Source organism: Watersipora subatra, chromosome 4, assembly GCF_963576615.1.
Source record: "Watersipora subatra chromosome 4, tzWatSuba1.1, whole genome shotgun sequence".
In the NCBI taxonomy this organism is placed as follows: domain Eukaryota; kingdom Metazoa; phylum Bryozoa; class Gymnolaemata; order Cheilostomatida; family Watersiporidae; genus Watersipora; species Watersipora subatra.
Window position 1 is genome coordinate 167,550 of NC_088711.1, and position 72,089 is coordinate 239,638.

The 72,089-nt window shown below is 38.6% G+C and overlaps 2 protein-coding genes across 3 annotated transcripts; both read left to right on the forward strand.

Moving 5' to 3' along the window:
* Nucleotides 1-3,839: 3,839 nt before the first annotated feature.
* On the forward strand, nt 3,840-29,681 carry LOC137393820 (caspase-3-like). 2 transcript variants are annotated; one of them, XM_068080528.1, is made up of 9 exons: nt 3,840-3,900; nt 10,668-10,764; nt 18,585-18,766; nt 18,860-19,042; nt 22,283-22,505; nt 24,804-24,884; nt 25,024-25,092; nt 28,324-28,424; nt 28,842-29,681. In XM_068080528.1, the coding sequence occupies exons 2-9, from the start codon at nt 10,734-10,736 to the stop codon at nt 29,022-29,024; spliced, it is 1,053 nt and encodes a 350-aa protein (XP_067936629.1). In that variant the 5' UTR covers nt 3,840-3,900; nt 10,668-10,733; the 3' UTR covers nt 29,025-29,681. The 2 variants fall into 2 exon arrangements, with proteins under 2 accessions (XP_067936629.1, XP_067936630.1); XM_068080529.1 differs by lacking the exon at nt 3,840-3,900 and adding an exon at nt 4,507-4,529.
* Nucleotides 29,682-57,158: 27,477 nt separating this feature from the next.
* LOC137393073 (DNA-directed RNA polymerase subunit beta''-like) lies at nt 57,159-57,566 on the forward strand. The gene has a single exon (XM_068079472.1). The coding sequence runs from the start codon at nt 57,159-57,161 to the stop codon at nt 57,564-57,566; it is 408 nt and encodes a 135-aa protein (XP_067935573.1).
* Nucleotides 57,567-72,089: the final 14,523 nt, after the last annotated feature.

The following is a 72,089-nucleotide window of genomic DNA, read 5'->3' on the forward strand; positions in this document are numbered from 1 at the left end:
CTAAGTACAGGAAGGAGTAGAATAGATTAAATTGTATACACAGTTTCATGTAACTGTACATGTATATAACTGTATCTAATGCGTCCTAAAATACAACCTGCTGCAATTAATAGGAGTTGAGCTGAAACCAAAACAGAGTGAGCTGAACCTAACCCTTTCTAAGATGCAACCAGCTGGACGCACCAGGAGGTGGCTAAATTCTTTGTAAAAATAATAACTCTTCAATTCTAATCATCACGACCGTCTTTGAGCTTGCTGACAGTCATTTAACTGATGATCGGAAAGTAATCACATTTCTGCTAGAGCTTAACGATTGTCGTGCAAACTGACCAATCATGTTATTTTGCTGTCTGCTAACTTTGCAAATTTCTAAAATGCCGTATGGTATTACTTCAGCTCCCAAATAATTTTAGCATGTTGTAAAATATATGGAAAGGTTTAAAAGCAGTTATTTGTTTAATGGATTGGATGGCATCTTAGTGTATTGGTAAAATCCTCAAGAACACTGGGAGAGGCTCAGTAGATTGCTGAAAATAATTGAGAAGTCAAGCATGGCACTCCGCAGGGAAAAATGTGAATTTGGAGGTTCAGAGGTCAAGTTTTCAGGTCATATTGTTGGTGGTAAGGGTGTAAAACTGGACACCAGTAAAGTAGAAGCTATTGTTAATGTCACCTCCTACCAATAAGATAGAGGCTAAAAGGTTCCTTGGTATGATCAACTACTTAATAAAATTTAGTAGTAATCTTGCAGGTTTGTGCGCACTGATCCGTGAGGTTTCTGGTCAAAAATTTTGAATGGTTCTGGGACCAGACCAATAAAAGGCATTTTGCAAAGGAAAACAGGAAATGTCTAAACATCTTGTGCTATGTACATTTGACTTAAATGCTAAGCAGACAATTTCAACAGATGCAAGTAAAAATCTTCTTGGTGCAGTATTGCTACAGTTGACTAAAGAAGGCAAATGGCAGCCACTTAAATATGCTTCTAAAAGTGTCCGAAACAGAGACCAGATATGCTATAGTAGAAAAGGAATCATTTGCTGTTACATTGGCTTGCAAGAAAGTTGATTACTACCTCGTAGGTCGCCAGTTTGAAATTGATGGTGACCATAAGCCTTTGATAACAATTTTAAGTTAAAAAATATTTCTCAATTGCTATACAACATTTTAAGTTACGTTGATGAGGTATGATTACACTATTTTTTATGCTCCAGGCAAAAATATGTTTTTGGCAAACTCCTTGAGTCGACCTAATGGATATGCTTGCGATGGAATAGCTAGAATGATATAACATATGCGATGAAATAGCTAGAATGATATAACACATGCGATGAAATAGGTAGCAATAAATGCCACGCAGTACAAAGTCATGTCCATGATGTAGTTTCTTTTTGTTCATATTCAGACGTTAAGGAGGAAGTAACTCTTAAAGCTATGCAGGAAAACAGTTGTGCTAGAAAATGCTTCACGTATATGCATAAGGGAAGGCCAGATAACGTAGATGCATTCATTAAGAAATTGCGTCGGCTATATGCTGCTAGGGACAAGCTCCGTGTCTTTAATATATTTTTATTACACAATTCTAGTATTTATATACATAAGCTCATGCAAGATGAGTATCTAAAAAGTGTCATAAGGGTCATCAAGGTATTAAAAGATGTCAAAGACGCGCAATATTTCAGGTGGCCAGGTGTCAGCGCTGAGATTGCAGATATGGTAGGCAGATGCAATGTTTGCATTATGCATTCCCAAGTTAAGCATCAACCGATGCGGGAGCATGAGTTACCCACACAACCACGAGAAGTTAAGCCACAGACGTATTCACCTTCAAAGGTGACTTGTATTTACTTATTATTGACTACTTTTATAAATGGATTGAGGCTTTGCCAAGAAGAAGTCAGACATCTAGAGAGATCACTGATGCCATCAAAGATGTGTTTCATAGGTTCAGAATCTGGAAGTGTGAAGGTCAGACAACGGCGCTTGTTATGACTGCCACGAGTTTAGAGATTTCGCGAGGAAATAGGGTTTCAGAATGGCTACTTGTAGCCCTAGGTGTGCATGTCCAAATGCCTTAGGGAAGTGTGCGGTCAAAACCGTAAAATATTTGTGGCACAAGACCCATGGTAAAGGTGTAGTTTTGTCAGCTTAAAAGACAACCTATTGTTGTGAGGATATTCACCTGGTGAATTCATGTTTGGCCGACTAATAAGGTCAACCCTAGGCATACCCTATAAAAGTGATGTAGACTATGGTAAGTTCAAGGACTACGAAACTTCTCATAAACGTAAATTAAGTCTAATTGAAGTATGAAATACAGGGCAAAACAACTCATCAAACTTTTCTCTGGGCAAACGGTGTATGTTAATGCTCCTACTGACATAGAAACTAAAAGTACTATATCAAGAGAGAATACCTCTCCTGATAGTTGCTGGGTTAGGGTGGAACAGAGTGAAATCTGGAGGAACAGAAAACACCTTTTTGTGTTATACCCTGATTCTTCTAGTGGCTGTGACATATCTGATAAAGGCGACGGTGGCAAAAGTCAGCTGTCAGGCACTTAGAGATGTCGGGTTCTAGAATTCCCCTTCCCAGACACAAGCAACAGGTTGAGGATGCAATGTCAACTAGGAATGTAGGGCCAGGAGATAGTGAACGCCCCAGGCATGAACAACAGGTTGATAATGTGATGTCAATAGGGAATGGCGTACCAGTAGATGACGAGCAACTGAGTGACCCATAAGCACTCAAGGTGCAAGCCATAGTATTGTTCGAGTGACAAAATATGGCAGAATTAGCAAACCACCTGATAGCCAGAAGGACTATGAGAGCTCTATTTATTGTTTCAGGTTCATAGCTGCTTTCAAACAACCAACTGTCTGTCAGTGGGAAAGCTCAGTTAGCATCCCGCACCTCAAAACGGGATGCAGAGATTGTTGCTGTTGCAGCAACTTGTACTAGCCGTGCAGCTAGCCATTCTTAGGTTCAGGCAAAATTACCTGCAGGCAACCAGCTATCTGTCGGTGGGGAAGCTCACTTAGCTCACAGCACCTCGAAGCAGAGAGGTGCAGAGGTTGCTGCTTTCGCAGCACCATGTACTAGCTGTGAGGTAAGCTTTGTTGAAGCAGGTAACATGGAGACCGAAAAACACATTTATGGGGCTGATTTACATTTTTGAACTGAAGACAGCAGGTTTCTAGGTTGGCGAGAGCTGCTACGACCCGAAGTGTAAGTATGGAAAAAAGATAACTCAACCCATACAGGTAAAATCGATTTCAATGTGGCGGGGCCGATGCTTGAACCTCAAAGGTCACAGGGCTAAAGAAAAGAAAGGGCATATTATACATGCGTCTATGCATACTATAGGCTCCAAAGCTACATGAGACTCACCAGACCTCGGATTAGGATGTCACACGTTGTAAAGACTATATATACACGGTGACCAAACCACAGCTTTTTTATTTGACATCTTCTCACTGGTAAGTGGCCAGTAGGAATCTAACACTGGGTGCTGAAAATGTGAATTATTATGATTACAAATACAGTATTTCAATAAATCTCATTTTATTTTAGGTTTGAGTAGTTTTGGGTTGTTGCAGCAGCTCTAGACTGCCCTGATTTTAAGCTTCAACAAAGGTCACGCCAATACATTTTTTATAAAGCGCCTTTATAATAAATGACAAAACTTTCTAGAATATGTCTTACATTTCGGACCAATAATGGAAGAAATAATATAGGAGTTGTCTTTTCGCTAGCTATTTTATGTTGTGATTGAAAACTAACCGCTACGCTCTCATTCGCTGGCTGTAGCTAAAATATTCCGCTAGCGAGTGCAATAACTGAGAGAAACGAAACTACCGAGCTATGGAAATAGCTATTTGTGCCCATTCCAGATTTGTAGTAAGTGCTATACAGTATACGGTAGTTACAATGAGACTTGTTGGGTTTCTCTTAACATCTACGAGATTTATGAAAGAGTGTGTGTCATTTTTCGCTGCAACCATTAAAAGCATTTTGGGTGTTTGCCATATATTGTTTGTATATATGTGTATTAATTTCACTCGTATACTATTTTGAGCTTAATAAAAAGTCACCCGTAGAGGTTATCTTGAATGCAAAATGTGTTACCTTTTACCATGTTCAGTAATTGGTTATTATCACTCACTGGTTGTGCAGTCTTAGCAATATTTATTCAAATATTCACAGGTTGCGTTCGTCCACAGTCTGCATAATTAATCTTTATCACAATGTATGCATAAACCTTTTTTACCAAGTGTTTTTTTGGTAAATGTTATATTTTAGATTTTTTAGTTTAAAAGGTGCTTCATTTTTCGTAGTGGGTGTATAAATGAATGTGCTCACATGAAGTTGTTGCAAAGAAGGGGAGAAGAATCCATCTTTTGTTCCACTTCCCGATATAATAGGCCTACCCAATACTGCCTGATACTGTAGTGAATCTCTGCGTTTGCCTCTCGCTAGTATAGCGACTGACGGCACTTGCAAACACTACTATGTGGGATCTATTACAAGTTGGTTGACCTTACCAAGTTTGATTATATACATATGGCTGTCATAGGACCTACTGTACTACATGCAGGGTTGGAAAAAACACAGTTTTTATGAAAAAACCAGGTTTTTTTGGTTTAAACCGGTTTTTATGGTTTAAACCGGTTTTTTGGTTTAAACCAGTTTTTATGGTTTTTATAATTTTACCAAGGTTTTTGCAGTTTTAAGTCTAACTAACATCACATACTATAGCTGCATGATTGAGTATTGAACATACATATGTGGAAAGATGTTTGTTACATACATTTGTTAAAGATGGTACTGTGGGAGTGGTTATCGGAAAAAGAGAGAAAACATGGAAATTTCAGAATGAGTCTTTAATTAAACATGATCGATGAAATGCAGAGCAAAAATCTTATCACATAAAGTGAATATTTTATATACAGCTCTATGTATAAGTAGGAATTTAAATCCAAGTCATTAGTTGTGTGGTAGTGTAGAGCAGAGCATAATGCAGATGCATTGCTAGTGTTAGGAGCAGTGACAGATGACTCAACTTCTATTACCTGAATACTAGCATCACTGTCTAAATTGGTGTTTTCAGCTTGACATTTTGCTATGTGAGCTGTATACCTATCTGCGTGACCTCGCGTTACGACAGCACTCCTATTGCATTTTGCCTTTTGCAGTTCGAGTGAAAAACTGCCAAACAGGATCCTGTTTGCGAGGCATGTTGGAAATTTGAGGCACAACTTCAACTTTTCAAAACACAAAAAACTTGATAAACTGAATTCTAACAATCCAGCTACTTTGGCTTGTGCCCAATAAATGAAATTTTAATTAGTGTGCAAACTTAAAGCTTTTGCCCAAAAGGATTTTATTGTTTTAATTTCTTATCATAAGTAATATTTTCTCACTAGCCAGACTTGAGAAAGTATTCATTTATTATTAGAGACAATGATTGGATTAATATGTTTCACATGGTTTTTATATTTCATCAGTAAAGAAATCATCATATTACTTGATAAAACCAATTGAAAAGGAAATTCACTAATTCATTGTTGTGCTAGGATTTCATGTAGTTTCAACTTGAGTTCTGCCATCAATTTACTACTGTGTTCTAAATAAACTCCCACAGCAGATAATTGCATATAGTTGCATTTCTACCACACATGAACCACTAGGAGCTCAAAATATTATGTTTTTCACAAAAAATAATGAAAAACCCATAAAAACTGGTTTTTTCGTCTTGTTTAAACCAAGCCAACCCTGACTACATGATTTAGTCAATGACTCAGTAACACCTGTGATTAGTTGCGAATGCAAGAGTAGACCGAGCTGTGCACAAATATAAGACCCTGTGCAGACCAATACAACAACAATGTATTAACTAGCAAATTAATCCTTGCAATAAATAAGAAAAGGTGAAAGGGGTTGGGGTAGAATCACAGGGCTGGGAGTTGTCATAGGCCTAGACCTATCAAACTTGGCCTGACCCTTGACTGGTGCAGGTCTACTATCGGCGGTTCTCTGGACCTCAGCCAATTGCTCAATTGTCACCCTGAACGCCTCAGCATTCTCCGACTCCTTGACTGCTGCCCTGTGCTTGGCTTTTAGCTTAGCCATTTTCTCCTTGGTCGTCCTCTGTACCTCCTCTTTCTCCCTCTCAATCTTTGCCACCTTTCTCTCATAACCATTTCTGTCCAACATTCCATTGCTGGACAGCCCAACTAGAAAGAGCATCTTTTCTAGCTGAGGTGAAAGGATTGAGAAAAGAGCATTTTCTCAATCCTTTCACCACATAAACTTCAGCATTCATAAGTAAAATTTACACTACCTACATCGAACCCTTCACCTTTCAACAGTTCTCTCTCACTGTGACCAATAGCTATTAATAGCCGCACCAACTTCGCTCTACCTCTCATAATAGGTTGCCTATCACCACCTTCACCGTCATAACCTCTCCTCTCAACCGCATTCTCAATACACAAATTTATCTCTTCTACAAATCCTTTCTACGAACCATCACCGTGCTCACCAAACCCCAGCTTTGGATAACGGAATTCCATCACGTCACAACACAATCTATTTTACACCACCAACCCACTCTACACCTCTCTTTTATTTTCAATTCACACTCTTTCCTTCACAAATAATAAATGTAAACGTCTCACCCTTAGATCTCCAAACACGACACTTCACAGCTTCGTTGCCTCACAGCTTCGTTGCCTCACAGCTTTGACAACTCATCTCTACAACACTCCACCACCACACGTCACCTCACCTGCATGCCCATGAAGTGTACCATCAGTCATTAAACTTACAACACAACTAGTACCTGCACTTGTTCTTTAATTGTCTCAAGGAAAAATCAAAGGTTTGTCAGCTGCGCAATGTTGTATAAATGTACTCACATGAAGTTGTTGCAAAGAATGAGAACAATTCGTCTTTCATTCCACCTCCTGGTATACTACCTAATACTGCCTAATACTACCTAAGCCACTAGTTTTATTCACCAGCTTTACCCACTCACTGTAATTGCCGCGACCACCTGCAACTGTGCTGAGCTCAGATGCCAATATAGCCTGAGCCCCACAAATCCCATAATACAATAGTAAGGATTTGATTTTATTGTCATCTATTGGTCTGTAGTGGAAGCTTCCTCTGCTCGCATTGTTATATGGTGATATTAGCAAAAGCATATATCAGGAGAGACTATGTTTGTTGCAGTATTGCATATATATTCTGCCTAAACTGCAGGAGATATATGCAATACTGCAACAAACAACACACCTGGGGCATTAAATGGCCTGCCTAAACTGCAGGAGATATATGCAATACTGCAACAAACAACACACCTGGGGCATCAAATGGCCATTGGGAGAAAGGAGATATATGCAATACTGCAACAAACAACACACCTTGGGCATTAAATGGCCTGCCCAAACTGCAGGAGATATATGCAATACTGCAACAAACAACACACCTGGGGCATCAAATGGCCATTGGGAGAAAGGAGATATATGCAATACTGCAACAAACAACACACCTGGAGCATCGAATGGCCTGCCTAAACTGCAGGAGATATATGCAATACTGCAACAAACAACACGCCTGGGGCATTAAATGGCCTGCCCAAACTGCAGGAGATATATGCAATACTGCAACAAACAACACACCTGGGGCATCAAATGGCCATTGGGAGAAAGGAGATATATGCAATACTGCAACAAACAACACACCTGGAGCATCGAATGGCCTGCCTAAACTGCAGGAGATATATGCAATACTGCAACAAACAACACACCTGGGGCATCGAATGGCCATTGGGAGAAACAATAATTAAAGAAGTATCACTAAACATTTCCAGTAGAAATGATCCATCAGAGAAAATGCATCAACCAGCCTGCCAGAAAAAGTGCTAAAGGAAATTAGAGGCGATGACACGTACATTTCTGCAAACTTTTACCAGACAAAACTAACATGAAATCACCATCTCTAATCAGTACATTCCCTTGACATACTCAAGACGGCTTACAACATAAAGAACAGAACCCGAACACCTAAAAATCTCACAGGCTGACAAAGGCATCTGTAAAAGAGAACAGTCCCAATGACACCGCCTCTTTCTCCTGTGTCTGCTGAGCCTTTTTCTCTTCCACCTGCTGAGGCCCTTTCAACTGCTGAGGCTCTTTTTATTTTACCTGTTGAGCCCCTCTTTCTATGGATGTCATTTTTCAAACTTTTGACTGTCGAGATCTGTAGGTATATGAAGCTGAACGTAAAAACATGAATGACCATTTGAGTAAGAGTGTAAGTTTTATTGACTACTTTTAACCTTTTTGTCATAACGTATTATTACTGCTTTAGAATTTCGTTAGTTGTGTATTTTAATTGTTAAAAATATACAGTTAAGAGGTCTTTTTTACTGGTAAATATTGGTATTTTACAATACCTTAACACCTTTACTAGTATCTGAACCAGTAATAATCAAATCAGGTCACACAACCTAAGCAAAAGCGCACAAACTAAACATAGTCAAAATAGAAAAAGATCTTAAAGCAAATTTAGCAACAATGTATGTGTGGATGCAGTTTGAACCACACAACAACATTAACAGGTTCTTTATTCATATTAACCAATCCAATAATTTGCAGTTTTCTATCTTCTTGTGAAACCTTAGCGAGTACTGGTTGATATTGCCCAGTTGGAATGTAATACCGCAGTGCGTGAATTATAGCCAGCACTGCCATAATAGCATCTATCGCATGTAGCGCTAGAGTTAGGGTTACAACGAAGACTATTTTAGACTATTTAGACTACTGATGAGAACAATGATATAGAACTATCACAATGAACTAATAATTTTTAAAATGTTTTAAAATAAATATAAACACTACTACTAAGAGATGTCACTTAATATCTTTTAGGCAACGCACTCGTTGTAGCACAGCTTTCCTACATAAGGTTTTTGTCTAAAATGACTGAAGCTTCAATTATTGAACCCAAAATTACATGTAATTATGTAGGAGTAGCCATCCACGTTGTCTTCAGATGTGTCACATAATCATCCAGATATCAGTTAACAATTTAGATATGCATAGTTGGTATATTTCTGAAACCAATAACAAACTGTAAAAAATATACTACTGTTTTGTATAGAGCACTCCTTGTGACTATGGCTGCTTATTACTCAGTTTGTATAGAGCACTCTTTGTGACTATGGTTACTTATTACTCAGTTTGTATACAGCACTCTTTGTGACTATGGTTACTTATTACTCAGTTTGTATAGAGCACTCTTTGTGACTATGGTTACTTATTACTCAGTTTGTATACAGCATTCTTTGTGACTATGGTTACTTATTACTCAGTTTGTATACAGCACTCTTTGTGACTATGGTTACTTATTACTCAGTTTGTATAGAGCACTCCTTGTGACTATGGTTACTTATTACTCAGTTTGTATACAGCACTCTTTGTGACTATGGTTACTTATTACTCAGTTTGTATAGAGCACTCTTTGTGACTATGGTTACTTATTACTCAGTTTGTATAGAGCACTCCTTGTGACTATGGCTGCTTATTACTCAGTTTGTATACAGCACTCCTTGTGACTATGGTTACTTATTACTGAGTACCGTTTTACATTGACAGTTGTTAGATGTCTATCAACAAGGTGGTTGTAGAAGTCCCTATTTGGTTAAAGTTTGTCATATATAATTATTACATAGGAGTAAATAAATAGTTCTTAAAGAAAGGCTATCCTCTCATGTTGTAGAAAAATCTTTTTCACTTTAAGTCTGCCAAATTAGAGATTGAAACTCCAAACTCGCTGATCATCAGAAGTTGTCAATACGACTGAAACACTTCATGCTTTAGATAAAAAGGTCTCCAGTATCTGCAAAACAGCAGAATAAGAGTAGGTCAAAAGTGCAAGGGTAGCATGGGACACGCGCTGACCTGCACATTGCCCTGTGCAAGTGGACGACATAAAATGGTGCTCTTTTATATGCCACCACCAGAGGTTTCTCACACTTAAGATTATAGCATACTATTAATTACTATTTAGCTTAACTTCCATGATGTGCAGTAATAAAAATAGTATTGGGGTTTGGGATATTTTTTTTGTTAGTCAAGAAGAGATGATTTGACATTAAATACAGGAGGTACTGCTTGTTTGGGCTTTTCAGTCTATGTTCCATGAAGAAGTTAGCGAGTGTGTGTTGTATGCAGAACTTTATTCTAGCAAAACTCAAAAGTGGTTGTTTATTTCATTAGAGCTAATGCTATAGGAATGCTGAGATAACTGCTGAAACGGAGTTCAACTGTTTAATTTTATTTCACAAGATATAACCGCATACATCCGACTTTTATTTATATACCATTTGTGGGATACTGCTGCTCTATAGTGCCTACATACATGATCAAATGAGGTTAGGAATGGAGAAATCGCATTCACAAGACACTAACTCTTACCAAAGCAACCAACAAGCTAGTTCTAGCAAATCTGGCACAGCACTATTCATCAGCCAGTTTATTTAAACTATCGAAGAGAAGCTTTAATACTCCATGCATGATGGCGGTCTTAATTGGGTCGCAAGGGCACGTAATGTTGGCTAGAAAGTGAAACCGCTATTTACATTCAGGTTTTTTTTGCAGAACCCATTGACTTAGGTAGCTGCAACTCCAAGATTCATAACAATTACTTTCCATCGATAAGTGAACATGGCATCTGCAGAGGAGATTGACGATGATGGTAAGCCTTGCTTTAAGCCTGTTAGATAAGTTTCTACTAATAGCGTTGCATCCTAAAAGTACTTGTTATATCTATGAGATTCAATTGCCCAATGAGGTATTATGAAGTATTTTCTCTACAGACTTTTATAACACATTGCATAAAGTAGAAATTAATGTTGAGAAGAGCTAATGGAACTTGAATGTTTTAGATTTATAGAATGTGACTTTGTTATATTCCTCTAACGCCTTGCAGTTGATTGGTCACCTTATTTTCTTCGGATTGGTCGAATAAGTTGTGTTACTACAACATAACCGGAGCTACCCATATGGCATCGATTTTCTGAGTTAAATTCCGGCTTGTGTGGTTACTTTTTCACAACTTCAGTTACTTCACTCAAAATACAGGTAGCCTATATGTACTTTCAAAGCCTTACTTGCGTTGCCATGAGACCACCCTCTAAGAATAGTGTCAGCAAATTTTTCTTAAACTTTTGAAAGTATTCAAGTTTTTGTTTGTTCCCGTGAAATCAACTACTGTATGAACTGCGCTGTTGTTTGCCATTCAGTCATTGGGAATTTATTCTTAAAATCTGGGAAAATCATTTAAAATTTAATCGCTATCATTATTAATCTATAGTAATAAATAATTGCATTGGTTATCTATCCCTATCTTCCTGTTGTTAGTTGCTTATCCCTACCCACCTGTCATCAGCTGCCTATCCCTATCCACCTGTTGTTAGCTGCCTATCCCTATCCATCTGTCATTAGCTGCCTATCCCTATCCACCTGTCATTAGCTGCCTATCCCTCTCCGCCTGTCATTACCTGCCTATCTCTATCCACCTGTCACTACCTGTCTATCCCTATCCACCTGACATTACCTGCCCATCCCTATCCACCTGTCATTAGCTGTCTGTCCCTATCTACCTGTCATTAGCTGCTTTTCCCTATCCACCTGTCATTAGCTGCCTATCCCTATCCACCTGTCATTAGCTGCCTATCCCTATCCACCTGTCATTATCTGCCTATCTCTAGCCACTTGTCATCAGCTATTTATTTTTAGCCACTTGTCATTAGCTGTCCATCTCTAATTGTCTGTCATTAGCTATTTATCTCTAGCCACTTGCCATTAGTTGCCGATCCCTAGCCACCTGTCATTAGCTGCCGGTCCCTAGCTGCTTTTTATCACCTAGCTATTTTTGGCCACCTTTTCATTAGCTGTCTGTCATTAGCTACCTATTTATCTTTAGTCACCTGTCATTAGCAGTCCATGTCTAGCCATTTGTCATTACTCATCTATATCTAGCCACCTGTCATTACTTGTCTATCTCTAGCCATATGTCATTACTTGTCTATCTCTAGCCATCTGTCATTAATTGTGTATCACTAGCCACCTGTCATTATTTGTCTATCTCTAGCCACCTGTCATTACTTGTCTATCTCTAGTCACCTGTAATTAGCTATTTATTATTTATCCCTAATCGATCCGCATTTGCTCTCCTTCATCAGTAATCAGCCATTTGCTGTTGTTACAATATGGTCTCAGCCACCTACTGTTAACACGGAGGCACGCTGGAATGCCCTTCAAGTGACCTTGCTCACCATTTCCATGGGCATTAATGCTGTTGCTGGTGACAGCTGGTTATTTCCACCTGCCACTGTGGCACGATTGCTAGCGGGTGTGTTTTATAATCAATCCTGAAGCGTACCGAAAAATGTAATTTTAATTTATCATAACAACTTAGTCACTCTGAAATAAGACATGATATAACATAAATTAAAAAAAATGTAAACATATTTTAGCAAAAATATTAAAACATTTTTGCTAAACAACCTACAATGTACAAGCATGAATAATTGTAGTTGGTACATGTATAAGTTATATACAGAAGACTTTGATTGGATTTGTCATCACTTGTATGTTGCAAAGCTAACGCTAGCATTAGCTTTCTAAATACCTTCCATTTCACATTCAGTGCACTCCAGCCTTGCTTCTACAACTGTATAGCTCAGTATTACAGATGTTGTACATGTAAGGCAGTATTACAGATGTTGTACATGTAAGGTAGTATTACAGATGTTGTACATGTAAGGCAGTATTGCAGATGTTGTACATGTAAGGTAGTATTACAGATGTTGTACATGTAAGGTATTATTACAGATGTTGTACATATAAGGTAGTATTACAGATGTTGTACATGTAAGGTAGTATTACAGATGTTGTACATGTAAGGTAGTATTACAGATGTTGTACATGTAAGGTAGTATTACTGATGTTGTACATGTAAGGTAGTATTACTGATGTTGTACATGTAAGGTAGTATTACTGATGTTGTACATGTAAGGTAGTATTACTGATGTTGTACATATAAGGTGGTATTACAGATGTTGTACATATAAGGTAGTATTACAGATGTTGTACATGTAAGGTAGTATTACTGATGTTGTACATATAAGGTAGTATTACAGATGTTGTACATGTAAGGTAGTATTACAGATGTTGTACATGTAAGGTAGTATTACAGATGTTGTACATGTAAGGTAGTATTACAGATGTTGTACATGTAAGGTAGTATTGCAGATGTTGTACATGTAAGGTAGTATTACAGATGTTGTACATGTAAGGTAGTATTACAGATGTTGTACATGTAAGGTAGTATTACAGATGTTGTACATGTAAGGTAGTATTACTGATGTTGTACATGTAAGGTAGTATTACTGATGTTGTACATATAAGGTGGTATTACAGATGTTGTACATATAAGGTAGTATTACAGATGTTGTACATGTAAGGTAGTATTACTGATGTTGTACATATAAGGTAGTATTACAGATGTTGTACATGTAAGGTAGTATTACAGATGTTGTACATGTAAGGTAGTATTACAGATGTTGTACATGTAAGGTAGTATTACAGATGTTGTACATGTAAGGTAGTATTACAGATGTTGTACATGTAAGGTATTATTACAGATGTTGTACATATAAGGTAGTATTACAGATGTTGTACATGTAAGGTAGTATTACAGATGTTGTACATGTAAGGTAGTATTACAGATGTTGTACATGTAAGGTAGTATTACAGATGTTGTACATGTAAGGTATTATTACAGATGTTGTACATATAAGGTAGTATTACTGATGTTGTACATGTAAGGTAGTATTACAGATGTTGTACATGTAAGGTAGTATTACAGATGTTGTACATGTAAGGTATTATTACAGATGTTGTACATATAAGGTAGTATTACAGATGTTGTACATGTAAGGTAGTATTACAGATGTTGTACATGTAAGGTAGTATTACAGATGTTGTACATGTAAGGTATTATTACAGATGTTGTACATGTAAGGTAGTATTACAGATGTTGTACATGTAAGGTAGTATTACAGATGTTGTACATGTAAGGTAGTATTACAGATGTTGTACATGTAAGGTAGTATTACAGATGTTGTACATGTAAGGTAGTATTACTGATGTTGTACATGTAAGGTAGTATTACTGATGTTGTACATGTAAGGTAGTATTACTGATGTTGTACATGTAAGGTAGTATTACAGATGTTGTACATGTAAGGTAGTATTACAGATGTTGTACATGTAAGGTAGTATTACAGATGTTGTACATGTAAGGTAGTATTACAGATGTTGTACATATAAGGTAGTATTACAGATGTTGTACATATACGGTAGTATTACAGATGTTGTACATGTAAGGTAGTATTACAGATGTTGTACATGTAAGGTAGTATTACTGATGTTGTACATGTAAGGTAGTATTACTGATGTTGTACATATAAGGTAGTATTACAGATGTTGTACATGTAAGGTAGTATTACTGATGTTGTACATATAAGGCAGTATTACAGTTGTTGTACATGTAAGGTAGTATTACAGATGTTGTACATGTAAGGTAGTATTACAGATGTTGTACATGTAAGGTATTATTACAGATGTTGTGCATATAAGGTAGTATTACAGATGTTGTACATGTAAGGTAGTATTACAGATGTTGTACATGTAAGGTAGTATTACAGATGTTGTACATGTAAGGTATTATTACAGATGTTGTACATATAAGGTAGTATTACAGATGTTGTACATGTAAGGTAGTATTACAGATGTTGTACATGTAAGGTAGTATTACAGATGTTGTACATGTAAGGTAGTATTACTGATGTTGTACATGTAAGGTAGTATTACTGATGTTGTACATGTAAGGTAGTATTACTGATTTTGTACATATAAGGTAGTATTACAGATGTTGTACATGTAAGGTAGTATTACTGATGTTGTACATATAAGGCAGTATTACAGTTGTTGTACATGTAAGGTAGTATTACAGATGTTGTACATGTAAGGTAGTATTACAGATGTTGTACATGTAAGGTATTATTACAGATGTTGTACATATAAGGTAGTATTACAGATGTTGTACATGTAAGGTAGTATTACAGATGTTGTACATGTAAGGTAGTATTACAGATGTTGTACATGTAAGGTAGTATTACAGATGTTGTACATGTAAGGTATTATTACAGATGTTGTACATATAAGGTAGTATTACAGATGTTGTACATGTAAGGTAGTATTACAGATGTTGTACATGTAAGGTAGTATTACAGATGTTGTACATATAAGGCAGTATTACAGTTGTTGTACATGTAAGGTAGTATTACAGATGTTGTACATGTAAGGTAGTATTACAGATGTTGTACATGTAAGGTAGTATTACAGATGTTGTACATGTAAGGTAGTATTACAGATGTTGTACATGTAAGGTAGTATTACAGATGTTGTACATGTAAGGTAGTATTACAGATGTTGTACATGTAAGGTAGTATTACTGATGTTGTACATATAAGGTAGTATTACTGATGTTGTACATATAAGGTGGTATTACAGATGTTGTACATGTAAGGTAGTATTACTGATGTTGTACATGTAAGGCAGTATTACTGATGTTGTACATATAAGGTAGTATTACAGATGTTGTACATGTAAGGTAGTATTACAGATGTTGTACATGTAAGGTAGTATTACAGATGTTGTACATATAAGGTAGTATTACAGATGTTGTACATGTAAGGTAGTATTACAGATGTTGTACATGTAAGGTAGTATTACTGATGTTGTACATGTAAGGTAGTATTACTGATGTTGTACATATAAGGTAGTATTACAGATGTTGTACATGTAAGGTAGTATTACTGATGTTGTACATGTAAGGTAGTATTACAGATGTTGTACATGTAAGGTAGTATTACAGATGTTGTACATGTAAGGTAGTATTACTGATGTTGTACATATAAGGTAGTATTACTGATGTTGTACATATAAGGTGGTATTACAGATGTTGTACATGTAAGGTAGTATTACTGATGTTGTACATGTAAGGTAGTATTACTGATGTTGTACATATAAGGTAGTATTACAGATGTTGTACATGTAAGGTAGTATTACAGATGTTGTACATGTAAGGTAGTATTACAGATGTTGTACATGTAAGGTAGTATTACTGATGTTGTACATATAAGGTAGTATTACAGATGTTGTACATATAAGGTAGTATTACAGATGTTGTACATATAAGGCAGTATTACTGATGTTGTACATGTAAGGTAGTATTACTGATGTTGTACATATAAGGTAGTATTACAGATGTTGTACATGTAAGGTAGTATTACAGATGTTGTACATGTAAGGTAGTATTACAGATGTTGTACATGTAAGGTAGTATTACAGATGTTGTACATGTAAGGCAGTATTACAGATGTTGTACATATAAGGTAGTATTACAGATGTTGTACATGTAAGGTAGTATTACAGATGTTGTACATGTAAGGTAGTATTACAGATGTTGTACATATAAGGCAGTATTACAGATGTTGTACATATAAGGTAGTATTACTGATGTTGTACATATAAGGTAGTATTACAGATGTTGTACATGTAAGGTAGTATTACAGATGTTGTACATGTAAGGTAGTATTACAGATGTTGTACATATAAGGTAGTATTACAGATGTTGTACACATAAGGTAGTATTACAGATGTTGTACATGTAAGGTAGTATTACAGATGTTGTACATATAAAGTAGTATTACAGATGTTGTACATGTAAGGTATTATTACAGATGTTGTACATATAAGGTAGTATTACAGATGTTGTACATGTAAGGCAGTATTACAGATGTTGTACATATAAGGTAGTATTACAGATGTTGTACACATAAGGTAGTATTACAGATGTTGTACATATAAGGTAGTATTACAGATGTTGTACATGTAAGGCAGTATTACAGATGTTGTACATGTAAGGTAGTATTACAGATGTTGTACATATAAGGTAGTATTACAGATGTTGTACATATAAGGTAGTATTACAGATGTTGTACATGTAAGGTAGTATTACAGATGTTGTACGTGTAAGGTAGTATTACAGATGTTGTACATGTAAGGTAGTATTACAGAAGTTGTACATGTAAGGTAGTATTACAGATGTTGTACATGTAAGGTAGTATTACAGATGTTGTACATGTAAGGTAGTATTACAGATGTTGTACATGTAAGGTAGTATTACAGATGTTGTACATATAAGGTAGTATTACAGATGTTGTACATGTAAGGTAGTATTACTGATGTTGTACATGTAAGGTAGTATTACAGATGTTGTACATATAAGGTAGTATTACAGTTGTTGTACATGTAAGGTAGTATTACAGATGTTGTACATGTAAGGCAGTATTACAGATGTTGTACAGGTAAGGTAGTATTACAGATGTTGTACATATAAGGTAGTATTACAGATGTTGTACATATAAGGTAGTATTACAGATGTTGTACATATAAGGTAGTATTACAGATGTTGTACATGTAAGGCAGTATTACAGATGTTGTACATGTAAGGCAGTATTACAGTTGTTGTACAGGTAAGGTAGTATTACAGATGTTGTACATATAAGGTAGTATTACAGATGTTGTACATATAAGGTAGTATTACAGATGTTGTACATGTAAGGTAGTATTACAGATGTTGTACATATAAGGTAGTATTACAGATGTTGTACATATAAGGTAGTATTACAGATGTTGTACATGTAAGGCAGTATTACAGATGTTGTACATGTAAGGCAGTATTACAGTTGTTGTACAGGTAAGGTAGTATTACAGATGTTGTACATATAAGGTAGTATTACAGATGTTGTACATATAAGGTAGTATTACAGATGTTGTACATATAAGGTAGTATTACAGATGTACATGTAAGGCAGTATTACAGATGTTGTACATGTAAGGTAGTATTACAGGTGTTGTACATGTAAGGTAGTATTACAGATGTTGTACATACAAGGTAGTATTACAGATGTTGTACATGTAAGGTAGTATTACAGATGTTGTACATGTAAGGTAGTATTACTGATGTTGTACATGTAAGGTAGTATTACTGATGTTGTACATATAAGGTAGTATTACAGATGTTGTACATGTAAGGTAGTATTACTGATGTTGTACATGTAAGGTAGTATTACTGATGTTGTACATATAAGGTAGTATTACAGATGTTGTACATGTAAGGTAGTATTACAGATGTTGTACATGTAAGGTAGTATTACTGATGTTGTACATATAAGGCAGTATTACAGTTGTTGTACATGTAAGGTAGTATTACAGATGTTGTACATGTAAGGTATTATTACAGATGTTGTACATGTAAGGTAGTGATACAAATGTTGTACATGTAAGGTAGTATTACAGATGTTGTACATGTAAGGTAATACACAAAGAAACCTACAGAAGATAAATCAAAATTATGACCACATTTTTCTTATCTCTCTAGACGGACCCATTGAGCTGAACATTTTCCGTCGACCTCCGAAAGAGTCAGACAGTGATATCTCTGATATTGAAGATCGTAACTACATCGATGATTCCGATCCTTCTACGAGTTATTTCCACAGAATGAAACTCAACCCTGTCAAGCGCAATGACATCAAGGATCTATTCCTGCACAGAGACGAGGCAAGAGTCATCAACATATTGCATTGTAAAGACTCATCACATATCTTCGCACTATATGCATCAGTGCCGTTGACGTTAATGTTGTTTTCACAGGTGTACAGAATGAGTGATTACTGCCGAGGCAGAATGATTATCATAAACAATCGCAACTTCACTAACTCTAATCATGTCCGAGTTGGCTCAGAGGTCGACTACAGCAACATTCGATACCTTTTTGAGCGACTGCGCTTCGAGATAGTTCAGGAAGACAAGGAGATGTTTAACCTGACAGAAGAGGTATTATGGAAGTGCCAAAGCTGCATGCTACCAGTATTATTCCATTAGGTTATGACTTACAGATGACCTTGCACAAAGTTTCAGTAGATTTTATCAAAAGTTATCGCTATTTTCTATCATTTGCGATTGTTTTCGTTGTTTGAGGTTATCTGACTATCAGAATGTTTTGAGATTAAAATTGTCAAATCTTGATCGATGTTAAAATGACGTCGCGAGCTGTGTAGTTGCCTGTCATTATTGATATCGGCTATTGTGTTCAAGTTGCAAGGTTACGCATCTCTATTCTGTCGGTCTCTTTGTTGAAGCGCAATTATAGACGTTGTAGTTGCGTCTTTTCCTTCAATCTGAGTATCCAAGCAACTATTTCATCGAAACTATTTTATCTCTGAACTGGGTAGATATACAAAGACAAAAATTACATCAAATTGAAGCTTGATGTCTCCGTTTTATATTGACATTGCTTTCATTTGACATCAATGGTGTAAGTTCATCTCTAAGGGCAGATTTGATTATACTTTGTCGAGGTAGTTGACTACAGTCAGAAAGAATTTACAGTCCAATCTCTGCTAACCATCACCTCTATCTACAAGACTTGACATTCGCTTTTACGTTTGAGCAAATCTTTGTTTCGCCGTACAAAGTAATGTCCAGCATCCGACATCATTTTTTAAAACATTACAGTTTTATAAAAGAGTTATTATGATGTTAAAATAAAATTGAGTAAAGATTTGATAAATTGAGTTTACTTCAACTATATTTAGTGTGAGTTATTGTTAATTACACTGCGTATTTTAATCACTAACGTTGCTGCTGAACTTGTCTATAGCCTAGTTTATATTTCTAGTTCACTTATAGGTAAAGTAACAACAAAAATTGTTTTATTGGTTTTGAGTTCATTAATTTAGTTTTTTAGGTGTTTTATCTATGTATATGTTTATTGTAAGCTGATATATCTATGTATACGTTTATTATAAACTGATATATCAGTGTATATGTCTATTGTAAGCTGATATATCAGTGTATATGTCTATTGTAAGCTGATATATCAGTGTATATGTTTATTGTAAGCTGATATATCTATGTATACGTTTATTGTAAGCTGATATATCAGTGTATATGTTTATTGTAAGCTGATATATCTATGTATATGTTTATTGTAAGCTGATATATCAGTGTATATGTTTATTGTAAGCTGATATATCTATGTATATGTTTATTGTAAGCTGATATATCAGTATATATGTCTATTGTAAGCTGATATATCAGTATATATGTTTATTGTAAGCTGATATATCTATGTATACGTTTATTGTAAGCTGATATATCAGTGTATATGTTTATTGTAAGCTGATATATCGATGTATATGTTTATTGTAAGCTGATATATCTATGTATACGTTTATTGTAAGCTGATATATCAGTGTATATGTTTATTGTAAGCTGATATATCGATGTATATGTTTATTGTAAGCTGATATATCTATGTATATGTTTATTGTAAGCTGATATATCAGTGTATATGTTTATTGTAAGCTGATATATCAGTATATATGTTTATTGTAAGCTGATATATCTATGTATACGTTTATTGTAAGCTGATATATATGTGTATATGTTTATTGTAAGCTGATATATCGATGTATATGTTTATTGTAAGCTGATATATCAGTGTATATGTTTATTGTAAGCTGATATATCTATGTATATGTTTATTGTAAGCTGATATATCAGTATATATATCTATTGTAAGCTGATATATCAGTATATATGTTTATTGTAAGCTGATATGTCCGTGTATATGTTTATTGTAAGCTGATATATCGATGTATATGTTTATTGTAAGCTGATATATCAGTGTATATGTTTATTTTAAGCCGATATATCTATGTATATGTTTATTGTAAGCTGATATATCAGTGTATATGTTTATTTTAAGCTGATATATCAGTGTATATGTTTATTGTAAGCTGATATATCAGTGTATATGTTTATTGTAAGCTGCTGTATCTATTTATATGTTTATTGTAAGCTGATATATTAGTGTATATGTTTATTGTAAGCTGATATATCAGTGTATATGTTTATTGTAAGCTGCTATATCTATTTATATGTTTATTGTAAGCTGATATATCAGTGTATATGTTTATTGTAAGCTGATGTATCTATGGATATACGGTATGTTTATTGTTAGCTTATATGTCACCATTCAGTAGACGCTCTTATAACGTAAATTCCACATAACGTAAAACATTCCAAATAATGTAAAGGGTCGAGTCGGTGCAAGTTCTGAAATTCAATTTGAATGACAAGAATCCCGTCGTTAGTCTAAAAATATCGCTTTTTTCTTGTCGCAGTGGCATAGAAAATGACCTATAGTGGTATCTTTATTATATATACTGGTACCCTGACAGTTTATTTTGCCGTAAGAAGATCGTCAAGTGTGTCGATAAAGTGCCGAGAAAACGTAGCTGTGTAATTATTCAGAAATACTCGGAGGTGATCAATCGGTGCAGGTGTTATAGTCGGTCTACCCGCTGAATGCCACAAATTGTAGTCCTGTCTAAAACTATCATTTATCGTAATAACTAATTTAGTCGACAGATAGGCGGGCTGAGACCGATATCGCACTTATTATAGTAAATATATAATTATTTTTGTTTTACTTTATTTTAGTCATATCAAATGATTTTTAGTTTTTTCTGCCAAGTATACCTCGCGGTCTAGAAAAAAGTAATAATAAATTGGTGTAAATGGACATTAAAAGTGTGCGTTTCCCTTAACTTGTAACAAAATTATCATTATCGTGGACCATATACCGAGTAGAAGCACTAAGAAAAAGAAGAAAAGTTGTTGATACAAACCAATGGTACTACATTAACTGTATAGTCATGAAATTAAAGAGCTAAGGCTATCTTTTCTAAGGTCCAAAGGAGTGAGTTTGGGAAGATCATGTAACAGACTAGGCAATTACATGTATTTTACGTTTCATATAATGTAAAAACTCTATAATGTAAATGTTCTCGGAATGGATTATTTACATTGTTGGAGTGTCTACTGTATACATGTATATACTTGTTGTAAGGTTATATATTTTTGTATATATGTTTACTATAAACTGATATATCTGAATGCATAACTTCAAATTATGTATATATATTTTTTCTTGAAGTATTGCATTCACATGACTATACCTAGCTTCAGTTATCTCCCCACTTTGTATAGTTTTTGTATGTCCACCAGGAAATTATAGCTCTAGTTCAGGCTGAAGTTGATAACCCTTACAATAACATCTATGGCATATTTGGCCTGGTGATTATGAGCTATGGAGGAAAGGGTGGACAGGTCTATGATCGCGACGGAAAAATCATTGACATGATGAAGATCCTTCATATGCTGTCTCCGAGATCCTGCAGGATGCTGAAAAATAAGCCTAAACTGGTGATAGTGGTGACAAGCCCAGCAGGTACCCTTTGTTTTTACCATGTGAAATATTCATAATATTGTTGACAGCGTAACCCAAACCCTAATCCTTGAAGAAGTGACACCGAATTGTACTAACTTATCATATGTTGACCTACATGTACATGAAACAAATTATAGTTGTCTTTCTCAATTTGCCTTTTGTGCAGTCATTTGTTCAAAAGCTGTCTACGACAGGGGTCGGCAACCTTTTCCACTCAAAGGGCCATTTGGACCCATTTTTCATAAGAAAGAACGCAGTGGGAGCCACAAACCCCCTTTAGTATTTTAAATTAAAAAATAAATAAATACCACATGTAACTTTTTGTTTAGCTTTTAATGTTTTTATACGATGTTTACATAAAACATAAAGTTGTGGCATGTATAATGATTTAACTGCTGAGAAAACAAAATTACACTTTTGCAAAGCACAATAAAATAATTTCAGTGGTTTTATTGGCGCATAAATTGTTATAAAGTGTACTACCTGTATTAGTGTTGTTGTTTGTCAGTAATGTTGTTGACAATATTGCAGACCTAAGTGGCTGGCCAGCCTTACTAGATTTCTAATTGTTATATTAACCCAGTTCGTTGACATAATATCAGAAGGTATTTCGTAGCGGTCTGGCCTTCCGCGCGAATCCGTTAGCACGTTTTTTGGTACTTTTATGTTGCAGTCATGTGACGATCATGTGATAAGGTACTAATAATACAACATAATGTAAATAATGATGCATAGCAAGTGACAATGTTTGATCTATCACCATACTTACAATTTTTAAAATTATATTACAAAATCTAGGGATAAAATTTCTATATTTTTATGAATTACTTGGCATATGGTAATAAAAGGAGAAAATTCCAAAGTCAGAGGGAGCCGCAGCAAGGGAATGAAAAAGCCGCATGCGGCTCCGGAGCCACAGGTTGCCAACCTCTGGTCTATGCAGTGTTTTAGCTAAAATGGGAAATTCTCTTTGTATTGTTCTTGTAGGCTACTATTTATTCTCTTTGTATTGTTCTTGTAGGCTACTATTGAAAATTTTTGATAAAAAAATAAAAGATCTAGTAGTAGGTTTTAATTATTCTACAGCGTGTATCGGAGTGTATCGGAGTGTATCGGAGTGTATCGGAGAATTGGGATCAATAACAGCACTCATCATTATAATGGTAGTGGGATTGTCTTTGTCACGACCTTTGAGCTTAAAATAAGGTTTTTCAAGGCTTGTAAAAAAGGAGTTGGTGCTGTAATGTTGGTTTCAATTAAGATTTTTATTTATACAGGTTAGTAGGTTGTTATATGGATATAATACAAGTTAGTAGACTGTTATATGGATATAATACAAGTTAGTAGACTGTTATATAGATATAATAAAAGTTAGTAGACTGTTATATGGATATAATACAAGTTAGTAGACTGTTATATGGATAAAATACAAGTTAGTAGATGGTTATATGGATATAATGCCAGTATTTCATGGTTACCATTATCCTTCTGTAGTCACTTGTGACTAAACCTAATGACTAAAATGTGTTATAGTTATCACAAGGCATTTATGAAATCCATAAAAATGTCCGCTTTTTTCTTCTGTGACAAAGTTAATGATTTCTATGTCCATCTGTTGCCAGTTAATCTTTTGTTGTATTCTTAACTCTTTAGGAATCTTGAATTGCTTCGACCAATGACTCTCATGTCTGCGACTGTCATGACCAGCTGCTTTGACTTTTCTGAACTTATTATAGTGTTAAAGTAAGACCTGCTGTATTGCACGCCCACCATATTCTCTTGTGGTAGATCATTAGTTTTATATACTTGTAAGTTTCTGAGTACTCGCTCATGCATTGCATAACTCCTAAATACTTCCACAGTTAGGTGTATCTAAACTTGTGTTAACAAATGTCTGCTTTTCTGTCTCATATTCATGTTTGTAGTTGTCTTACACTGTATATTAGCACGAGGGCTTCTACTTGTCTTCCATCCAATGTACTGGGCAAATATACTAGTTCTACATATATTAAGTACACCAGCAGAATTTATTAATTCTTGTATATTGCATTCTGATATTAGGTATATCTATGCATTTCACTAATGCAGTGCATCGTTATGTGGAGGATGTATGTCAGAAATTGATCTATTTGTGGGTAGACAACTCTCAAGTATAAATAAACTGTCAGTCTACATCCAGAAAATAAAATTTTTCCATTCTTTCTGGATCTGCTTAGTTTACAGGCTCATGATAACTCCGGTTTGCATCTATTCTACACTTTATATCTTTTGTGTCGATAAGGATTATTGGCATTGCAGATGAGGCTGATTTTGGAGTGCGGGAGGAGGCCGTGTACGTTCCTCCAGTGGCAATACCAACTGAGCTCGACTGGCTAGTGGGTACGCCCATTTACTTACTATAGTATTTACTTACTATAGTATTTACTTACTATAGCATTTACTTACGTATAGCTCACCATATAAACAGATTGAGGGTTTTGTTTGACGGTTTTTCATCCAATTGTATCATTTATTCTAGATGATTCCATGCACCTCCTTTTCAACAATGATGACTACGTAATTGTCCGAGCCCTCAACAACTTACCATGTGAGTTTCTTGGATCATGTTATTACTCATGCACTTTCGTGTGGCTATTAGCTTTCAGAGTGTCTACCCATTTAGAAACACTTGACAAGGGAACACTAAAGGGATGACAACATAAAATCTTCAGCAAGGTTTTCAACTGTCATTCCTTCAAGGTTGATTTGCAACAAAATTCACCTTAAACTTATTTGGTATCAAAAGGTTCACCATGTCTTACTCTGATGAGTTGTAGGTGCAAAATATTTGGAAATGCGATTACATGCTCTTGAAAGCTCAAAAATGAACCACTAATCGCGGCCATCATGAAAATGCTGTAGGTTGGAATCCCTTCATTTCGATGACGTACTCAACTTGATGTGGTTATTGCTTTGTCACGTGATGTTATCACGTGAATTGAAAGGCCAATAAAAGGCTCAATATAAAACGGCTCGTAGCACTAGTTTATGACAAACACTTTGGGTTCTTCTACCAGAAAGCCCTTTTCAAATATAGAAGCTCGCTACTTTACAGTTTCGTTTTAGCATGGTCTAATTTTCTAGTTGTAATCTAATCATGTGACCCATATTTCCTGCCGAATGGCGCGAACAATTTCTGCAGCATTTTTTAACTATCACAGGTGACCAACAGGCTCGTCATGTTTATCGGAGGATGATATGCACTCCTTTGAGCTAAGGTTAAAAAATTGAACTAATTTTTTGACTAGGTTTTGAGATATCAGTGCTCAAAGTGACACCATTAAAATGATGAAAAGGACGCGTAAGCACCATAGACATGGTTTTATTAAATGCGAGAAGTATATTTGTAAATATATTTCGACGAGTGAAGTTGCATGAAAGTGTAAACAGAAGCACATCGTGTTCAACTACATCCCATTTGAGCTGTTTCGGGGAGGGATTCCAACCTACGGCGTTTTTGTGATGGCTGCGATTAACTGTTCGTTTTTGAGCTTTTAAAAGCTTGTAATCACATTTCCACATATTTGGCACCTACAACACAACAGACTAAGACATGGTGAACCTTTTGATAGCAAATAACTGTAATGTGAATTTTGTTGCAAGTCAACCTTTCAGAGAAAAGTCAACACAACTACAAATAGATAACTTGAAACTCAACAGTGTTGGTCTTGATCAGTTTGGTTGAATCTTACACAAGTGAACTTTGTCTAGTTGAATTGAGTACGATTAGTGAATGCTATTGTCGTTTTCCATTTTCGCTACCAGAGTTTATTGGCGTTGCTTGCTTAATGAAATTTCTTAAGGGACGGTAGTACCTTTTTTACAAGGCAGCATTTTTAATACTGAATGATATTTTATCAGCCGTGAAAGCAGTTTGTACCATATGTCTTTACTACTGCTGTCTATCCAGGGGAGAATTTTTTTTTGCTTAATTTCCGTAGAATAACTCGCAGTAAAATAGGGTCGGTTTGACTAAGATGCAAGTAAACACTGTATCTTCGTTAAAATAAGCACTGGTTATAATTAGCTGACGTCACATGACCTTGCCAATAACTGTCCTACATACTGACACCTGGTTTAACCAAACAAGCCTGCTCTAGTTCTATAAATACTTTCGTATTGCCGTTATGTCCTACTTTCTGTTTTCATTACCGTAACTTCCGGCATATAAATTGTAAATTTGGCACCAAATTTTCAATCATAGAAACCCATTCTCGACTTGTACGCCGGTTAAATTTTTTATGACACGAATTTTAGCAAAATTCAACGTGAAAAAATCGCTAATGAAAATTACAAGATGTCTGACAGTGCACCCCCAGTTCGTGGTGTTCCTGTTTACAAGATGACTGACAGTGCACCCCCAGTTTGTGGTGTCCCTGTTTACAAGATGTCTGACAGTGCACCCCCAGTTTGTGGTGTCCCTGTTTACAAGATGTCTGACAGTGCACCCCCAGTTTGTGGTGTCCCTGTTTACAAGATGACTGACAGTGCACCCCCAGTTTGTGGTGTCCCTGTTTACAAGATGACCGACAGTGCACCCCCAGTTCGTGGTGTCCCTGTTTACAAGATGACTGACAGTGCACCCCCAGTTTGTGGTGTCCCTGTTTACAAGATGACTGACAGTGCACCCCCAGTTCGTGCTGTCCCTGTTTACAAGATATGTCTGACAGTGCACCCCCAGTTCGTGGTGTCCCTGTTTTAAAACCTTTTTTTTCACTTTATGATGTGGAACACAATGTTTTTTCAACTCCTCCTTACAACATTTTTTTCGCCATACGACGTCAACAATAATGTCTATCGAAATTGAAATTTGGCTCTCAGTGTGCTGAATACATCGGAATAATGAAGATGCCGATGTGCTATTTGCTGAAATCCCTCCTACAACGCCCGAAAGAGATCCGATGCTCGCTCTCTTTCAGTTCAACATTATTCGTTATAAGCTATAGTGAAATCGTAACCGGAAACAGGTAATAAGGATTCAGATGATGACAAAATTGAAGTTTAGTAAAATACACACTAAAACTTAGCTGTAAGTGTCTGTTTAGTAAGATAAATTCATTAAAGTTAAATTCAAAGTTTATGTTATATGTTTGTCTCAAAGGTAAGAACTCCCTGCGGTACGTACTGCACAAAGTACATCGTAATGCTACATTTAATTGCGGATGATAACCAATAAATACACTAAAGTTACTGTAGGTAACTATACATGTAGTTACTAAGGTTAGCATACTATTTTGCTATTAATTTTTAATATGTACAGTACCTATATAAAATTTTGATGTTTTCTACTAGAGGGTGTTTGCCTTGGATAATTACTATTGAATGTTCAACGTTGCCCGATAATAAAAACGTCTTTGCACAAAAAATTTATTGTTATTCACCATATAACCACAGATACCATTTAGCTACGCATCACCCACCTCAGATACCATTCTAACTTTCAAACTTCATACGATGAGAAAAGTGGTGTAATAATACCAATACTACACCATCGTAAGTAAAACTTACAATGATGAAGTATTGTTTTTCATGCCTAATGGTCTTCACCAGAGCTGTTCTCTCATTTTTTGTCATTTGTTGTACATATTGCTGACAGCTAAAAAACAGGAGTTTTTTTGCTGATGGCATTTTTGGATGCCATTTCTTCAGCTACGCATCACCCACCTCTGATGCCGACCGAACTATAAGCGATCAAACGGTTTGATCGTTTTAATCATTATATTGATTGATTTAATCTTACCACTGGTAATGGATCAAGATGTGATCTTATTTTGTGTAGCGCCAGAATCTGCAACGCATGGTACCTGGTTTGTTCGAGTGATGGTGGCAACATTCTATATGCACTGTAATCACAGGGATCTAAAGACCTTGTTCAATATTGTAAGTTCTCACATAATACTATATTACATTCTCATCTCTATCCATAGATGCAGTAAATACATACATTCTCATCTCTATCCATAGATGCAGTAAATACATACATTCTCATCTCCGTCTGTAGATACAGTAAATACATACATTCTCATCTCCGTCTGTAGATACAGTAAATACATACATTCTCATCTCTGGTCATAGATACAATAAATACATACATTCTCATCTCTGTTCATAGATACAGTAAATACATACATTCTCATCTCTGGTCATAGATACAATAAATACATACATTCTCATCTCTGTTTGTAGATACGGTAGAGACATGCATTATTATCTCTGTCTGTAGATACGGTAGAGACATGCATTATTATCTCTGTTTGTAGATACGGTAGAGACATGCATTATTATCTCTGTTTGTAGGTAAAGCAAAGACTGCAACAACTTGATGAACGTCATAGGAAACCAGGTTGTCCTGCTATGAAACTACCAACGCTTATGGCCACTATGACCTACTGTAGGAAGGTTTATCTCTTTCCAGGATTTCCAGCATTCAACGTAGATCATGATCCACCCAAAGGGTTTTTGCCTGATAGGCTTGTGTAAAATTACAAAACTAAACCTATTCCTTCATCAGTAAATACACTCTTTGTTATATTATTATTATAGTTTTATTATGGATTTACTTTAGTTTATTCTGTTGGTACACACATATCGCTTGTTCAAGTGACCCGCACATCCTTACATTCTCCTACATAATAATAGTATCTCACTGGATGTCACTGTTTTACTAATTACATAGGTTAGCGCTATTGTTAGTTGAACAATGTCGCTATGAGTCTGTGATTAGACACTGCCATCTTCTTGATTTTATGATTGGATGCCATATTATCTCTTTATACTTATACTTTTATACATACATTTTTCTTAGCAAAGTGAGTGTGATTTTTTGCTAGGCATTAATTCAAGTCTAAATAAGATTTGGTCATTAAATTATATCTCGTCTATTTCTTGAAGTCTTTATTCCTAAACCAACTCTAGATTCTGTTTTCAAGAAAATTTTCAGAGTTAAAGCAACCTAAATAGTTTCTATGTTTTTGTATATTTTACTTGTTGTCATTCACGCATTTTCTTCATGTCGATTTGAGTTGTTCTCGTCTGTTGAACTGTCGAGTTAACAATCTTTAAATTTGATTCAAGTTAGGCTATATGATTGAGGATGATTTTTAGTTAAAAATACAAGCTCTATAGTCAATACCATGACACAGTTTAATTTTTGATATATTTTAAGAAGAAACAACAACTACTGATGCAGGAAACTTCCTACGGTCAACTAAAAGGCTTTGGAAAACATGTATAGTATCGTTCTGTATCATATAGTATCACTCTATGTATAGTATCACGCCATGTATAGTGTCACTCTATGTATATTATCACTCTATGTATATTATCACTCTGTGTATAGTATGACTCTATGTATAGTATCACTCTGTGTATAGTATGATTCTGTGTAATAATAGTATCACTCTGTGTATAGTATCACTCTATGTATATTATCACTCTATGTATATTATCACTCTGTGTATAGTATGAATCTGTGTATAGTATCACTCTGTGTATATTATCACTCTATGTATAGTATCACTCTATGTATAGTATCACTCTGTGCAGGCAAGGCGTGCGGATAAGGCGTGCAGGTATGGCGTACAGGCAAGGTGGGCGTGCAAGCAAGGCGTGAGGCTAAGGCGTTCGAGTAAGACGTGCCGGTAAGGCGTGCAAGCAAGGCATACAGGCAAGGCGTGCGGATAAGTCGTGCAGGCAAGGCGTCAAATGTTCTGGCTTGCCTGCCAAATCAACAGTAAAAGCTGATGAAGATATCCAAGTTGACATGCCCAGTTATAATATGCACTAGTATTAGAGCGAATGTTTGTTCTCATCTATTATGATCTGTTAAATCGTTTTTTATCATCATAATAGTGTTAGCAAACTGAATCCATGCGTACGTGAATGTCACAATAATACAAGAGAATATGTTCTAATCAAGCAGTGTTAACTATATACATGTAGCTGCAGCTCAGTTGAATCTCTACCTACCCAGAATGCACCAACCTAAACCACCTCGGTTGACCCTTTTCCCATCCAGAATGCACAAACACTCTGTCTTTCAGCTGAGCTGTCACCTCTATGATGTATTGCCATTAAATCTAACAAACTAACCAAGGTTAGCATGCGCTAAAAGTAAGAGGCACTCTGATCTCCCAAGATTTACGACAGTCCTCAGCTGTCATTTCAGTCTATATTAAGTTTGGCTATAGTCAGAACAATGGGCCCATCATCTGGCGCATCTAGTAGACATTTAAGTAACATTCTAAATATGTATCTACATGAGACTAGGCTATCATAGACATTGAATTTAGTAATGAAGGATTTTAGTTTGTTATTTTATGGCTTTATGTGAGAAGAGGCAGCCATAATAGTCAGTGAGATTTCATGCTGTGGGTGGCTTGTGGTGCTAGTGAGTGGCATGCAGTGCTAGTGATTGGCATGTGGTGCTAGTGAGTGGCATGCGGTGCTAGTGAGTTGCATGCGGTCCTAGTGAGTGGCATGTGGTGCTAGTGAGTGACATGCAGTCCTAGTGAGTGGCATGCGGTGCTAGTGAGTTGCATGCAGTCTTAGTGAGTGGCATGGGGTGCTAGTGAGTGGCATGCAGTGCTAGTGATTGGCATGTGGCGCTAGTGAGTGGCAAGCAGTCCTAGTGAGTGGCATGCGATCCTAGTGAGTGGCATGTGGTGCTAGTGAGTGGCATGCGGTCCTAGTGAGTGGCATGCGGTCCTAGTGAGTGGCATGTGGTGCTAGTGAGTGGCATGCGGTGCTAGTGAGTTGCATGCAGTCTTAGTGAGTGGCATGGGGTGCTAGTGAGTGGCATGCAGTGCTAGTGATTGGCATGTGGCGCTAGTGAGTGGCATGCAGTCCTAGTGAGTGGCATGCGGCCCTTGTGAGTGGCATGTGGTGCTAGTGAGTGGCATGCGGTGCTAGTGAGTTGCATGCAGTTTTAGTGAGTGGCATGTAGTGCTAGTGAGTGGCATGGCGGTGCTAGTGAGGGTCATGCAGTCCTAGTGAGTGGCATTGGGTGTTAGTGAGTGGCATTAGGTGCTAGTGAGTGGCCTGTGGTGCTAATGAATGCCAAGCATTAAAGTTAAGGGCATACAGTAATACCTCAACTTACGAGTGCTCCAACATACGAGAATCTTGAGATACGAGCAAGCTTTTAAGCAAGTTTTAGCACTAACATACGAGCCATGTTTAAGAAACGAGCACGTGAGTCAGCTGCCAAGTATGCCGGATGTGTTTTATGAGAACAGCGTCACTCTGTATATTTCAACTGCTCAGGTTATACTTTTGTACCGTGTTTTTGTGCGCGATTTTCAGCGCAGAATTATGTGAATTAAAAGTGCTGTGCGTAGACCGAAAGTTTGCCAGTAAAATGAAAGATAATGCAAAGAAAAAGCAAATGATAACAATTGATATTAAACGGAAAATTATTGAAAAATATGCGAAATGTGTATGCATGATTGAGCTAGCTCAACAATATGACAGAAATACATCCACAATTATCAAACAGAAGGATTATATTCAGGGCATTTAGTTCGCAACTAACCATAGTTTTTAAACGGCGTGGCGATCTTCATGACCGCTGATGGAGAGTATGGCGCCTTACAGTGCCTCGCGTTGCGTGTTCACAACTCGAGTTGTACAACTCGAGTTGCCGTGTTGTCAAACCCGAGTTGCCGAATTGTACAACTCGGCCTGGGTTTATGATTAACTTGAGTTGTGTTATATGCAAAACTAACACGGGTTTGTAAAAAAGCAAAGTGAGTAATTTGGGTATTTCATTTACAGAACATTTACAAAAATTTAATAATAATAATAGTTTAAATATATAGACACATTTAAGTTATATATATATTTGCGATATTTGCGCATATTTATTTCTATAAATATAACGAGACAAAACAATTGTAGAATGTAAAAAGCAAACTAAAAAAACAATCTATGTGGGAGGTAGGCCACTTCTTTTTCAAATAAAAAAAAGAGTTATCTCTCTAGAACCTGACAAAAAACTGATTGAACACCGAAAATGAACATAGAAATTATTTCAACGGTGTTTAATGATGCACCAAAATAAATTCCATATATAGAAAATATAGCTAGAGAAAATGAAATGATGAGATTATGGCGCCTTACAGTGCCTCGCGTTGCGCGTTCACAACTCGAGTTGTACAACTCGAGTTGCACAACTCGAGTTGTGAACACGCAACCCGACTTTTCAAAAGTAAGGTGCAATATATTGGTATTACGGTAGCATAACCGTAGATCTGGTTATATTAACAATGGTATATCAATAGGCACCCGTTAGCTAATAGAAATTATACTATGTATGTACTGTAAAACTAGAGCTAATAGCGAATTATTAGAATTATACTGTGCCGAGTTTGCAACTCGAGTTGTACAACTCGAGTTGTACAACTCGAGTTTGTAAATATAACTCGAGTTGTACAACTCGAGTTGCACAACTCGAGTTCATCAAAAGCCAAGCCGAGTTCTTTCAACAGCAACTCGAGTTCAACAACTCGGCTTGAGAACATCTCATCGTTTCATTTTCTCTAGCTACATGTATATGGAATTTTTTGTGTGCATCATTAAACGCCGTTGAAATAATTTCTATGTTCATTTTCGGTGTTCATTCAGTTTCTTGTCAGATTCTCGAGAGATGACTCTATTTTCATTTGAAAAAGAAGTTGCCCGGCTGGCTGCGAATTTCTTTTTCCCAAACAGGTTTAGATAGGGCAGTAAAATTTTGGCTCATGATTGGCTTTAGTAATTGAGTTTTAGTAACCAAAACTTACATCATTACATTAGAAATCAATAGTTATAATTAGAAAGGAACACAAAATTCTAAATAACGTAGCAAAACTGATGTTATCATTCAAAAAGTGCTGTTAAAACGTAAGAGGCGCTCACTTAAAACTCATTAATTTAAGCCATTTTGAATAAAATTTTGGAATTTTGTGTTCCTCTCTAATTATAACTATTGACTTTCAATGTAATGATGTAGGTTTTGATTACTAAAACTCAATTACTAAAGCCAATCATGAGCCAAAATTTTACTGCCGTATGTAAAGCTGTTTGGGAAAAAAATTTCGCTGCTCGGTTCTCATACAGATTGTTTTAAGTTTGCTTTTTACTTTCTACAATTGTTTTTGTCTCTTTATATTTATAGAAATGAATATGCGCAAATCTCGCCAATATACATAATTTAAATATGTATACATATTTAAATTATTATTATTAAATTTCTGTAAATGAGACACCCCAATTACTCACTTTGCTTTCTTTACGAACCCGTGTTAGTTTCACGTAACACAACTCGAGTTCATCAAAAACCCAGGCCGAGTTGTACAACACGGCAACTCGAGTTGTGAACACGCAACGCGAGACACTGTAAGGCGCCATAGGAGAGACTGCTCAGGCATGGGATAAAAGATAAACAATTGGCCGTTGACAGCGTAACTGAAACGATCCTACGTATGTGAAAAGGTCTATCAAAACTATAAAAATAGACATTCAGACAAGTTGGCTAGTGGTCGTGCATTAACCCTTTGTGACGACACCCGAGTTCGTCCTAATGGCAACATGTTGAAAGGGCGACAAAGGCAAACGTCCTTAGATAGGTTTATCTTAAAACGGCCGGCTAGTCGTGAGAGCGAAACAAAGGACAAATTAGCTAACTAGCGAGAAACTTTAAACTATGAACGCCGAAGAAATTTTAATTACGTTAAGTTAAAAATGAAAGTTTGCTTTTAGGTTTGTTTCTAAGTTTGTCTTTTAAGACTTTGATAAAATCTAAATTTATCAAAGTCAACTGTTGTAATGAAGGATAGCTTATATCTCCCTCTCTGGCAAATGCTAGCGTTAGCTGCTATTGTATGTACGTAGGCCTATTTAATTTTACATTTTAATTAATCACATTTCCTTGCATTATTTTTTATTTGTTGCTTTTGAAAGTATGTGGTAAATTAGGACAATTACCAACATGTTTTTTCTGTTACAATATCTTGTTTCTAGTGGTTTATTTGCATTTTTTAGAGTATGGAAACCAATCAATATATATTTAATTGTGCTATATATAAATAAATTGCACCAACATACGAGTAAATTGACATACGAGCTCAGTCTCGGAACGCATTAAGCTCGTAAGTCGAAGTATGACTGTATAGTACTGTTGAATCACTCGCATTACTAGTAAATGATTCATAGTACTTGTAAGTATCTTGCAGTATTAGTGAGTGACTTTGAGTGATAATAAGTGACTCACTAGTACTAATGAGTCACTTATTATCACTCACAGAACTAGTGAAATACTCATAATACTAGTGAGAAACTTACAATACTGATGAGTCCTTCACAGTGCTAGTAAGTCATTTTAATTCTAGGGAGTGGCAATCAGAGCTGGCAAATGGCTGTAGCAATTATTGCATTCAAAAGAGTTTTACCTTTCAAAATCAGTTACATAAATGTAATATTCATATTAGTAGCAGTAACATCTTTATGAGAAGCCACAAATACCAATACCCTGCCCTCAAGCGAGCCACATGACTAGATTACATATTATTAACTGCAGTTTAGCCGTGATGGGGAAAATGTTGGTAGCCATGAGTTATGATGATTGCAATGCTGTCAGTTATGGACTTTGCATTTGTTTTTTCACTGCTTAGCTGTCAGACTTGAAAAGTTGCCTAGTTGCTATCTATTCTATCTCTTTTAACTTAAATGTTAGTTTAGTAGCCATCTATCTGGCCACGTTTTAACCTTTACTCGTATCTTAGATTTTCAGTTTCTCCTTCATGCAAAACTGCAAAGAGCACCAACCCTTACCCACCATTCGCATATGCTCTTTTTTAAAGCTGGTTTCAATTGGCTCATCACCTTTTTCATTGGTGTAATTACATAATACAAAATCTCATTGGCTACTGCAATTATATGTACCCATCACCCCTTGACATGTTAATAAACTCATAAACATGTTCAAGTTGTTATTATAGACCTTTCACCGTTTTAATCTCAGGTGCTAATCACAGTTTTTACACAATACTTCACGTAATGTAGGTCAATGACCATAAATACTATCCATGTCTTCACTATATAAGCCCACTGTAAACATCTGAACAGGAATAGACCTTGTGTAAAAACATCCAGCTAGCTAGTTTCCTGCAGTCCTAATTTGAATTTTTCCGCATCAGACCATCTGCTATTATAAGTACGTAAGTCAATTGCTACTTGATTCTGTCTTTTCTACTCTGTACTCCTACACTACTGTACTGTCTCCTCCTACACTACTCTACTGTCTACTACTACACTACTCTAGTGTCTATTACTACACTACTCTACTGTCTACTACTACACTACCCTACTGTCTACTACACTACTCTACTGTCTACTACTACACTACTCTACTGTCTACTACTACACTACTCTAGTGTCTATTACTACACTACTCTACTGTCTACTACTACACTACTCTACTGTCTACTACTACACTACTCTACTGTCTACTACTACACCACTCTACTGTCTACTACTACACTACTCTACTGTCTACTACTACACTACTCTACTGTCTACTACTACACTACTCTACTGTCTACTACTACACTACCCTACTGTCTACTACTACACTACTCTACTGTCTACTACTACACTACTCTAGTGTCTATTACTACACTACTCTACTGTCTACTACTACACTACTCTACTGTCTACTACTACACTACTCTACTGTCTACTACTACACTACTCTACTGTCTACTACTACACTACTCTACTGTCTACTACTACACTACTCTACTGTCTACTACTACACTACTCTAGTGTCTATTACTACACTACTCTACTGTCTACTACTACACTGCTCTACTGTCTACTACTACACTACTCTACTGTCTACTACTACACTACTCTACTGTCTACTACTACACTACTCTACTGTCTACTACTACACTACTCTACTGTCTATTACTACACTACTCTACTGTCTACTACTACACTACTCTACTGTCTACTACTACACTACTCTACTGTCTACTACTACACTACTCTACTGTCTACTACTACACTACTCTACTGTCTACTACTACACTACTCTAGTGTCTACTACTACACTACTCTAGTGTCTACTACTACACTACTCTACTGTCTACTACTACACTACTCTACTGTCTATTACTACACTACTCTACTGTCTACTACTACACTACTGTCTACTACTACACTACTCTACTGTCTACTCTCAGACTACTCTACCATCTACTACAGCACTGATCAAGCAAGTCGCAAAGAGGAGTGTCTCTATTTGCAGTAGCAGCAGAGCATCCTACCTTCTATGGCATGAGAATTGTATCGGCTTGCTGTAGCAGGGGGACCATGTTAACTTGCTATAGCAAGAGTGTCTCAACTTGCTATAGCAAGAGTGTGTCAAATTACTATTGCAGGAGTACATCTAATTGCTATAGCAAAACTGTGTCGACTTACTATAGCAGCAGTGCGTCTACTTGCTATTGCAGCTTGAATGTATCTACGCAGCAGGCAACCAGAGCTCATTTAGTTTAAAATCACTCGTACAAAGTGTCCTTTTTCTAACACTGTAACAGTTGCAGAATATACTTATGTCAATTATGGCTTTTTGGGTTTCATAACTAAAATGTGCTTCCTTTTGGATAGAAATAATTGTTTATAATTACACTTTTCTTGACATGATTTATGTATGGGATGTTATGATCTACTCGGCCATTCGCTCCTTCAAATCGTTTGCAAATAACTTAATCAATTATATAACAAGGGTGTAATTTACTTTGCAACTAGAATAAATGTTAACACATCTTACATGATGGTATTTCATAGTTCATCTTGCGGGCATCCTTGGAAGATCCTTACATCCCAATTGTACTATACTACTATACTGTATTATGTCTCCTTGTTACTACTACATCTCAGTTATATTATTATATTATTAAAAGACTGAATTTCCTTGCTGACTAAGATAATGGAAAGAACTGACCAGTGTATGGATTGCGCCATAGGTCAATCATTTATCATGCTGAGTGTATAATCAGCCGAGTCACGAGAACGTTATGTAAACGTTTGAAAACTAATGGATCAAGCCCAAGATGAGAAATAGCATATGCAGAGTGAGCCATGGTAAATATTATGTGGTCTCTTTATTGAAATTTGGATTGTAGAATACTGCCAGTCGTCTGGAAAGTGACATTGGTTGCACCTGACACTGACAGGCAGTGTGTCAGCAAATGTTTATTGCGACTAGCGCTGGTGTCAGCATATTGTAATGGGACTCAAATAATTATAAAAGCACTGCAGTTGCTGTTGTATGTCATTTTTGCTGTCACTTGTTATCCTTTCACTAATGTTGCATGCAAAGTGTTAAATTGTATAACTCAAGCATGTTCTATTATCTGTGGTAATGCAATATGTGTTTACATGTCAGATAGTCATGGTGGTAGAATAGGCATCATTTATTATTTTATTAGCTGTACTTTCGCCATGTTTGTGATTGTAGAAAATCTTCCTTTTAAAATGAATATTTGTAGTAGTGTGTTAGTAGGTAATGAATCTTTGGACATTCCAAGTTGTATTCGGTTGGCTTTTGGTGGCTTCCGCAACAGAGCCTCTAATTGGACAAAATAAATGTGGATTGGCTCCAGATGGAGACGGGACTGCGATTCCCACAGCTGCCAACAAGATATACAAAGTATGTAATAACAGTATTGGGTAAAGCGTGGTTGGTAAATGTTCGATGTACATTAGAGTGTTTCTGTGCATTCCTATAAAATAAATGTATACCACAGGCTTCCAAGGCTCCCAGAGTTGCGACATACCGATGCATAGACGGCTATAAGATTGTTGGAAAAAGTAATGACGTGATAACTTCTACCATTCGCTGCATCCAAGCAGGATACAAGGCGATTTGGAACTTACCTGTGCCCCAATGTGAACGTAAGGTTATCCGCTCTCAGACCAGCTCTTCAACATGTTTCTATAATAATTATTAATCTCTGGTCTTGTCCCTGCAAGTAGCCCATCTTGCAAAAGGAGCCATTGAGGTTTTTTGTTTTCCCTCTGGATTTTGTCATATTAGTACCAGCACACCAACACTGTGATTCACTCAACTAAACAATTTTCATCATGTCTACCTAATGAGCATTAGCCATGGCTTCTATTATGATATCTTAACTATTTGACTGCAATGCCTGAAGTATTGCTCAGTCTGTTCTTATTAGTCATTTGAGTATCTTACTTTTGGAGTACAGCCTGATGAGAGTGAAAGACAAACTACTCAAGCCTTTTATATCTCATCTCTTCTACATATAACTCTCAACATTTGTCATCATCTGTCTGTTCAGCTATAGCTATTAATATCTTGGAATGAAAGCTCCCTTTGTGCTGGATTTGAACTCATGAAGATTGCTTCTGCATGTTTTTAACACACATCTAACCACAAGGCTACGCAGTTCTTACAATTTCATCGCTCTTACCATATACTGTATACCCTTTTCCTGATTGCACACGCTAAATGACGTATTAATTCATACATTGCGTGTCCGGGTTACAATGCCCTTGTTATAAAATATTTTTGACCCAGTTCTATGAAACATGGTGATTTTTCTTTATTAGGACAAATTTGTTTTCCGCCATATGGTAAAAAAAGATTTCTCTCAACATTAAAATTGGGCAGTTGTTGTACTGATTATTGATGAGTGCTATAACTATAATTTACACTATTACCATAGATATATATACCATAGGTATATATATCTATGACTATTACTTACACATCCCACAATGCTGAACATCTCGTTCGGTGTTAAGCGGTGTAAGTTATAGTAAAAACTAGTCCAATAACTTATACATGTAGTTGATAAAACTTTAACCCGAGGACAAATTTGGAGTTTAATTTCGTAAAATACATATTAAAACTTAGCTTTAAGCATATGTTTTGTAACGTAAATCCATTTAAGTGAAATTCAACTTTTATGTTATACCTCTGTCCCAAAGGTAAGAACTCTCCACGGTACATACCGCGTGTAGTACATTGTAATGTTACATATTCTTGCAGATCATAACCAATAAATACACTAAAGTTACCGCATAGTGACCTTTTTATACACACACCTCTCTGCACTAATTTTTATTGTTAATTCAACAAATTCATGATTTTCATTTGGTTTTCTCAGTTTGTATTGATAATATCATTACCAAATCATCTGTTTTGCTACAATCACAATAGTTTTACAAATGTAGCATTGTAGTTTACATATTTGCTATTTATTTCACATTTACATTTATTTGCTCTCTTAATTTATTTCAACTCCTAAAAAGACTTTTAACTACACTACGTTTTCTTTGATTCTGATTATAACAAATTAATTTATAGGGAGTTCTTTGCTCTTACCTCGCGTTCCACAATCCTTAAATACGAACAAAATCTGTTTCTTTTCTTTATTTATGGCTTTTATGTTATTTCTTTTATTTAAAGTTAAATCTTCAATCAGATCTGTTTAAAACATCTTTGTATGAATATTGTCTATTTTTAATTTAATGTTTATCTTAATATGGATATAGTATATTAACATGCGCAATTTCCTTTCCTCAACAGATAAGTATTGAGTTTGTTACACACAGGTTTCATGAAAGTTCATTACAGTGCTCGCTTTGTGTGTTAGCTTACACGTCTTTTCTGTGAACCCAACGACTTTCCGATTCGGGATTGATTTCACATTTTAGAACAAACATAGTTACAGTACTACTTTACTGTATTATCGTGTAAGATTATAAGTATCAGCTATTCCTCACTCTCTTATATTTAAAAAATAATTATTACATTTATAAAGTCTTTATAATATTAGAAGTTTATAATATAAGTTTGTAAAGTTCTTTTTTATTAGCATTTCAAAGTTGCGGTTTTAACCATAATTTGAGTACAGTGTTTTATGTTTAAACATTGTTAATTTTCCTATAACTGTTAATCTCACTTAGTTGGCCTAATCTTCCTTTAGTATTAATGTTTATTTATCATCTAATCATTTTTTTCAGACATTGTGCTAATAAAATTTTAATTACAAAATATTTCTATATTCAGTTATAGTTTTTATTCAAATTAATCTGTTAAATACACATATTCTGAAAAGTTACACATAATCTAATGCCTCCAAAGAAAATAACCTGCAATCATTTACCTTTTGGGTGGTCTGGCAATGACATATGTCTTACAAGTACTCAAATCTAGAAATAAACAGCTTCATATAAAAGTTAAAATAACTAATGTTGTATTTGTTAAATAAAATTAATTTTCTGTGCAAAATCTTTTTTTTACCCGAGCAACGCCGGGTATTCAACTAGTTCATGTATATACTGTACATGTTTTTTTAACTAGGGTAGCAAAACTGTGCATCTTTATATCATCTTTGTGACACCCTGTGGCACTGTTGTGGTGCCTCGTGACACCCTGCTGATGGTTTTATGGTGTGTCAAAAGTTACTTCTATAGCCCTCCTGTAACACTGACCTACATGTATACCATCGTATGACTTAATTTGGTTAGAACAAATTAAAAAATCAGGTAAAATTAAAAATAAAGCGTCAAAATAATAAAATGTATGAATTAATTTATTTAATTTCAACTATATCTAGTGTGAGTGAGAAAAGCTGCACTACATATTGCTACTACACTCCGTATCAGCAAACCTGTGCGTTGCTCGACATACGCTAGGATGACTCGACATACGCTAGGATGACTCGACATACGCTAGGATGACTCGACATACACTAGGGTGACTCGACATACGCTAGGATGACTCGACATACGCTAGGATGACTCGACATATGCTAGGATGACTCGACATACGCTAGGATGACTCGACATACACTAGGATGACGCAGAAACAAACTCTCTTTACTATTTTTATACCTATTTTGTTTTTACATACAACCTAATTTTTTACATTGTTTTATATAATTTCTTTGCTCTAATAATACAACAGATTAATCTGTAGATCAACTACAGATTTTTATCTGTAGTTGCCATGAAGGATTTTATGATATACATATGTATAGTTTAAACACATAGCTATATCCTATCTTTGTAAGCAAATCCAGAAACAAGCCGTTACCTTGTTGATAGCTGAAGGCTATGTTAGAATGGTGATTACGACAAAAGTAAAAGAAAGACTAAGTATCAATCAATAATGATATGACAACTCCCATGTTTTTTACACTAGACAGCTTGTATGCAGCCAGGCAAAAGACCTGTGAACTCATTCAGACAAACAACTGCAAGTAAAAATCTAAAAATATTTGTAAAACACCTATTTTGTGTTGTTAGCAATGACATGCAGTAATCCACCCGAAGGCCAGCATGCGCAGATAATATCATCCACAAGGAGATTTTTAAAGGGAGAGAAAGTCACTTATCGGTGTCAAGACGGATTTGAATGCGGTTTGGATATGACAGCGACCTGTTTGGCCAATGGTACATGGTCGGCACCACCTTCGTGTACAAGTAATTCAGGTGATTAATTTCATTTTAGGAGCACTTATATAACTTATGTATTCTCTATTTTGTAAACACATACGTTTTCAATCGAGCAGGGTGCTTTTTGAAATGGTCACTCACTAAATTATAACCTGCATGATTTATTTCCACACGCGATAAGACCACTTCCATCAGACTAAGTTTCACCTAATTGTTAAGTGCATTGTATATATGGGTCATAAAAACATCAGTAACATTGTACACATGTATAATGACAACATCGGTAACATTGTACAAATATGTCATAAAACATCAGCATCTTTGTGTATTAGAATTTATCGTACATCCTTACAGCGATTTTCAAAAAGCTCAATTTAGTTGGCAATCAAACCAACAAGTACTAAAGAAAAAATAAACCTATCAACGCACCAAAGAACAACGAAATCCTAGAGCATGTGCGAAGAAAAATTAGTTGTACAGCCAAAATGTGCATTTAAATTGTTTGTTTTATGCATTCATATTTTTTCTTTTTTAATTTTGTATGATTGCTTTAATTTTCAATATTGGTTTCTAACAAAAAATCTGTGTATAACATGTATATTCATTCTTATACCTATTAATTTATTATCATTGATTTCTTATTTAGTATAACAATCAAAGTGTTGGATGTTTTATAAACACAGAATTTTCTCTACTAAGGCTACAAATAAAATATGCAACATATGTTTATGAGTGTACACTTTAAATGTACAGTCTAGTTACAGTTGATCAGAACTGATCTAGACTTTAACTCGGATCGTGTCTGTATATTACTGTTGTGATATTATATATACTATTGTACATGGGTATTTTAAAGTATGTTAGTGTTTTAATGAAAATACAATTATCCAATTAGGGAGTGACAGTCTGTTATTCCATATGCCAGCCGTGTATACACTATACTAGGCTAACCATAGTTGTTAATAGAGGTGCGCTGCTATGATCAAACCAAATTTTGGAATGCCATGCTAACAAAAATGTTTTTACGGTGGCTAATAAAATGTTTGTTACGTATTCTCTGTGTTGTTAGAGAAGACATGCAATCACCCACCTCAAGGACAAAACACACTAACAATATCATCAATGGGAAGTTTCCAACCAGGAGAGAAAATTACTTATCGGTGCCAAGATGGCTTTGAAATCAGTACAGATATGACATTGACCTGTTTAGCCAATGGTACATGGTCAAGACCACCTTCATGTACAGGTAATTCGAGTAATAAAATCCTTGTTTTTATTATACAGACAAAAATTATATCAAGTATTAAAGCTTTGAACTAGATACAGTGCTGTATATGTAATTGTATCTTTAGCAAAGCAATTTTCTTCATCACGGGGTGTGCATATTTATGAAATTTACCAGTCTTTAGTGAGAGTCTTTAGTGAGAGTATTTGGTGAGAGTCTTTAGTGAGAGTCTTTGGTGAAATACACTGACAGATGAAATGTAAGTCATCTAGCTTGATGAACGCTGATATAATCACAACGGAGAGTGCTCAAGTTGCAGCACAGATAATAATAGTACATGGTCAGCACCACCTTACTGTACAGGTAATAATAGTACATGGTCAGCACCACCTTACTGTACAGGTAATAGTAGTACATGGTCAGCACCACCTTCATGTACAGGTAATAATGGTACATGGTCAGCACCACCTTACTGTACATGTAATAATAGTACATGGTCAGCACCACCTTCATGTACAGGTAATAATGGTACATGGTCAGCACCACCTTACTGTACAGGTAATAATAGTACATGGTCAGCACCACCTTACTGTACAGGTAATAATAGTACATGGTCAGCACCACCTTACTGTACAGGTAATAGTAGTACATGGTCAGCACCACCTTACTGTACAGGTAATAATAGTACATGGTCAGCACCACCTTACTGTACAGGTAATAGTAGTACATGGTCAGCACCACCTTCATGTACAGGTAATAATGGTACATGGTCAGCACCACCTTACTGTACAGGTAATAATAGTACATGGACAGCACAACCTTACTGTACAGGTAATAGTAGTACATGGTCAGCACCACCTTACTGTACAGGTAATAATAGTACATGGTCAGCACCACCTTCATGTACAGGTAATAATGGTACATGGTCAGCACCACCTTACTGTACATGTAATAATAGTACATGGTCAGCACCACCTTCATGTACAGGTAATAATGGTACATGGTCAGCACCACCTTACTGTACAGGTAATAATAGTACATGGTCAGCACCACCTTACTGTACAGGTAATAGTAGTACATGGTCAGCACCACCTTCATGTACAGGTAATAATGGTACATGGTCAGCACCACCTTACTGTACATGTAATAATAGTACATGGTCAGCACCACCTTCATGTACAGGTAATAATGGTACATGGTCAGCACCACCTTACTGTACAGGTAATAATAGTACATGGTCAGCACCACCTTCATGTACAGGTAATAATGGTACATGGTCAGCACCACCTTACTGTACAGGTAATAGTAGTACATGGTCAGCACCACCTTACTGTACAGGTAATAATAGTACATGGTCAGCACCACCTTCATGTACAGGTAATAATGGTACATGGTCAGCACCACCTTACTGTACAGGTAATAATAGTACATGGTCAGCACCACCTTACTGTACAGGTAATAGTAGTACATGGTCAGCACCACCTTACTGTACAGGTAATAATAGTACATGGTCAGCACCACCTTACTGTACAGGTAATAATAGTACATGGTCAGCACCACCTTACTGTACAGGTAATAGTAGTACATGGTCAGCACCACCTTACTGTACAGGTAATAATAGTACATGGTCAGCACCACCTTCATGTACAGGTAATAATGGTACATGGTCAGCACCACCTTACTGTACATGTAATAATAGTACATGGTCAGCACCACCTTCATGTACAGGTAATAATGGTACATGGTCAGCACCACCTTACTGTACAGGTAATAATAGTACATGGACAGCACAACCTTACTGTACAGGTAATAGTAGTACATGGTCAGCACCACCTTACTGTACAGGTAATAATAGTACATGGTCAGCACCACCTTCATGTACAGGTAATAATGGTACATGGTCAGCACCACCTTACTGTACATGTAATAATAGTACATGGTCAGCACCACCTTCATGTACAGGTAATAATGGTACATGGTCAGCACCACCTTACTGTACAGGTAATAATAGTACATGGTCAGCACCACCTTACTGTACAGGTAATAGTAGTACATGGTCAGCACCACCTTACTGTACAGGTAATAATAGTACATGGTCAGCACCACCTTCATGTACAGGTAATAATGGTACATGGTCAGCACCACCTTACTGTACATGTAATAATAGTACATGGTCAGCACCACCTTCATGTACAGGTAATAATGGTACATGGTCAGCACCACCTTACTGTACAGGTAATAATAGTACATGGACAGCACAACCTTACTGTACAGGTAATAATAGTACATGGTCAGCACCACCTTCATGTACAGGTAATAATGGTACATGGTCAGCACCACCTTACTGTACATGTAATAATAGTACATGGTCAGCACCACCTTCATGTACAGGTAATAATGGTACATGGTCAGCACCACCTTACTGTACAGGTAATAATAGTACATGGACAGCACAACCTTACTGTACAGGTAATAATGGTACATGCTCAGCACAACCTTACTGTACAGGTAATAATGGTACATGTTCAGCACCACCTTACTGTACAGGTAATAATAGTACATGGTCAGCACCACCTTACTGTACAGGTAATAGTAGTACATGGTCAGCACCACCTTACTGTACAGGTAATAATAGTACATGGTCAGCACCACCTTACTGTACAGGTAATAATAGTACATGGACAGCACAACCTTACTGTACAGGTAATAATGGTACATGGTCAGCACAACCTTACTGTACAGGTAATAATGGTACATGTTCAGCACCACCTTACTGCACAGGTAATAATAGTACATGGTCAGTACCACCTTACTGTACAGGTAATAATAGTGCTTGGTCAGCACCTCCTTACTGTACAGGTAATAATAGTACATGGTCAGCACCACCTTAATGTACAGGTAATAATAGTACATGGTCAGCACCACCTTCATGTACAGGTAATAATGGTACATCGTCAGCACCACCTTACTGTACAGGTAATAATAGTACATGGACAGCACAACCTTACTGTACAGGTAATAATGGTACATGGTCAGCACAACCTTACTGTACAGGTAATAATGGTACATGTTCAGCACCACCTTACTGCACAGGTAATAATAGTACATGGTCAGTACCACCTTACTGTACAGGTAATAATAGTGCTTGGTCAGCACCACCTTACTGTACAGGTAATAATAGTATATGGTCAGCTCCACCTTACTGTACAGGTAATAATAGTGCATGGTCAGCACCACCTTACTGTACATATAATAATAGTACATGGTCAGCACCACCTTACTGTACATATAATAATAGTACATGGTCAGCACCACCTTACTGTACAAGTAATAATGGTACATGGTCAGCACTACTTTACTGTACAGGTAATAATAGTGCATGGTCAGCACCGCCTTACTGTACAGGTAATAATAGTATATGGTCAGCTCCACCTTACTGTACATATAATAATAGTACATGGTCAGCACCACCTTGCTGTACAGGTAATAATAGTACATGGTCAGCACTACTTTACTGTACAGGTAATAATAGTACATGATCAGCACCACCTTACTGTACATATAATAATAGTACATGGTCAGCACCACCTTACTGTTCATATAATAATAGTGCATGGTCAGCACCACCTTACTGTACAAGTAATAATGGTACGTGGTCAGCACCACCTGACTGTACAGGTAACAACAGTACATGGTCAGCACCACCTTACTGTACAAGTAATAATAGTACATGGTCAGCACCACCTTACTGTACAGGTAATAATAGTACATGGTCACCACCACCTTACTGTACAGGTAATAATAGTATATGGTCAGCATAACCTTACTGTACAGGTAATAATAGTACATGGTCAGCACCACCTGACTGTACAGGTAATAATATTACATGGTCAGCACCACCTTACTGTACATATAATAATAGTACATGGTCAGCACCACCTTACTGTACAAGTAATAATGGTACGTGGTCAGCACTACCTTACTGTACAGGTAATAATAGTACATGGTCAGCACCACCTTACTGTACAGGTAATAATAGTATATGGTCAGCACCACCTTACTGTACATATAATAATAGTACATGGTCAGCACCACCTTACTGTAAAAGTAATAATGGTACATGGTCAGCACTACCTTACTGTACAGGTAATAATAGTACATGGTCAGCACCACCTTACTGTACATATAATAATAGTACATGGTCAGCACCACCTTACTGTACAAGTAATAATGGTACATGGTCAGCACTACCTTACTGTACAGGTAATATTAGTACATGGTCAGCACAGCCTTACTGTACAGGTAATAATAGTATATGGTCAGCACCACCTTACTGTACATATAATAATAGTACATGGTCAGCACCACCTTACTGTACAGGTAATAATAGTATATGGTCAGCACTACCTTACTGTACAGGTAATAATAGTACATGGTCAGCACAACCTTACTGTACAGGTAATAATAGTATATGGTCAGCACCACCTTACTGTACATATAATGATAGTACAATGTACATGGTCAGCACCACCTTACTGAAAAGTAATAATGGTACATGGTCAGCACTACCTTACTGTACAGGTAATAATAGTACATGGTCAGCACCACCTTACTGTACATATAATAATAGTACATGGTCAGCACCACCTTACTGTACAAGTAATAATGGTACATGGTCAGCACTACCTTACTGTACAGGTAATAATAGTACATGGTCAGCACAACCTTACTGTACAGGTAATAATAGTATATGGTCAGCACCACCTTACTGTACATATAGTAATAGTACATGGTCAGCACCACCTTACTGTACAAGTAATAATAGTACATGTTCAGCACCACCTTACTGTACAGGTAATAATAGTACATGGTCAGCACCACCTTACTGTACAGGTAATAATAGTACATGTTCAGCACCACCTTACTGTACAGGTAATAATTCTATTCTGTCTTTGGTTTCCTTGTTTCTTTTTAACAAACATTATCGTTTTAAACGAGATATGGTAGATTTTTATTAGGTACTTCAGGTACTTCAGGTACTAGGTACTTCCTTTTCATTTGTCTATTCATGCCTCTTATTAACTCATTTGTACCTATTAGGCAAACTAGTAACTTACTAGGTATATTACAGAATCATTAAGTTAATTAGGAAATTTTACTACGTAACTAGTCAGTTATTAGGAACACTAGAGTTCTATTAGGTATACTAGTCCGTTATTAAAAACACTAAAGTCCCAATAGGTAGACACGTCTATTATTTGGAACACTAGAGTCTTATTAGGTATAGAAGTCTGTTATTTGGAACACAACAGTCTTATAAGGTATACTCATAGATATATAAACATAGATTGGCCAATAAGGAAAAAGCCTGTCAGACTTAAATAGCATGACGTTACGTTATTGTATTGTACTTAATGCTTGACTGCACTGTTGTTTACAATGGAGCTAATGAGGAGAACGTAACAGAATCACATTTATTTTCACATAAAAACCTTCTTGGATACATAATCCAGTGAACCAAAGCAATTCTGTGATAATATCTGATAACCACCATAGATTAAAACTATAAAAGTTATGAAATGTTGCACACAAATCATGAGCCATCAGGGCTTTATTTGCCACCCCCTCTCTTATCCCCCTTCTCTCTTTTTCCCTTCCCCTTCTCCTAAGAAGAAGGGGAAAGGGGAAAAAGGAGATGGGGGGAAAGGAGAGGGGGGGGCAAATAGCCCACCCACCCGAAGAGCCGACCCTGGCTAGGTAAAAGACTAATATCATGCTGAACTAAACATGACTAAATATGATGAGCCTATGAAGTTTTGATCTGATCAGAGAAGTGGAATCAGTGGCTTTCTTAGCTAGAGCGAGAATGAGACCAAGGAATGCAGGGTCGGGCCAGACTCAGGGTCAGCAATGAGGGCCAAGATTGAGTTGGACCCGGGTCAGCATGCGCGATTTTATTATTCATTTAAGGTTAAAAGATAGTTCTATTACAGCCTAATGTTGTGACATCAATAACCTAAGATAAAAGAACCCATTATCACACCAATCGTTATATTTTGTGGCTTGGTTTATAGATGAAATCTACAATTTATGGCTAGACATTGGTGGATTAATGCTATTCAATGGGTGATAGATTAATGGCATGATTTGGCTAGTCTTTTTATTACAGATTTTATTTTCAACTGCTATTATAATCAACAAGAGATTAATTAAGAAATACTTTGCAAATATAGAAATGGATAACCCAGCATGGTGGAAAGCAAAAATCCATTACTTCCCTAAAACTTCTTGTATTAGTAAAAGAAACTAAAAATAAAATAAATTTGCTGGATTGAAGGTTCTTAGACACGCTTTTAAGTTCCTCAGGATGCCTTCGTTGTAAATGCCTCAATCGTATCGAGGTAGACCCTTCTTTGTAACTTAACTTGCTTTGGCATATTGTACAAATAACTTGGTATTTCCCATTCTTGACCGGCATCTTCATGAACTCCCAGTCCACCGACATGTTGATTATTTCTTGCCAAAAAACGTCGTGAAACCTATAGTCCAAAGACAATTGTCGCAGACGTAAAAATATAGTCTGAACTCACCTTGTTTTATTTTGCCTGGTCCTTTCGCGCTAGGACTATACGCGAATCTATTTCAATTGCACTTAAAAGGCGATATACAATCGCTCTCATTTAGTCATAAACCTACCCGTGTCTTTGTATAAGAAGACCCGAGGATCGGGTGGCCCGACCAGGGCACCTCTGACCCGGTGGGTCAAAACCAGGCAAGCTACCCGGGCCAGCTCTATTCTTAGCTTCATAATGCGCCCTAATCGAAATATATCTCTTTGCTATCTCACGAGCTAGGCTAATAGCACGAAGATTACACTTAAACAATAGCATGATGTTGAACCTCAACAACCTCTGCATGGTGGCAATTAGTGCTAGCCTGGGAAAGTTTGTCACCAACCCAGCACTACTAAGCAACACTCTCATCGCTTTCTCACTGTGGTTGCAAACCTCAATCACCACAGGCAAAGACAAAGTCAAGCCACCACGATTCTTAACTGTGATTAGGGAATGCGTTGCTTGGTTGACATCATAGTTGGTAACATACATGATGCTAGTGATGCAATCATTACGCTTCAGCTTTAGTGACCGAGATACATAGCCAGTTGTAAAATAATTATTCTGTCTCATTTTTGACTTAAGACATACTTGCATACTCATCATATTTAGTCATGTTTAGTTCAGCATAATATTAGTCTACTTACCTAGCCAGGGTCTGGCTGATTGGGTGGGTGGGCTATTTGCCCCCTCTCCTTTCCCTCTTCTCTCTTTTCCCCTTCCTAATTCTTCTTGGGAGAAGAGGGAAGGCAAAAAGAGAAAAGGGAGATAGGAGAGGGGGTGGCAAATAAAGCCCTGATGGCTCATGATTTGTGTGCAACATTTCATAACTTTTATAGTTTTAATCTATGGTGGTTATCAGATATTATCACAGAACTGCTTTGACTTACTGAATTATGTATCCAAAAAGGTTTTTATGTGAAAATAAATGTGATTTTGTCACCTTCTCCTCATTAGCTCCATTGTAAACAACAGTGCAGCAAAGCATTAGGTACAAAACAATGACGTAACGTCATGCTATTTAAGTCTGACAAGGCAACCAATGGGAATGGCTATTATTGGCCAATCTAGGTTTATATATCTATGGGTATACTAGTCAGTTATTAGGAACACTAAAACCTATTAGGTACACTAGTCAGTTATAAGGAACACTAGAGTCCAGTTAGGTATACTAGTCTGTTATTAGTAACACTAGAGTCCTATTAGGTCTACTGATCAGTTGTTAGGAACAATAGAGTCTGATTGGGTATACTAGTCAATTATTAGGAACACTAGAGTCCTATTAGGTATACTAGTCTGTTATTAATAACACTACAGTCCTATTAGGTACACTAGTCAGTTATTAAGTACACTAGCGTTCTATTAGGTATACTAATCAGTTATTAGGAACACTAAAGTTTTATTAGGTACACTAGTCAGTTATTAGGAACACTAGAGTTCTATAAGGTATACTAGTCTGTTATTAGTAACACTAGAGTCTTATTAGGTATACTAGTCTATTATTAAAAACACTAAAGTACTATTAGGTATACTAGTCAGTACTTAAGAACAGTGAGGTCCTATTAAGTATACTACTTTCTATTAAAAATACTTGTCTCTATCAGGTATACTAGTTTCTATCAGGTATACTAGTTTCTATCAGGTATACTAGTCTCTAGCAAGTATACTAGTCTCTATTAGATATACTAGTTTCAATCAGGTATACTAGTCTCTATCAGGTATATTAGTCTCTATTAGGTATACTAGTCTCTATCAGGTATACTAGTCTCTATTAGATATGCTAGTCTCTATCAGGTATACTAGTCTCTATCAGGTATACTAGTCTCTATGAGGTATACTAGTCTCTACCAGGTATACTAGTCTCTATTAGGCATACTAGTCGCTATCAGGTATACTAGTCTCTATCAGGTATACTAGTCTCTATCAGGTATACTAGTCTCTATCAGGTATACTAGTCTCTATTAGATATACTAGTCTCTATCAGGTATACTAGTCTCTATCAGGTATACTAGTCTCTATCAGGTATACTAGTCTCTACCAGGTATACTAGTCTCTATTAGGCATACTAGTCGCTATCACGTATACTAGTCTCTATCAGGTATACTAGTCTATCAGGTATACTAGTCTCTATCAAGTATACTAGTCTCTATCAGGTATACTGGTCTCTATCAGGTATACTAGTCTCTATTAGGTATACTAGTCTCTATCAGGTATACTAGTCTCTATCAGGTATACTAGTCTCTATCAGGTATACTAGTCTCTATCAGGTATACTAGTCTCTATCATGCATACTAGTCTCTATCAGGTATACTAGTCTCTATCAGGTATATTAGTCTCTATTAGGTATACTAGTCTCTACCAGGTATGCTAGTCTCGATTAGATATACTAGTCTCTATCAGGTATGCTAGTCTCTATCAGGTATACTAGTCTCGATTAGATATACTAGTCTCTATCAGGTATACTAGTCTCGATTAGATATACTAGTCTCTATCAGGTATACTAGTCTATATCAAGTATACTAGTCTCTATTAGGTATGCTAGTCTCTATCAGGTATACTAGTCTCGATTAGATATACTAGTCTCTATCAGGTATGCTAGTCTCTATCAGGTATACTAGTCTCGATTAGATATACTACTTTCTATTAAAAATATTCATCTCTATCAGGTATACTAGTTTCTATCAGGTATACTAGTTTCTATTAGGTATACTAGTCTCTATCAGGTATGCTAGTCTCTATCAGGTATACTAGTCACTATCAGGTGTATTAGTCTCTATTAGGTATGCTAGTCTCTATCAGGTATACTAGTCTCTATCAGTGATACTAGTCTCTATCAGGTATACTAGTCTCTATCAGTTATACTAGTCTCTATCAGGTATGCTAGTCTCTACCAGGTATACTAGTCACTATCAAATATACTAGTCTCTATCAGGTATACTAGTCTCTATCAGGTATACTAGTTTCTATCAGGTATACTAGTCTCTATCAGGGATACTAGTCTCTATCAGGTATACTAGTCTCTATCAGGTATTCTAGTCTCTATTTGATATACTAGTTTCAATCAGGTATACTAGTCACTATCAGGTATACTAGTATCTACCAGGTATACTAGTCTCTATCAGTTATACTAGTCTCTATCAGATATACTAGTCTCTATCAGGTATACTAGTCTCTATTAGGTATGCTAGTCTCTATCAGGTATACTAGTCTCTATCAGGGATACTAGTCTCTATCAGGTATACTAGTCTCTATCAATTATACTAGTCTCTATCAGGTATGCTAGTCTCTATCAGGTATACTAGTCACTATCAGGTGTACTAGTCTCTATTAGGTATGCTAGTCTCTATCAGGTATACTAGTCTCTATTAGGTATGCTAGTCTCTATCAGGTATACTAGTCTCTATCAGGGATACTAGTCTCTATCAGGTATACTAGTCTCTATCATTTATACTAGTCTCTATCAGGTATGCTAGTCTCTATCAGGTATACTAGTCACTATCAGGTGTACTAGTCTCTATTAGGTATGCTAGTCTCTATCAGGTATACTAGTCTCTATCAGTTATACTAGTCTCTATCAGGTATGCTAGTCTCTACCAGATATACTAGTCTCTATTAGATATACTAGTTTCAATCAGGTATACTAGTCTCTATCAGGTATACTAGTCTCTATTAGGTATACTAGTCTCTATTAGGCATATTAGTCTTTATTGGGTACACCAGTCTTTACCATGTATGCTAATGTATTATTAGATTTGCTAATGTTTTGTTAGGGCTCTAAATATTTGACTTTTTGCATTTGCTGTGTTACTAGCAATAACCTGTGGTCACCCACCGCCAGGACAAAACACACTGTTAATATCACTAACCAAGCGGTTCCAAACAGGAGAGAAAGTCACTTATCAATGTCAAGAAGGCTATGAGTTCAAGTTGGATATGACAGTAACCTGTTTAGCCAATGGTACATGGTCAACACCACCGTCATGTACAGGTAACTCTGTGCAAAATAAGATTCTTTGCTTTTGATCTATTGGCGAGTATGATATCAAGTCTCATAGCTTTGAACTAGATACAGTATGTACATGTCTTTTTAGTGAAGTTTTGTTCTCCATCAAAGATTGTGTGTATTTATATAGGTAGGTTGTTGGTCTCTAGTGAAATATACTAACAGTAGAAATAAAAGACATCCAGCTTTATAAATGCTCACATATTCACATTGCGGAGTATTTAAACCATAGTACATTTGTTTTATATTATTAGCACTAACATGTGGTCACCCACCTCAAGGGCTAAACACCGTGTTAATACAAGCAACAAGGAGGTTCCGACCAGGAGAGACAGTTACTTATCAGTGTCAAAATGGATTTACATTTAATGGTGACATAACGGCAACCTGTTTGAAAAATGGTACATGGTCAGAACCACTTTCATGTACAGGTAATTAAGTTTGTGTTAGACTTTTAAGGTTTTTTTTAATGTGCGAAATAGTTTCAAACGAGATGCACCAGACTTTCATTAGGTGCTGCAAGCCCTTGTAATAGATATACTTATGTAGTAATTTATTAGGTGTTCAAAGGTTTTTGCTTGATTTATATGTTGTTGTCTCATAATGTTCATCCTGGTCTAGGTTAGGTATACTAGTTAAATTCTAATTAAATGAGGGTCTCAATTGATAAACTAAACTAGTACCTGTACCGTAATACTTTTACTAGCTTTATAATTAATCAACTACATGTATGTATATCAGTCTGTTATTAGGGACACTAAAGTCCTATTAGACATATAAGTCTGGAATTATGAACACTAGAGTCCTATTTGGTATACCAGTCAGTTATTAGAAACACTAGAGTCCTATTTGGTATACCAGTCTGTTATTAGGAACACTCGAGTCCTATTAGGTATACTAGTATGTTATTAGGAACACTAGAGTCTTAGTAGATATACTAGTATGTTATTATGAACACTAGAGTCCTATTAGGTATACTAGTATGTTATTATGAACACTAGAGTCCTATTAGATATACTAGTCTGTTATTAGGAACACTAGAGTCTTATTAGGTATACTAGTATGTTATTATGAACACTAGAGTCCTATTAGGTATACTAGTATGTTATTATGAACACTAGAGTCCTATTAGATATACTAGTCTGTTATTAGGAACACTAGAGTCCTATTAGGTATACTAGTATGTTATTATGAACACTAGATTCCTATTAGATATACTAGTCTGTTATTAGGAACACTAGAGTCCTATTTGGTGTACTAGTCAGTTATTAGGAACACTAGAGTCCTATTAGGTGTACTAGTCAATTATTAGGAACACTAGAGTCCTATTTGGTGTACTAGTCAGTTATTAGGAACACTAGAGTCCTATCTGGTATACCAGTCTATTATTAGGAACACTAGAGTCCTATTAGGTGTACTAGTCAATTATTAGAAACACTAGAGTCCTATTAGGTATACAAGTCAGTTATTAGGAACACTAATGCCCTATTAGGTATATTAATCAGTTATTAGGAACACTAGAGTCTTAGTAGGTATACAAATAAGTTATTAGACCTTTTACGTAGACATTGCATTTCACGAATGGATCGCTAACTCATGTCAACTGTTAGCATCCTTCATGAAAGATTCTAACAGCTGACAAACTCCACTTTTTTGCCTTTGTCTTTCTTATATTCATTTTCTGTTTTATATTAAAACTGTTTTTTGTTTCTAGCATTAACTTGTACCAGCCCACCTCAAGGACGGAACACACTGACAATATTGTCAACAAAGAGGTTTCAAGTAGGGGAGAAAATTACCTATCGATGTCAACACGGGTTTAAGTTTACTTCAAAAATGACAGCCACTTGTTTAGACAACGGGACATGGTCAGCACCACCTTCATGTACAGGTAATAATAGTACATGGTCAGCACCACCTTCATGTACAGGTAATTTATTGTAAATTAGGTTTCCTTGTTGTTTCTATACAGACTAAAGTTACCTTGACTATTTTACCTCAAAATAAATATATGAGTATCCGAAATAATTTATTTTTTTTACATCGTGGGTGGCGTATAGCAATGGCGAAACTAATTTTTGGTGAAATCTACTAGCAGCTAAATCACTAGACAGCAAACATCATGGTTACTCGAATATTCACAATAGAGAGTGTTTACTTTATGGTACAATTGTTTTATATTATTAGCAATAACATGTGGTCACCCACCTCAAGGACTAAATACATTGTTAATACAAGCATCAAGGAACTTCCAATCAGGAGACAAAGTCATTTATCAGTGTCGAGAGGGATTTAGATGTACCTCAGATCTGGCAGCAACCTGTTTAGCAAATGGTACATGGTCAGCACCACCTTACTGTACAGGTAATAATGGTACATGGTCAGCACCACCTTACTGTACAGGTAATGATAGTACATGGTCGGCACTATTTTACTGTACAGGTAATAATAGTACATGGTCAGCACTACCTTACTGTACAGGTAATAATAGTACATGGACAGCACTATTTTACTGTACGGGTAATGATAGTACATGGTCAGCACCACCTTACTGTACAGGCGACTTTTGCATTTGTTATTATCTCTTTGATTCATCCGGAAACATGTTGCAGCGTATATGGATATTTATATATTGGTGGGGGAATGGATGCATAACCCATTCACTAATATTCAATTAGTAGGTATACTATTGCTTTATTAGTATTACTAATTTCTATCAAGTATACTAGTCTCTATCGGGTATACTTGTCTATATCAGGTATACTAGTCTCTATCGATTATACTTGTCTATATCATGTATACTAGTCTCTATCAAGTATACTAGTCTCTATCAGATATACTAGTCTCTATCAGGTATACTAGTCTCTATTAGGTATACTAGTCTCTATCAGGTATACTAGTCTCTATTAGGTATACTAGTCTCTATCAGGTGTAGTAGTCTCTATCATGTATACTAACATATTATTAGACCTGTTAGCATTTGGTTAGGTGTCATAATATTTGACTTCTGTGATTGATGTGTTACTAGCTATCACCTGTGGTCACCCACCTCGAGGACAAAACACTTTATTAATATCACAAACCAAGCGATTCCAAACTGGAGAGAAAGCCACTTATCATTGTCAAGATGGCTATGAATTCAATTCGGATATGACAGTAACCTGTTTAGCCAATGGTACATGGTCAACACCACCTTCATGTACAGGTAATTTTTTCATTCCCTATCATCTCCTCGAATCGTTTGCAAATAATCACACCAGGTTGAAAATTTTTCTTATATGTTCAATGTGTTCAACATGTTCAATGTGTTCAACATGTTTAATGTGTTCAACATATTCAATGTGTTCAACATATTCAATGTGTTTAACATAGTCAATGTGTTCAACATGTTCAATGTGCTTAACATGTTCAATGTGTTCAATGTGTTCAACATGTTTAATGTGTTCAATATGTTCAATGTGTTCAACATATTCAATGTGTTCAACATATTCAATGTGTTCAACATGTTCAATGTGTTCAACATGTTCAATGTGCTTAACATGTTCAACATGTTCAATGTGTTCAACATGTTCAATGTGTTCAACATATTCAATGTGTTCAACATGTTCAATGTGTTCAACATATTCAATGTGTTCAACATGTTCAATGTGTTCAACATATTCAATGTGTTCAACATTTTGTTCAAGCTCCAACGCTGTGTTTAATCTTCAACTGTGTTGTTAAACGTTTCTACTCCTTCTCATTTTTTGTGTTATAGCTAAAAAGATTTGCTCTATTGGATGGGTTCATAGCCCAATAACTAATACTTGCCTCTATTTCTCATCCTCTGAGGTGACAGGGAATGTCGCTGAGGAGAAATGTAAAGAATTGGGAGCAGATCTTGCAACTTTTGACAGCTTCAAAGCTATGGATTGGTTTATGGAATATCGCCTTTCATCATCAGGTGACAAGTTACCCTAACCTTTGTGCTATAGCCGCACGCTCTGAGATTACTGGTTGCGCTAATAGCAAATTGGATTTCATCTTGTCTGATGTAGTTTTCAGAATCCCTACTGTTTTATCCTGAGAGACCAAGTATCAAGTCTTATACTATTTCATTCTGAGTGATCAAGTCTCAAGCCTTATACCAATTCATTCTGAGTGATCAAGTCTCAAGTCTTATACCATTTCATTCTGAGTGATCAAGTATCAAGTCTTATACCATTTCATCTTGAGTGATCAAGTCTCAAGTCTTATACCAATTCATTCTGAGTGATCAAGTCTCAAGTCTTATACCAATTCATTCTGAGTGATCAAATCTCAAGCCTTATACCAATTCATTCTGAGTGATTAAGTCTCAAGCCTTAGACCATTTCATCCTGAGTGATCAAGTCTCAAGCCTTACACCAATTCATTCTGAGTGATCAAGTCTCAAGTCTTATACCATTTCATCCTGAGTGATCAAGTCTCAAGTCTTATACCAATTCATCCTGAGTGATCAAGTCTCAAGCCTTATACCATTTCATCCTGAGCGATCAAGTATCAAGCCTTATTCCATTTCATTCTGAGTGATCATGTCTCAAGTCTTATACCATTTCATTCTGAGTGATCAAGTCTCAAGTATTATATCATTTCATTCTGAGTGATCGAGTCTCAAGCCTTATACCATTTCATTCTGAGTGATCAAGTATCAAGTCTTATACCATTGAAATTTTCTTCCTTGTTTATCTACTGTTTTCAACTATAACTCAAGCAGGATGCAAGAGTCTTCCACAAAGTTAGGATAGAAATTGTACATATTCCTAATCTAGAACTTTTCTATTTGTATTCTAATTGTTTATATCCCATCTATATGACTTTTATGGTTATCAGCGATCTCTCACTTTCTCCCACTGCAATCACATATGCAATCACACTGGTTGAGTCAGAAATGTGAATTTCGGTACTAAAAGTGAAATATCATGTGAACTGCTCTATTCACCATTTATGGAACCTCATATAATAACCTTGAGCTAGGTCTGGCTAGTAATCAGTCTTTCCTTGACTACTTTTCAGTCGAGTTCAAAATCATCAATAATAGGGAAATGTTGTTTACAACAGCTAACGATGTCGTCATCAGTTTTACATGTACATTCTTTTCCCTCAGGTTTAAGTTTAACCATATTGGATGATGACAATTCAATTAGCTCTAGTTGGTTCGCACACAACTTTGAAACAGTTAATGTTTTAATTTATTAAAACATTTTATTTTATTAAAACCTCTATTTTTGAGCTAGTATCTAATTGCTAATGAACACAAAGCGTTGTTTCAATGCATTCTTCTTGCAACTTCTTTAGTCAAATACAGAAAAGTCTTTTTCAGCTACCCATTCCCTTGAGTACTGGATATCTGCCAGGTACGACCATAGAGAGCGCGGCTACAGATGGGCCAATGGTAAGGATAATGAGTTAAAAAGAAGCTCACCATGGTGGTACAATGGTCACTACGAAGAGCCTAATCGCACAGGAGACTGCGTCAACTCCTACGCAGCCATCCATAACTTTAAATTACGAGATAAGGAATGCGACAGACATTGCGCTGCATATGTCTGCGAGTGCTGATATAGATGATCCCACTTGTTAGGGTCAAACTTTCTCATCGTTATGACTGTTTGGGTCCTCGTTTCTGCATTAACATTCTTCCTTCTTTGTTTGCTAGGCTAGTTATATGCTATCAAGTATGCTTCATCTTTCTTACACTTTCCATTATAAAACAGGAAGTAGCTGACAGACTCGACTGTACCAAACTTTTCTATGCACACTTTCCAGTATTACTATTATTATTAGTATTATTACGTTAAATGAAAGTTATGAACTGCAATTGAGTGTAAATCACGATTTCAGTTCATTTAAAAGGTATTTGTAAAGTTATCAATTCACATTCAATTAATATTTGCACTTGAATGACATTTAGTTTTATATTGCATTCCGCATTCTTATTTCAGCCGCTCCATTAGTTCTCTAATGTTAATATTCTTATTTCAGCCGCTCCATTAGTTCTCTTGTTAATTTCAGTTGAATAAAAAATAAATGAAAGTTTTGTTAAAGTCTAATGTGCTCTTTCGAAGCCTGTCAAAGCAACAAAGCTCATCAAGCCACTAGAAGTGAACTTGCTGCAGTGGTCAGACTCTGGAGAGAGGTAAACCTGCTGCAGTGGTCAGACTCTGGAGAGAGGTAAACCTGCTGCAGTGGTCAGACTCTGGAGAGAAGTGAACCTGCTGCAGTGGTCAGACTTTGGAGAGAAGTGAACCTGCTGCAATGGTCAGACTCTGGAGAGAAGTGAACCTGCTGCAATGGTCAGACTCTGCAGAGAAGTAAACCTGCTGCAGTGGACAGACTCTGGAGAGAAGTAAACCTGCTGCAATGGTCAGACTCTGAAGAGAAATGAACCTGCTGCAATGGTCAAACTCCGGAGAGAAGTAAACCTGCTGCAATGGTCAGACTCTCGAGAGAAGTAAACCTGCTGCAGTGGTCAGACTCTCGAGAGAAGTAAACCTGCCCCAGTGGTCAGACTCTGGAGAGAAGTAAACTTGCCCCAGTGGTCAAGCTCTGGAGAAAAGTAAACCTGCTGCAGTGGTCAGACTCTGGAAAGAAGTTCCTTTCGTCATGGCTACATGGTTCCTCTTCCACTACTGTTATTCATCTAATGTTAGGCAACACATGAACAATTGGCTAACAGCATATACAGTATGTACAACATATGCAATATGTACATCGCTTGCAGTATGTTCAGCGCCTACAGTGTGTACCACACGTGCAGTATGTACAGCGTATACAGTATGTACAACGTGCACAGTATGTACAGCATATACATTATGTACAGTGCCTACAGTAAAGTCATTTAAGGGCAATTTCTATGTCAAGGTACCTACTCTGGCTATCTCTGTATTCCTGAAAGGATATATAGGGTAGTTCAGTCAAGCATTCTGTGTTTTTGCTGTTGGCTGATCAGAGTTCAAAGTGAACTTGAAAAGCCTTCAAACCATATTGTGGAGGACCGGGACATGCCTGTGTACTAATTACTGCACTCACATATATATCCGCACTATCATTTAACCGAACCTCTCGAACTTCCCTTATTGCATGCTTGAACTGCCTTTTTATTATTATATAACTGTATCACTGAACTGCCCTTGTATTACTGAACTGCCTTTTTATTATATAACTGAACTGCCCTTGTATTACTGAACTGCCCTTTTTATTATATAACTGAACTGCCCTTGTATTACTGAACTGCCCTTTTGTTACATAACCATCATGTTGTATCTGGCATTTCCTTTGTGATATAAATAGATCAGTAGGCGGAGTTAAACGATAGGCGCTGGCTATATAAGCCAGCGCGATAGACAGGCAAGGTGTGCTTGATTTCACTCATACTTGTGCATACTTGTATTAAAGATATCGATAATAAACTGCTATATACTCATACGAACTGCTTCTATTGACGCCTGCCTGGTTGGCTCACCGATTGTATAAGCAGACTCAGTGCAACCAACAGACGGAACTGCCAGGGTGACTCTAAGAAGGCTAGGAGGCGATCCACGGCCTTGTCTAGACTCGATCAGGTGTGCCATGGCACTAGAGATCCAGTCTTAAGACCAGCCATTAGTGGATCCAGACTAGCCTGGGATAGAGATCCAGAGGCAGGCCGGGGGTTTGGTTTCAGAGCAAGCCTGACTACTAGATTCTTGTCTTGGACTGACTTGACCGCCACAGGCAGGTCAATCAGGCCTCGGACAAGGTCAGCCAGTAGCCCAGGTTGCAACTCCCTTGTTAGGACGTAAAGCTGACTCAGCTACCGGAGTCAGATCCTTTACACTGGTGGCAGCAGTGGGATTTGCTTAACCCACAACAGGACGACTAACAGGGACTAGAAAGACGACGCAGGTATGACCAGACGGACTCGCAGCGCGGAAAGACCGGAAGCTCTCCGAACGGAGGGACTAGGAGGTCTAGAGCGACTGACAGGTGTCTTGGAAAGACTGCTCGTCAACCAGGGAACACAGGGACCCCCTGCACCAAGAGAAACATTCAGAGCCCCAGAATATGACGAGAATAGCGATGTAGAGGCCTTCATCAGGCAGTTCAACGATGTAGCCGTTGCAAATGACTGGGGGCCAGGGTCCGCGCTGTTACACATCCGAGAGAGACTGCGAGGGCAGGCTAAGGACTGTGGACACGGGCAGACCATACACGGCGTATTTAACAACCTCCGGGCCAGGTTTGGACTGACACCCAAGGAAGCCAGAGCCAAACTGCAGGGCCTAAAAAAGGACCAGCAAGCAACGCTATTTGAGCACGCCACCCAAATAGAGAAGCTGACCGACATCGCGTTTGGGGAAATGTCAGATCGCCTAAAAGAGGAGATGGCCGTAGACACGTTCTGTAGTACGCTGGGCAATGTTTATTTGCAGCGACATCTGCTAGCGGTGCCTACTCCTACGTTGGAGGCAGCCGTGAGAGCAGGGAACGAGTACTTACAGGTTCGACCTAGTATGGCGTCTCACCAAGCCCAACCCTTCAGGTCGGACGTCAGGGCAGTCCAGCCAGACGAGACAGGACAGGGCGAGGGAGAACAGGGCCCCGAAGAGCCGATTGTGGTGGCTAGGACTACCCCGAATACCCTCGAGCTGCTGTTGACCTCGGTGACGGACCTAGCCAAAGAAGTGGCCAAGTTAAAATTGTATATCCATCGACCGCAGTCTATTACAGAAAGCGGGACGAAGAAAAAGGAAATGGCGAGATGCTGGGGGTGCAACCAGGAAGGCCACCGGAGGAGAAGTTGTCCGCGGAGGCAGGCAAATCAGAGGACACCCTATAGGCAGGACCAGGGAAACGCCTACAGCCCGCAGCAGTAGGTCTACCTGCTGGCTGCACAAGGGCACCCGGACACGAAAAACACAGACAACGTAACAATACAAGTCGAAGGGAATCTGGAGTTGATCCGGAGGGTTGGCAGCATCCGACTAAAACGGCGGCACCAGTCAAGAGACCCCCGGTAGAAACGATTCCCGTCTACAACCCATACCAAAGTCTATGGGAACTGGACGAGGAGGAAGAGGGATGTGAGGCGAGCCCCCGGGACTCACCGCGGGCGGCCAAACAGGCGCAGCGGCAGTACCTCTACCAGATCCAGAGACTGGACGAGAAACGAAGAGTTTATGGACGTACCAGAGAACCAGAAAGGCCAGGGCGGAAGGAAGGTCCCACTAGGGCCGAGCACCCCGAGCGATCTGGACAGCAAGGGTCGGGACAGAGAGCAGATTCAGGGGTAACTGAAGCTCTCGAGAGACCAACGCTGTACAGATCAGGAAGAAGGGAGCTTGCGACCCAGATGGAACCCCGCCGTAAGCCTAGACAGGTTAGGTCAGAGAGAGATGGCCCCACCGGCGCTGATCCGTTCAGGAGATCCGTATCAACCGGATCGGGATGGAAAGAGGACCCAGCAATGGCGGAGCATCTCCAGAGACCGGAGTACCATAGACCCAGATACGAAAAGGGCTGGAAGGAAGCTGAACCCCCGAGACGGGGGCCGACCCGAGGCGGCCATCTCCAAGGAGGGAATCTAGGCCAACCCACGAGTCCGGTGTCGGGTCCGACAGGCCGGTACGGGGAGAGCACAAGGCCAGCTACTCCCGAGGAAAGCCTAGAGGACCAGCTCGAAAAGAGTCCACCACCGGATAGGCCTAGGGGACGTCCGAGGAGGAAAAAATCCGAAGAGATGCTCGATACCGCCGCAACGGGGGAAGGGTTGCCAAGAGTTGGAGCTCTGGAAAAACCCCATAGGTCGAGCTATTTCCTACCGGGGAAGGTAGAGAGGCAAGACCTCCTGTTCCTCATAGACACCGGCTGCAACACTAACCTACTCTCCAAAAAGGTGTTCGACAGAATGCCGGAGCGAGTGAGGGTGCAGTTAGAAGAGAATGACCGGTATGGACTCATGGCAGATGGTAGCAAGCTCCAGTTTTATGGACTGATAAGGCTAACCGGAAGGATCAGGGACGTGGCTATAGAGGAGAACATCCTCGTAAGCCAGATCAGCGAAGACGCTATTCTGGGTATGCCTTTCCTGATCTCCCACAAGTGTCAGATTGAATTCGGCCGACCCGTCATTTCCCTAGGGAATAGGCAACTTACTTGCACCGACAAATACGGGAGGATAATGGTGTCCAACGTTCACGCCTGGAAGAAAGTTACTATCCCTCCCTTGTCAGAGGTAAGAGTGACGGGGAAGATCTCCGCCAGAAATTACGTGCCGATGGGCTTGATAGAGGGCTCTGATCCACACCTACCCGTGGCATGCAGCCTGAACAGGCCTGGAGAGGGTGGTGATGTCACCATACGATGCCTGAACCCCGGACGTCAACCGATAGAGTTGGGCGCCGGACACGTCATTGGCTCATACACGGCTGTGGAAGAAGAGGACATACAGACGGATCTCTGGCCTGGGCCGGAACACGGGAGCCTCGACGAATCAGGAGTGGGGTGTGCCACTGTAAGGACGGGGGAAGCCGTCCCGGGTCACCTGGTTGAGCTATATCAGCAGGCCCTCCCAGGATGCCGGCACGAAGGAGAGAAGCAGAGCCTGGCCCATCTTCTGACCAGGTACCAGGACGTGTTTAGCAAGTATGATGGCGACGTAGGAAGGACCGACCGAATCGCCCACAGCATACCCCTGATGGAGGGTGCCAGGCCGGTCAGACAACCCCCCCACCGGTTGGGACCCCTCAAGGAGGCAGAAGCGGACAAACAAGTACAGGAACTACTGGAAAAGGGTTTGATCGAGCCTGCCAATGGGGCATGGAGTTCCCCAGTCGTCATGGTAAAGAAGAAGGATGGCGGATGGAGATTTTGTATTGATTATCGACAGCTGAATGCGGTCACCCAACAGGATGCGTACCCCATCCCTAGGATTGATGAAAGCCTGGACGCCCTGGCAGGAAGCCGATTTTTTAGTACGTTGGATCTGACCAGTGGATACTGGCAAGTACCGCTAGATCCGGACGCTCAAGAGAAATCCGCCTTTGCCACGAGAAGCGGGTTGTGGAAGTGGAGGGTGCTGCCCTTCGGATTGACGTCGGCACCCGCCACCTTCCAAAGACTGATGGAGTCTGTACTTCACGGGCTCCATTGGAAAACCCTCTTGCTATACTTGGATGACATCATCGTAATTGCTCCAGACTTCGAGACCCATTTGGCCCGTTTGGGAGAGGTCTTCCAGAGACTCGCCGCCGCGCAGCTGAAACTGAAGCCCTCTAAATGTGAGCTCCTCCAAAGGAAAGTGAGGTACCTTGGCCATGTGGTGAGCCCGGAGGGAGTGTCCACGGACCCAGAAAAGGTAAAGGCAGTGGCCGAATGGCAGACCCCTCGAAATATAAAGGAACTGCAGGCCTTCCTGGGGACCACGGGGTACTACCGACAGTACCTGCGAGATTACGCCACTATTGCCAAGCCACTCACGATCTTGACTAGCAAAGGGAAGCCTTGGAGGTGGGGAGCAGAAGAGCAGCAGGCCTTCGAGACCCTCCGACAAGGCCTGATCTCGGCACCGGTGCTGGGGTACCCCAACCCAAAGAGTCAATATACTCTGGACACCGATGCCAGTAATGTGGGAGTGGGGGCCGTCCTGTCCCAGAACCAGGGGGGCAGGGAGACCGTAGTGGCATACTACAGCAAGACCCTCAGCCCAGCCGAACAAAATTACTGTGTGACGCGCCGAGAGCTCCTGGCAGTAGTAAAGCCGTCAAGCACTTCCGGCCCTACCTGTATGGTCAACAGTTTGTGCTCCGCACGGATCATGCCTCCCTGAGATGGCTGTGTAGGAGGAGGGAGCCGTCGGCTCAAGTAGCTCGGTGGCTGGAGATTTTGTCAGAATTCTCGTACCTACTGGAACACCGAGCAGGGGTCAAGCACGGGAATGCCGACGGCCTGAGTCGACAGGTCTGCCCAAACGACTGTCGACAGTGTATCCGAATAGAAGAGCGAGACGGGGGCCCTAGCAAACAGGCATTGCTGGAAGGAGAGTCCGACACCGTGGCCGCAATTAAACTACCAGGAGACCGAAAATTTCGACAGCTGGTACAGAGCCAAATGGAAGGGACACAAGCTGTGGCCAGGATGTACTGGGCAGTAAAAAATGATCAAGAGCTACCAGAGGAGGAGCTGACTCTAGGGAGTAACGAGCTCCGGGTCCTACACAAGAGACGGGAGGCTCTGAGGTTATCCCCAAACGGCGTCCTGGAGGTCAGACTAACGACGGACGGCCACCCCAGATGGTGTACCCTATGTCCTCGGGCGGACCGGAGCCGGGTAATGTGGGACACGCACAGGCTTGCCCACGCGGGGGTTCACAAGACGGTAAAAAGGTTACTACTCAATTGGTATTGGCCGGGACTGAATGCCGACGTGAGACGACTCGTCAAGACGTGTGAGATCTGTCAAGTGGCAAAAACCGGCGGGAATCACGCAACTAGGAGCAGACACCGATTGTACGCCGGGCGACCATGGCAGAAGCTAGCGGTCGACCTGGTGGGACCAATGCCAGTGACTAACCGAGGGAACAAGTGGATCTTAGTGATTAGCGACCATTTCTCCAGATGGCAGGATGCAATAGCGATCCCGGAGGCAACTGCCCCGGTGGTAGCCACAACCCTGGACGAAAGGGTGTTCTGTTATTTTGGCCTACCCGAGGAATTACACTCCGACCAAGGGGCTCAATTTGAGTCTAAACTCATGGGAGAATTATGTAGTCTATGGAACGTAGACAAAACACGGACTACACCATACCACCCCCAGGGGAATGGCATTGTAGAAAGAAACAATCGGAGCTTGGGAGATTCCTTGAGAGCCTTGCTCCTGCGCCGTGGGCCTACAGAGTGGGACTTGTTGCTGCCACAGATAATGAGGGCTTTCCGGGGCACTCCCCACTCCGCCACGGGAGAAACCGCGAATTACATGATGATGGGCAGGGAACTGCGATTGCCAGACCAGCTCTCAGACCCCGTTGCAGTCACTGGCCAGGCGGTACAGCCCTACGTACTGGAACTGGCCAGCCGGCTGGAGGAAACGTATGAAATTCTCCGAGACCGCCAAATGAAGATCCGGGTGGAGGACGACGAAGAGCCCCCATCGTTTGGGACCGGTGACTTGGTGCTGCTGGTCAACAAGAGACGTAGACGTGGAGAAAACCCCAAGTTACAGCCCAAATATGTGGGACCCTATACAGTCACTAGGTGTAATCCCAACCATACGTACCAAGTAGAGAGACAAGGACAAATCTCAGTACAGAACGAAGAGAGATTAAAACCATACTACGCGTGTCCAGAGGCCGATGGGCGGGCCCCGGCCACTAAGGAACCCTCCAGGAGGCCAAACATGAGGGGTGCCACTGGACGAAGAGAGAGGAGGCTGGAAGAGTTAGGGGAGATACTGCCCGCAGTAGAGTACACTGGAAGGGAGCCTCCCCCGTCAACACGGCAGGAGAGGATGGAACCTCCCCCGGATATGGACAGTGACACGTTCAGGAGACGACTTCTGGAGGTCCTGGCCAGAGAAAGAGAGTCTGCCTCGGGCAGTCACGATCCCAACGGAGGGGTTAGGGAGGCAACAGAGCAAACCGGTATAACCAACGCGGAACCAGAGGAACCAAGTCTCGGGCCCTGTTCCGAACCCCCGGTGGAGCCCCCTGGACAAGAGTTGACGGAAGGAGAGACAGACAATACCGCAGTCGACGAGGCCTCCGACTCCGGGGTCACCGAACAAAGGGATCCGCCCCAACCCGAAGTTTCTACACCAGCACCAGCTGAAGAAGAGGTGCGAATAAACACAGAACCCAGGAGAACAGAAAATGGTATGGGAGAAAGACGAGACGGGAGACCACGGCGAATGGCGGGTCCTCCTATCAGATACGGCGAGACTGTGTGCCACCAAATCGACCCTGAAGAAGAAGGACCGGAAGCCAGAGAAAGACAGGCCGAACTCAGGGAACGGTATCAGTCTACCAAAGCTATGGTGGAACAACTGGAGACCTTGATAGAGAGGGAAGGTCTGAGGACGAACTTAGAACTGATGTCTCAATATACAATTCTAAAAGAGTCGGTTGCCGAACTAGAAGAAATGATGGCCGCAAGCCGCCACGGAGGAGGGCAACCAGATACAGTCATACCTGACCGAAATATCCCGGGAAAGGGGACAGAGACGGAGGCAGACGAAGAAAACCAAACAGGAGAAGAACCATCCGGCAATGAAGGCCTTCGACAGCAGACTCCGAACGATAGAACAATTCAGGAACGAGAGCACGGTAGGACCGGAAAGCGGCCATCTTATGAAACTGAGACAGCCTCCAGTCACTTCAACCGTTGCGCACTAACGAAGAACCAGCTCTCTCCACAAACCTATATCACGAATATGAGACCAACTCCAGATGAAACCAACGCCATCGGGGATCCAGAACTGCAGGTATTATTAACAGAATTGGACGAGATCTTGGAAGGAACTGAGATAACGGCAGGGAACCAAGACGTCGATCAGGTAAAACTACCTGGGAATAATATAGCCAAGGAAAATATCGCACCCATTGCCTATAAGGGAGCGAGGCCAGTAGAACCGGCGATAACCACTACCAGGATGGTGCAAATGATAGGGAACAGGGCGCCCCAGGACAAAGCCAAGCCAAAACAGGCCAGGCAAACTTCTGAGGGCCAGAGTTCCCAAGTCAGGAGCAGAGGTAAACCACTCCAGGGTGGCCCTCCGCTAGAGACTAGCCAGAGGCACCGACTGAATACTCAACCGCGACCAGGACCAGTACAAGCCTGCTCGATAAACCTAACAACGATTCCGATCGATCAGAAAAAAGTGAACGGACCGCCCGAGAGAAGAAAAAGCCGAGAGACCCTCGACGGAGTAGCCGAGGATATCTGGTACTCCCCCACTTCCTACGCAAGGATGGAGGCCGCGGAAGACCGCCAGAAGGGAGAGTGCAGACTCTGTGGTTTCAAAAACAAGGACGGTAGGGTAGTAAGGAGACATATTCGGCAACACTTTTGGCGCTACTGGTGCAAATGTCAGAAAAATTCATCATCATTCTTTAGTATATACAAGCATCAAAAGAAAGCCAAGGATTCCGGACTACACCCTACTATTGTATGCCAAGTAGATCAGGAGTGGTACACCGATTTTTGTACATACATGAAATGGACAGAGTACCCCCCGTTTGGAACCTGCCTTCCCATAAAGGATGGGAACGGGTGGGTACGAGGTAGAGGGATGGGGCAAAAACGACCCAGGACAGAGTCACCAGAAGAAAGGGGGTGTACTGAACCAGAGACCCTCCAGGACAACAGGAGAGACGGACCAGCCGACCTCCGCGTCCATTTAAACCGATGCCGAGCCACCGGAGGAAGAGAGGAGCGGGTCCAAAGGCCTTTGTCTCGAGGGTACGTAATCCCAAGAGTAAAACAGAGGGAAGCAAGACTCATCAATCCGGAAATAAACATACCGCCTAAGGGAGCTGGGACAGAGATAGCGGGAGAAAGCGAGACTGCCCTGGAGATCCACATCAATGCGGATGACATCGCTGGGGTATACGCCGAAGCCGATGGCAAGACCAAGGAACCTACCAGCAACAGGGTAACCAGGGCCATCGAGAACACACGGGCCCGGCGAGAAGAGTACAACCGTAGAGCGGGAAGAGAAGAGGACCAATACCGACGTTATATCCGGATGGCCGAGGAATGCCGGGTAGAAGCTCAGAGGTTGAGAACACAAGCGCGGCGTTTCCACTGAGTTCACTTAATTGTTCACCCCTGGCCGAACAATTGGGGGGGAGAGTGTGGAGGACCGGGACATGCCTGTGTACTAATTACTGCACTCACATATATATCCGCACTATCATTTAACCGAACCTCTCGAACTTCCCTTATTGCATGCTTGAACTGCCTTTTTATTATTATATAACTGTATCACTGAACTGCCCTTGTATTACTGAACTGCCTTTTTATTATATAACTGAACTGCCCTTGTATTACTGAACTGCCCTTTTGTTACATAACCATCATGTTGTATCTGGCATTTCCTTTGTGATATAAATAGATCAGTAGGCGGAGTTAAACGATAGGCACTGGCTATATAAGCCAGCGCGATAGACAGGCAAGGTGTGCTTGATTTCACTCATACTTGTGCATACTTGTATTAAAGATATCGATAATAAACTGCTATATACTCATACGAACTGCTTCTATTGACGCCTGCCTGGTTGGCTCACCGATTGTATAAGCAGACTCAGTGCAACCAACAGACGGAACTGCCAGGGTGACTCTAAGAAGGCTAGGAGGCGATCCACGGCCTTGTCTAGACTCGATCAGGTGTGCCATGGCACTAGAGATCCAGTCTTAAGACCAGCCATTAGTGGATCCAGACTAGCCTGGGATAGAGATCCAGAGGCAGGCCGGGGGTTTGGTTTCAGAGCAAGCCTGACTACTAGATTCTTGTCTTGGACTGACTTGACCGCCACAGGCAGGTCAATCAGGCCTCGGACAAGGTCAGCCAGTAGCCCAGGTTGCAACTCCCTTGTTAGGACGTAAAGCTGACTCAGCTACCGGAGTCAGATCCTTTACAATATTTTCAAACATGATATGTAAATTCTCATGGGATGAATAGCATGAAAAAAAGAGCGAGGGAGAGAGAAAGTGAGGAAGGGAGAAAGAAAAACGGAAGGAGCTTTTATTCTAGGAACACCAACCAAAACTTTCGCCATGTCTTGACGAGAATTGTGACCCATTTCTGATTTACACCAGCTATAGATATACCCAACTAGGTGAACTTGGTGTTAAAATGAAGTACAATATAATAACTCAGTATCAGGGCCTACCAGTGAGCAGTGTATATAAGCATAACGAATGAATCCATTCTCTGCTGTACTAAGTCATACAATGGCTGATTATTGAGAATAGTGTGGTTGACACAATGCACAGCTGAAGTAACTGATTTCTATACAGGCATCAAACGGTCATATTTAGACCTAACAATTTAATTATTGTTTAAAATGTAATTTGAATATGTTTGATGAAAAGATAGATGATATTCAAAGAATGTCTAATTCCTTGTTGACTCTCAAATGATCCAATGTTTTTAGGATTCTAAATTGTGGGTATTCAATAAATCGACATCTCTAAGCTTTCTGCCTTATTTGAAAAATGATCACATGAGGCCCAAACTCCCATCTCAAAGTATGTGAGCCGAATTATCATGTTTGATTGAGGATGAATGCAGAGTTTTATTGCAAAATGACATGCGGGTTGTTTTTACCAATTAACATGCATGGATCTGTTGGAAACATGTGTAAAAAGCCCGTCTGCCACAATAATACATTCAACACTAGATAGATGATATTAGAACAATACCATTTGTGCTGCAGTTTATTTTGCCATAAATGCCACACCTACCAGTTACTCTGTGTAAGCTCTGGTTGAGAGCCACAGATTGTTAATTTCAATAAAAGTGTCCTTGTGATGACCTTCACCTAGTCAGAACTTTCACTGATGCTTTTGTTTTATGTATAGATGTAGGCTATGGATGAGGTGTATTGATGTATGTATATGTTGTATAGATGTATGTATATGTTGTATAGATGTACGCATATGTTGTATAGATGTACGCATATGGTGTATAGATGTATGTATATGTTGTATAGATGTACGTATAAGTTGTATAGATGTACGTACAAGTTGTGTAGATGTATGTATAAGCTATATAGATGTACGTATAGGTTGTATAGATGTACGTATAAGGTGTATAGATGTGCGTATATGTTGTATAGATGTACGCATATGTTGTATAGATGTACGTATAAGTTGTATAGATGTATGTATACGTGGTATAGATATATGCATAAGTTGTATATATATAATTTATGGTCGTGTATATACCTATGTATAAGCGTGTATGTGTTATACCATTTCAAGTTATGATTTGGGACGGTTGTACACTTGCTGAGAGATATCAATATCGGTCAAGCTATTGACTGTTATTGTTCTGATTATATCTTCAAAATTAAAACTTGCTTTTAAATGAAAGACGACTGTTTTAGTGCTGTAAGAACTCATGCTAGACGTCAACACGTGAACAAAACTTAAGATTAAAGATGTAAAGCAAAAAATATATGAATTCCAAACCAAAGGCCATATACTAGCTACCATCATCCTCTCTTAGGG

Excerpts from the sequence above, each read along its gene's own strand:
- LOC137393820 (XM_068080528.1), top strand. The coding sequence starts at position 10,734 with ATGGCATCTGCAGAGGAGATTGACGATGATG. Across the intron at positions 22,506-24,803 it reads AGTGGTGACAAGCCCAGCAG|ATGAGGCTGATTTTGGAGTG; the intron begins GTACCCTTTGTT and ends TTGGCATTGCAG. Across the intron at positions 28,425-28,841 it reads TAAAGACCTTGTTCAATATT|GTAAAGCAAAGACTGCAACA; the intron begins GTAAGTTCTCAC and ends CTCTGTTTGTAG.
- LOC137393073 (XM_068079472.1), top strand. The coding sequence starts at position 57,159 with ATGTTCAATGTGTTCAACATGTTTAATGTGTTCAACATATTCAATGTG.